This window comes from Brassica napus, chromosome C3 (assembly GCF_020379485.1).
Source record: "Brassica napus cultivar Da-Ae chromosome C3, Da-Ae, whole genome shotgun sequence".
NCBI classification, from domain to species: domain Eukaryota; kingdom Viridiplantae; phylum Streptophyta; class Magnoliopsida; order Brassicales; family Brassicaceae; genus Brassica; species Brassica napus.
In genome coordinates this window covers 36,200,700-36,270,304 of record NC_063446.1, presented here as the reverse complement: position 1 = coordinate 36,270,304, position 69,605 = coordinate 36,200,700, and the positions used below count along the sequence as shown (strand labels likewise).

The 69,605-nt window shown below is 34.4% G+C and overlaps 4 protein-coding genes and 2 long non-coding RNA genes across 22 annotated transcripts; 2 read left to right on the top strand and 4 right to left on the bottom strand.

Annotated features, from left to right (window-relative positions):
• Positions 1-11,898: 11,898 nt before the first annotated feature.
• LOC106436202 (disease resistance protein RPS4B) lies at positions 11,899-27,598 on the top strand. Its single transcript, XM_013877160.3, has 5 exons — positions 11,899-13,097; positions 22,585-23,839; positions 25,235-25,549; positions 25,629-26,609; positions 26,698-27,598. Exons 1-5 carry the CDS (start codon positions 12,613-12,615, stop codon positions 27,379-27,381), a joined length of 3,720 nt encoding a protein of 1,239 aa, XP_013732614.2. The 5' UTR covers positions 11,899-12,612; the 3' UTR covers positions 27,382-27,598.
• A 13,508-nt stretch (positions 27,599-41,106) lies between these two features.
• LOC106436200 lies at positions 41,107-43,606 on the top strand. 17 transcript variants are annotated; one of them, XR_007320802.1, is made up of 10 exons: positions 41,146-41,407; positions 41,639-41,697; positions 41,772-41,866; positions 41,951-42,039; positions 42,160-42,240; positions 42,308-42,395; positions 42,465-42,691; positions 42,773-42,817; positions 42,899-43,034; positions 43,191-43,606. It is a non-coding gene; the product is annotated as an uncharacterized LOC106436200 (long non-coding RNA). The 17 variants fall into 17 exon arrangements; XR_007320815.1 differs by lacking the exon at positions 42,160-42,240 and having other exon boundaries at positions 41,137-41,407; positions 41,759-41,866; positions 41,955-42,039; XR_007320814.1 differs by having other exon boundaries at positions 41,955-42,039; positions 42,160-42,395.
• A 1,552-nt stretch (positions 43,607-45,158) lies between these two features.
• LOC125583735 lies at positions 45,159-46,799 on the bottom strand. Its single transcript, XR_007320798.1, has 2 exons — positions 45,665-46,799; positions 45,159-45,543 (listed from the first exon to the last, which is right to left on the bottom strand). It is a non-coding gene; the product is annotated as an uncharacterized LOC125583735 (long non-coding RNA).
• A 3-nt stretch (positions 46,800-46,802) lies between these two features.
• On the bottom strand, positions 46,803-48,198 carry LOC125583734 (B3 domain-containing protein At1g08985-like). The gene has a single exon (XM_048751190.1). It carries the CDS (start codon positions 47,360-47,362, stop codon positions 46,940-46,942), a length of 423 nt encoding a protein of 140 aa, XP_048607147.1. The 5' UTR covers positions 47,363-48,198; the 3' UTR covers positions 46,803-46,939.
• Positions 48,199-64,299: 16,101 nt separating this feature from the next.
• On the bottom strand, positions 64,300-66,025 carry LOC125583733. The gene has a single exon (XM_048751189.1). It carries the CDS (start codon positions 65,250-65,252, stop codon positions 64,479-64,481), a length of 774 nt encoding a protein of 257 aa, XP_048607146.1. The 5' UTR covers positions 65,253-66,025; the 3' UTR covers positions 64,300-64,478.
• A 33-nt stretch (positions 66,026-66,058) lies between these two features.
• LOC111203944 lies at positions 66,059-68,975 on the bottom strand. Its single transcript, XM_048751188.1, has one exon. It carries the CDS (start codon positions 67,108-67,110, stop codon positions 66,319-66,321), a length of 792 nt encoding a protein of 263 aa, XP_048607145.1. The 5' UTR covers positions 67,111-68,975; the 3' UTR covers positions 66,059-66,318.
• Positions 68,976-69,605: the final 630 nt, after the last annotated feature.

Sequence of the window (69,605 nt, the reverse complement as noted above, 5' to 3'; positions counted from 1 at the left end):
GGAAATCAATAAATTAACATTAAAAGTCGGGAAAACTCTGAGAAATAATTTATATGAAATTTTAATTTGAAAACTGCACTATCATTTTTTCTTAAACTACACTTCGTATTTTTTAAATTGATTAAATTATCCAATTTTAATATTTAAATTTATTATCATATTATTTGTTATCATATATGTTTACTATTTAAAAATAAATCTTAATAATATCTATATGATATCTTATTAAAATCTTAATAATACCCACATAATATCTTGGTATCTTTTTAAATGTAGTTTGATTTTTATAATTTCTTGTTCTCTTTTCTTAACATTATAGTTTTTTGAAATTGCAAATAAATAAGTAAGGTTAGTTTTGTGTGTTTTCATATTAAATTAAAGATATTTATGAAAATTGTTATCATTTAAAAGAAAATTTAAAAAATGGTATTAAATTTAAGATAAGGTTATTTCCCTCGTAAAATATCTGATTTGACCCAAAATTTTCAAGAACTATTATACACAAGTTGTGTGATTATAAACTGTTGACAGTATTGTTTTAATTAAATTTCATTTAAAAATGTTTATGGTCCCTATGAATTTAGCCTTAATTATTTTTGGTTTCCTCTTGGATCAGTGAGAGGACGCTTTTGGGATATTCTGCATAAAAGATCGCTTAGCTAAGCTTCTCTTATGTCACTTAGTTAACTAATCCGAAAGAAGAGAGGGGGAAACTTATCTTAAGTTAAATATAAATATTTATTAAAATCTATGTGAAATTCTAATCTGAAATCGGTAATTTATGCTGAATAAAAGTTGTGTTTCACATATATTCCGGATTCTAATCAAAAGAAGGATGCTCAACAAGTTTGTACAGAAAAATGTGAATGAACAACATTTCTGCCCATAAATCAGTTTGTATTTTTTTGTTTTTTTCATCGAAAATCATTTTGTTTAAAATCCTGCAAACTTTTTTTTTGTCAACTAATCCTGCAAACTTATCATAAACTTAGGTGGTTTCCTTCAGAAATTGTAATTTGTTTTTAAGAAATGATAATTTTATTTTAAAAGAATAATATGGTTGATATATTTATTTTACAATAAAATTTAACTTCATCAGTTTAAAATAATAAAACCGTAATAATTTCTAATTTTATTTTCTCAATTTGGTTATTAAAATTTCGTTGGCCTAAATAGTTAAAATTAAAATTTTTGAAAGACAACATTTATATTTTATATTTTTGACAATATTCATTCTGAATATGATATATATTTAATATAATTTTATTAGATATGTTTAATTTTTTTAAATAAGATACATTAAACTAATAAAACAATCACTGTATTTTTCTGAATGGATGTTAATTTTTTTTTTTAAAATATTTTTTTTTACAACAGGTGCATCTGTTTTTTGAAAAAGCTAAAACTTAATCACAAGCAGAAATCTATTATCTTTGTGGCAAGCCACTTAGATAACGCTCCCGTATAACTTAAAATCTCCCATTTGTTGCAAGGAGAGACATCTGTCTTTGACTTGTCTATCAATTAGCTTCTCAAACGATCATGTGCCAGTATAGGTATGCTTCCATGTCTTAGTTTGTTTCGTTCTCTTCAGAGAGTTATTGTAACGCCCCGACCGTCTACGGCTAATGGATCATCTACGCTTGTTCACTCGGTCCGTAGGCTCTATCGCGTCTGACGAACGGTGCATTATTTTCCAAGATCCGAAATCATTGTTTACTGATCTTACAATCAGCACATGACTTTTTTTCGTGCTTTGGTCTCACTCGCAACGTATCGCGAATCACTTTCCGATGGCTCACACATCCTTCCACTACTCCAGCTCAAGCACGCTTCACTCTGGAGTTCTAAACGGATATTTGACGGAACAGGTAAGTCAACTTTGGTGACATAGGTATCCAAATCAATTCTCTTAAGTTTTTCCAAATCAGGATGTTACATTTCATCCCCGCTCACAGAGCGCAACGCCCCACGACAGGTCTCAAGATGCCTCTTGGATCAGAACCGAGATGGCTAACCAGCTCTGATACCACTTGTAAATCCCCAACCGTCCACGGTTAATGGGTCATCTCTTCTGACGGGTGGTGCATTAATTTTCCAAGGCCCAAAAGTCTTGTTTACTAACCCTGCAATCACCACCCGACATTTCTCCGTGCTTTGGCTTCACTCGCACGGTATCACGAATCACTTCCCGATAGACTATTCCTAACATTATATTTGATCGGTCTGTATATATATATATATATATCAATCACTCATGTTTTGTAGTGCATATGTTAATCTCTCAGGGTATATACAGAGCCAGCAGTCCTGAGATTCTAGGTTTCTAGGTACCTTATTCAAAATAAATAAATTTTATTTTATTTTTTCTATGTTAATTAGTTTTTCTTTAAAAAAAATTTTACAAATAAAAAATATTTAAATTACTAATTTTCTTTAAAAATATTTTTTACAAATAAAAAATATTTAAAATTATTTATTTTCTTTAAAAGATCAAAGTTATTGATATTAATAACATTATAATATATAGAAAAAGACTTTTCATATTTTATTATCTTCTTTATGAATTATTTTTTATTTTTTATTTTTTGGAATTTATTTATATATATATATATATATATATGCATTTAAACGATATATTTAAAAAAATAAGTATCTACAAAGCTGGGGGATCATTCAAATTAATGATTCAAAAAAATGCCCTCACGTCCAGCTCTGTGTATGTGTAATAAGCTTATGTAGGGTATTTGAAGCACGAAGAGGTGTACGATATAATTAATGTTCAAATGGTATAAATTTTACAAAAATCTTTATGTGATTTGAATAATTATCGTAAGACTAACATATTAGCAAAAAACATTAAATATGTGATAACCCGTGCTTTGTGCGGAATGAATTTTATATAATAATAATTTTGTTTTCTGATTATAAGCAAAAGTGTTTTACAATAGGAATTTTTTTTTAAATCTAAAATCAACTAAAACAAAATTCTGTAACGGATAACCTATTACCTTAGTTACTCCATACGATTTTATTATAGTAAAACAAACCACAAGAAACACCGTTAGGTTTAATTCTACAGATGTAAACGTACCTCCACGATCCACCTCTAATCATAAAAAAATATGTGATGAGGGGTTTTTTCATATGTGAACCGGACGTCCATCTATAAACATGATGGGGAAAATATTGTTCACCTTATTTGTTAATCAGCAATCGACCAAAACGTATGCTTAATTTATATTCGATTTATTACTTCTTCATTCTATCATATTGTATAGTATTATAGAGAATAGAGTTTATAAAGTTGTAACCCGTATGATGAAGAAAATATTCTCGAACATGATGTACCATTCAATCAAATGTAGACAATTGTGTATTTAAAATCTAGAGAATGTAGTTTAGAGAATATAGTTTATAAAAAATATTAATGCAAACATATTAATAAAATATTAATTGTTTATATATATATATATATACTGAAATGAAAAATTGAAATCGATTTGCAAAATCATTGGTTTACAAATTGAAATCGTTTTATAAATTGAAATTGGTTTACTAAACTAAACCAAAATAAAAAAAAAAGTAAACTATCGTGTAGAAGAATCATCCACATCTTCCTATCCATGCTTAATCATTTCCTGCAAGCTATCTCCACTGTCACCCATCCACGGAAACATATTTATTCGACCGTTGGAGACATGCAAATGATTTTGGAAGTTGTTTCTTCTCTATTTACTCAAGAAGCTTGCATATTGTATGTATTTATTATTATGTATAGATCTAGATTAGTTTAAATATGTGTTGTAACCAGAATTTATAAGTTAAGGAATTAAGTTTTTCCTTCTTTACTCTCTCCCTCTTTACTTTCTGGAATCACAACTCTCTCTCTCTCTCTTTCTCTCTTGTTCTTGGGCTGCTCATCCTGAATTCTTATTTTTTTACATGGTATAAGAGCTTCTAAGCTCCTAAAAACTTTTCTACTTCCGCAAATCTCATTACTCTTTTCACTCTTTCCCTCACTCGGTTCAAAATAGAGCAACACAGACCAATCAACATTCCAGTTGTTCTTAAGGGATTAAACTATCTACTCTGGTCAAGATTGACCAAGACAGCTCTTGGTGGAAGAGGTCCATGGGAGCACATCACTTCAAGTGAAGCACTAAGACAAACCACTCAAGGAGAAGATTGAAAGGAGATTGTAGTAATAGATGAAGGCATATGGGGTCAGGAAGACTTTACGGTGCTGTCTGTTTTACAAAGCTTGCTTGACTCCTCTATTATGAAGGCATATTCTCACTATGAAACCGTAAATGAATTGTGGGATACCTTACACAAGGTGTATGGCAACACTTCAAACCTTACCAGAATATTTGAAGTGAAGAAGGCAATCAACAACCTACAGCAGGAAGAGATGAACTTTACCAAGCACCTTGGGAAGTTCAGTCAACTGTGGTCTGAGCTTGAAATGCTAAGGCCAAACACCACTGATCCAAACATTCTCAATGAAAGGCGTGAGCAAGACAAGGTCTTTGGTTACTTCTCACACTCAATCAAACCTTCAATGATGTTATCAAACATATCATGAAAGCTAAAGAGCTTCCAAGTATGAATGATGTTTGTTCTCAGCTACAAAAGAAACTTGGCTCAGATGGATTGTTTGGAGGAAAAGGAGAGCTGTCTATGGCAAGCAAGGTTGAAAAGGTGGAGACTGCTGCAGCAAACAAAGCTGCTTACAAACCAGGGGGTGATAGGTGTGTGACTTGTGAACATTGCAAGAAACAAGGTCACTCCAAGAACAACTGATAGGGCTTTCATCCTCACCTCAGGCCACCTTCAACATCCAAGTTTAGCCAAACTAGAGCTCATGAAGCCGTGCACAACCATGAGGCTGGAAATGCTCTACTTCTTATTCTTTGGGGGCTACCTCTCAGATTCCTATTGATGACGCCTTCATCCGCAAGTCAGACATTGAAACCCTTACAAGGCTCTAAATGCAAACTCTTGGAACATCAGTGTCAATACTCTAAACTCTATTCACAATGCATCTCACACTGTTAGACCTATAATCATTGACTCATGAGCTTTTCATCATATGATTAAGGATGCTAAACTGATTAGTGATGTTAAACATGCTCTAGGGAGTGTAGTGATTGCAAATGGTGATAAAATACCCATTGAGGGAGTAGGAAATCTGAAACTATTTGATAAGGAGTCTCAACCTTTTTATATGCATACTTTCACATCAAACTTATTATTTGTTAAGAGAGCAACTAATGATTTGAATTGCAATGTTATTTTCAGTCCTAATGATGTTTTCTTTCAGGATATTAAGACCCGCAAGATGCTGGGAAAAGGTGTGAGCAAGGGAGAGTTTTATTTGCTTGAAGACACCAAAGTTTCTGATTTATCTTGTACTTTTAATTCTGCTTTTGTTTTAGCTAGTGATGTGTTATGGCATGCTAGACTAGGTCATCCTCATTCTTCGTACTTTAAGCTTGATGTTACCTAATTTGTCTTTCAAAAATGAAAATTGTGAGACTTGTATTCTTGGTAAACATTGCAAATCTGTTTTTCCTAAATCTATGACTATTTATAAGAAGTGTTTTGATCTAGTTCACTCTGATGTTTGGACAGCACATTGTGCATCTAGAGAAAACTATAAATATTTTGTGACATTCATAGATGAGAAGTCCAAATATACATGGCTTACTCTGATTCAAAATAAAAATAGAGTTTTTGAAGCTTTTATTAACTTTCAGAACTATGTATCTAACCATTTCAATGCTAAGATCAAAATTTTCAGGTCTGATAATAGTGGGAAATACACTTGCCATGCCTTCAAACAACACCTAGAAAAACATAGAATTATCCATCAAACAAGTTGTCCATACACACCACAACAAAATAGAGTTGCTGAAAGGAAGATTAATCACCATCTTATGGAGGTTGCAAGAAGCATGATGTTTAATACCAATGTTCCAAAGAGGTTTTGGGGAGATGCTGTTGTATCAGCTTGCTATCTGATAACCGGAATTCCCAGCAAAGTCCTCCAAGATGTCTCTCCCTTTCAGGTACTAAACAAAATTAAACCTCCACTAGATCACTTACGTGTGTTTGGGTGTGTGTGTTATGTCTTGACACCAGGAGAACAAAGAAATAAGCTGGAAGCCAAGAGTGTCAAGGGCATGTTCATAGGATATTCCCACACGCAAAAAGGGTACAAGTGCTACATACCTGAATCAAGAAGAGTTATGGTATCAAAGGATGTTAAGGTTTTGGAATCAAAAGGGTACTATGATGAGAAAATTTGGGAAAGCCTTCAGGATCTCTCACAAGGACCTTCAGATAAGGCAAACAACTTGAGAACCATTCTGGAAAGCCTAGGTATCAGCCAGCTTCAAACCAGTGGTGTACCTAGCTCTTCAACTATACCTCCAGTTGTTGATGAAGCTGCACCAGTTGTAGAAACAGTCCATCCTGATCATGAGTGGGAAAATCAACCTAATTTATAAGTTATTCACGAAGAAGCCGTCCACGAGGAGGCTATCCACGAAGAAGATATCCACAAAGAAAATGTCCATGAGGAAGCTAACCACGATTCAGCTGTCCATGATGAAGAAGGAATGCAACAAGAAGTTCAACCATTAAGGAGGAGTACAGTGATTAAGAAACCTTCTCAGTGGCTGAACACCAAAGTATTCTTTAACAGCGATGCAATTGCTCATCCCATCCAAGCAACTTGTTCTTTAACAAGTTATCCTCAAGAGCATATTGTCTTCATCAACAATCTGGATCAAGAGTACATTCCAAAGACTTATGAAGAGGCAATGGAGCTACATGAGTGGAGAGAGTCAGTTGGAGATGAAATCAGTGCCATGATAAAAAATGATACTTGGTATGAAACTGAGCTTCCTAAAGAAAAGAAAGCAGTAACAAGTCGCCTACTCTTCACCATCAAGTATCTAGCTAATGGGAAACCATAAAGGAAGAAGACAAGACTAGTTGCAAGAGGATACACTCAAGTCTATGGAGAAGACTATCTGGAAACTTTTGCACCAGTAGCTAAGCTCCGCAGCATAAGAATTCTACTCTCGTTAGCAGTCAATTTGGAGTGGGATTTATGGCAGATGGATGTCAAGAATGCTTTTCTTCAGGGAGAATTAGAGGATGAGGTTTATATGAGGCCACCTCCGGGTATGGAAAACTTTGTGAAACCAGGGAATGTCCTTAGATTGAAGAAGACAATCTATGGATTGAAGCAATCTCCAAGAGCTTGGTATCACAAGCTGAGTACAACTCTCAATGGAAGAGGGTTTGTAAAATTTGAAGCTGATCATACTCTCTTCACCCTCACAAACAAGCAATGAATTGTGGTGATTCTGATTAATGTAGATGATATTATCATCACAGGAAGTGACAAGGAAGGTATCATCTTAACCAAAGCTTTTCTTAAGTCTACCTTTGATATTAAAGATTTGGGTGAGCTAAAGTACTTTCTAGGGATAGAAATATGCCGCTCTAAAGAGGGGATTTTCTTATCTCAAAGAAAGTACATGCTTGATCTTTTAAATGAGGTATGAAAGCTTGGAGAAAGAATAGCTAAGACACCTCTTGAAGAAGGGTATAAAGTCTTGCGTGAGGGAGAGATAGAAGATAAGCTATTTAGAGACTTCAAACTCTATAGGAGAATGGTTGGGAAGCTGATCTATCTAACCATTACAAGACCAGACATCTGCTTTGCTGTGAATCAAGTCAGACAGAATATGCAAGCACCTAAAGTTCATCATTCGAATATGGTGGAAAGGATCATGAGATATCTGAGAGAAGCTCCGAGTAAAGGCATATGGATGGGCTGCAACAAGAGCACAAAGATTGTCTGATATTGTGATGCAATTTGGGCTGGTGGACATGAGGTCTACAACATGCTATTGCACTTTCATTGGAGGCAACTTGGGAACTTGGAAGAGCAAGAAGCAAAAGGTGGTTTCATGTTCAAGTGTTGACGCAGAGTATAGAGCAATGAGGAAGCTCACTAGTGAACTCATTTGGATCAGAAACCTGCTTGGAGATTTGGGCATAAAGACAACAACACCAATCACAATGCATTGTGATAATCAGACGGCTATTCATATAGCATCAAACTCAGTATTTCAAGAGAGGACAAAGCACATTGAGGTGGATTGTCACAAGGTGAGACAAGCTGTGGAGCAACTGATCATATTGCCTTGCTACACAAAGAGTGAAGATCAACTTGCTGATATTTTCACCAAAGGAGCAAGCACCAAAGTTTGTGAGTCTATCCATCCAAGGTTAGGACTCATAGACTTGTCCAGATCATGATCCTCTTGGTCATGAAACGTCTACTCTTTTTCCTTAGCGTGTTTTTATCCCATTGGATTTTGCATACTAAGGTTTTAATGAGGGATGTGTTCATGACTTTCCAAACTTGACCATTCCTTATGCTCAAGCTTGAGGGAGAGTATTGAGAAGAAGAATCATCCACATCTACGTATCCATGCTTAATCATTTTCTGCAAGCTATCTCCACTGTCACCCATCCCCGGAAATGTATCCATTCGACCGTTGCAGACATGCAAATGACTTTGAAAGTTGTTCCTTCTCTCTTTACACAAGAAGCTTGCATGTTGTCTATTTTTATTATTATGTCCAGATCTAGATTAGTTTAAATATGTGTTGTAACCAGAATTTACAAGTTAAGGAATTAAGTTTCTCCTTCGTTATTCTCATTTTTTTTACTTTCTGGATTCACAACTCTCTCTCTCATGTTTTTGGGCTGTTCATCCTGAATTCTTAGAAAAAAAGACAATCTTCTCTGCCACAAACATCATCTCTTCTCTGTCATGGTTAGGTAACATCCATCGTGTAATTAACCATTATTGCCGGTGAGCAAAGGCGAGCTTCCAAAGCTTCAGAGGAGGCGAGCAGATGCAAACTTTTGGAGCTTGAAATTAGGTGAGAAGAGGTGAGCCTCTGGACTTCAGCAGAGGTGGCGAACTTGAGCCAGAAAACGATGTTGAGACCAGTAAGGAAAGACAGGTTCAAGTGCACCACCGGAGAAGAAGAGATGATGAGATGAGGAGACATGCTCTGTAGGTTTCCTTTCTCTAAATAAGAATCTAAACACAAAAATTATTTAGGAAATTAAATCGATGAAAGGAAAAAAGAAGGAAAAAAGGAGGATCAAACATTTGAGGAAAAAAGAGATAGAGAAAACAGAACAGAGAGAAGACTTTGAATAGAAATCGATAGGGTCAGTATTTTTTTTTTCAAGGTATGTGTTCAGTTTTGATAAAAACGTTACCTAAGATACTTATAATATATCGGGTCGTCAATGCATAGGGGATATGTATTTCGTTAGAGCTTATTAATATTAGACTAACTAAATGATAACCTGCGCGCATGTGCATATGAGTTTTTATATTAATGTTTGTTCGTTAACATTTTGTAACAATACAATCTTTATCGGTTGTAAAATGACAAATACAAATGTTGGTCTCTTAGATTTATTATCGTTGTTAAAGAGTTAACGTACTAAGCTCATTTTAATTATTTTTAAAACTTCATATGCACACAAGAAAATTAAGTTTTGCGGCTGACAAAAATCACCAAAACTAGATAGGTAACATCGATTGTAAAATGACGAAAGAAAATTAGGTTTTCTGCACTCGATTTGTTTACTATTGACTCTCCATAAGTGATTTCATTTTCTAACTCTATAAAATTGTGCTTTTGTTCTCGTTTTTGTTTCATTGATATGAATTTAGTTTCTTTTTTCACTTGTTCTATGAATTCGGTTAATTACATAAGTGTCAATTTAAAAAGATGGACATCTGTAAAAAATAATTCCACTTCAGAAACATATCTAAGAATCAAAATTTTGAAGAAAACCACCGGCAAACTATATTCACATGTTAGTGTTTTTTTGTCATCGACGTATACAGACTCATACTGACTCTGCAACGATGAAAGACGGTTGTTTTCTTACACTGCTTGCTAAACTATCCGTCCTTAAATTCTCCGTTCGAGGTACATGAATGATCTCTGAGTTGAGAAAACTTTCTTTCAAATTTTTGATGTCTTCGAGATAACTTTCAAACGCTGGTCATTCTTCTGGTTCCAAAACCATCTTCACCAATTGAGAACAATCGGTTGCAAACGTAACCTGAAACTGACGCAAGTTTCTCATACACTCCATTGCCCAGATTAACGCTTCCACCTCCGAGTGAAGAGGTGAGAGACTTGCCCTAACGTTTCTTGCCCCCATCAGTCCGTCAAAACCCTCCATAGTGCTATACCAACCTTGTCCTGAATAAGGCTCATTTTTTCCACGAACCATCTGTAAAGCATCATCGCCCTAAATTTTTTGGTAAGGTCCGAACCTCTACATGTTGTGCTGCCCGCTGTGTATTCAGCACATGTGCCTCTGCCCAAAGTGTTGATTCTGTTTCCGCTAGGTTGAGCGTTTATCTGAGATCAATGTTCAAATTACTAAAAACTTTGTTGTTCCTTCGTTTCCAAATGTACCATAAAATCAATGCAAATTGATGATCATCCATTTTTGGGAGAACTCTCCAAAAAAGATGATCCATATTTGTGAAGAGAAAACTAGTATGAAAAATAGTTGGATTTGATGGTATCTTTGAGAGCCCCCAAACTTGACGCGCTGGAGGACAATCAAAAAACCCATGGTTTATTGATTCCCCTGATGCTCCGCATCTGGCTCAAAATATAAGTGCAGACTCAAAATATAAATGTATGTCTAGTATATATTCATCAGTTCGGTCTAAAAATCATCTAATTCTATAACAACAAAACAAATGACTTATTTTATTAACCTACGCTTTTGAGATTTAGTTATTTAAGAGTATACCAATAAATATATATATATATATATAATAATAATAATAATTTACTATTCTAATATATGTAAACTATGTATAAGAAAATGTTTGATTTATTAAATGATAAACCAGAAACGTATAATAAATAGTTATGATAGCTAGATAGGGTATTAGGGAAAAACAAATATTAGACGAATGATCATATCTCTAATTCTTCGATCAAACTCAAAAGGAGGTGATTGAAATTTTGTCATGATATTTCATTAAAAAAATTTAAGAATAAAAATCAAGACTAAATTATTTAATCCGAATGAAATAAAATATATATAGTGCTTCCAATATTAAAAATCACTTTGATTTGAAGAAGTGTCTTTCTAGGATTGTCAAGATCAAATAACATATTAAAAACCATCTATTTAAAAAATAATTTGTATACATAAAAGTATAGAGAGGTATATACATTAGAGTAAACACATAAATCAAAACCAATATTTTTTGTTAATTTACAATCACGTTTTTGGTAAATAAATTAAAACAATCATTTTGTTCACTTTATATGATATATAATTAAACTTTACTTATATTGACATATATATATATAGTATATTTTAATATAAATATTTATTAGTGACACTTCATACTCATATGATTTTATTAACGTTTGTATATTTGATGTAACAAAAAGTTAAACCCTTAATCACAAAATTTTTAATGCGAGATTTTTCAATATAATTAAAATTAAAATATTAAGATCTAAATAATTTCCACTGTAAATTTTTAAATTAACATATTTATATATTTTATATAGTATATAATTTACTTTAAATGATATTAAAATATATAATATGAATATCTATTTATGAGACTTCATATGCATGTGATTTATTATTATTTGTATCTTGTTTGAACAAAAAAACAATTAAACCATGAATCACAAAATTTTCAATTGGGGACTTTTACCATTTTTAGTAATTTATAGTCGTTTAAAAAAATTGAAAATATAACATTTAAGAAAAAATCTAAGTTTTTTTTTATTATATGCTTAATGTGATTGTTTATTTTTTAATAATATAAAATTAAACAAAAAGAGAAATGATACAATTTTGTATCAAATATGCATTATTCATAATCATTCATTGACATATATATGTTAATCATATTATGTAAATTCGTAGCTTTTATTTAAGGAAATAAATAATATTTTATTGTACACTACTAATCATTTTTGTAGTTAGTTTAATAAAAAGTATAATATATATTTATATGCACCAACTTATTTTTCTAAGGATTCTAAGAATTTTCCTTGACATGTGGCTATAAAAATATGTTGTAATATTCCAGGATTAATATATAGGGGATATAACGTTCTCTAAAAAATTGAAATTGGATTAACTAATTTTCTAATCGATTCTAGTCATGGCACATCAGCGAAATTGGATTCTAATTAATCGATACATCAGCAACTTTAATTTGTAAATATTACAAACTATAATATTATTATTTTTGTAATGATTCTCAATTAATATATAAAGATGTGGTAGTTTCCAGAGTTGCCAAAGTTGACCTTTTTGAAACTTTGCCAAAGTTGACTTTAAAAAATCAATTTTTATGTACCCTATTTGCCAAAGTTGCAATTGTTAAAATGAAGGCACCCTTATTGAAATGGTCCATAGATTATTAAACTTGAGTTTTTAAGTTGAACAAGTTTACAACTTGACTTGTCTCTCAGAAAAGATTAGTTGAACGCCATGAAAAAAAGTCCCTCTTTGAGAAGTTACTCTATGAACGCCTCAGCGCAACCTCAAGTGTTCATCAACTTCCGAGGAGCTGAACTTCGTCACAGCTTTATCGGCCATCTCAAGAAGGCCTTTGAAAGAAATGGAATCAACTTTTTCATCGACACCAACGAACAGAAAGGCCTTAATCAGAAAGTTTTCTTCAAGAGGATAGAAGAGTCAAAGATCGCGCTGGCGATCTTCTCCCCTAGGTATACGGAGTCAAGATGGTGTCTGGACGAGTTGGTGAAGATGAAGGAATGCATGGAAGCGAACAAACTTGTGATTGTTCCCATCTTCTATAAGGTAACTCCATACACCATTCAAGGGCTCATGGGAGATTTTGGTGATAAGTTGAGGGAGCTGGTGAAGTATGTCGATGATGTGAGAGAAAAAAAATGGACTGAAGCTTTGAAGTATGCTTCCACAATTATAGGCATCAATTACGATGGGAAGAGGTATGGAATTGGATTTGTAAACCATAAGAGATAAGATATAACAACAAAAACAATTATACACGTATCCTACTATTTATTAAAAAGTAAGCCACTTTTCTGTGTCATCCACGGGAAAATCTTAAGAAAATTGTTATAATTGATTTCTAATGATTTTTAATTATATCTGAAAATAAAATTTAATTCTAGAATCATTTAATATATGGTGCCAAATAACATAAAGAATGACCAAGTGTAGAAATTATAGCTATAATGTATAATGCTTGATTAATTTTTAAATCAATTATTTAGTTATAAACTCTATAAAATAATTGAACATAAAATAATTAATAAAAATCAATGATTTTATTTTCTTATATAAAGCGTTACTTTCACATATAAAACATTATAATAATTATTAAGTTTTGTTAGGCACACATCATTTATAAATAATTTATAATAATTTTAGATTATATATATAAACATTTAAAAAACCTTTTATTCTGAATTACAAAATTATTTATCATAGTTTATAAATTAGATATAAACTATTATAAATCATTTATAGTTTAAAAATGCATTTATAAACTAATTAAAACATAAATTTTATAAATTTATTTATAAATTCTTATGTATCTATCTATAATTTTATAAATGTATATTTTTACAGATTTAAAAATAATATAATAAAATTATATTTTACAAATTATCATACTACTTACGTGAATTTTTCTTACGTGTTGTTCATAAATAAAATCTTAAGAAGAGTATTATAATTTGATTCATTAATGATTTAAAATTTTTAATCATATATAAAAATAAAATGTATTTTTAAAATCAATTAATATTAGTTAACAATTAACCCACAAAAGCTTATAAATAATGATATAAGGTAACCAAGTTTACAAATTATAGAAAGAAACAACAATTTATTTTTATCAACATTTTAAAAAATATATAAAATATTTTAACACTAATTGTTTTTATAGAAATCAATATAATGATTTTATATGGTATGTAAGACATTATAAGAACTATTAGTGTTTTGTAAAGCTACATTTATACAAATTTAAAACTATTTCTACAGATTTAAAAATATTTACAAAATATTTTTTCCATTACAAATAATTTTATCAGAGTTTATAAATTATATATAAGACCCTTTATTAATATTTTATATAAATTTTTAATTCATTTATAATACCTTTGAAAAAAATAAATTTTATAAATTATTGTATATTAAAACAGAAGTCAATTAAGTTATTTTTTCTTATGTGTCTCTCATGTGTGAAGTTTGTAAGGTTGTTATAATTTCAATTTTTGTGGATATTTAGTTTTTTTTTATCATATCTGAAAAAAGGTAATTCTATACCAATCATCTTCAATTTTTATAATTGGATACCTTAATCAGATAAGTTTTAAAAAATATAATTAAGTACCTAAACCAAAAATAAATGTTGTATATATGTAAGAGAAGGATTTTAAGTGATTTAGATCAAATTATTCCACTAGAATTAATTTTTCAGTTCTTCTAAAAATTTAACACTGAGATTTATGATTTTCAGACTATATGGAGTTAAAATTTTATTTCCTTGATATTTTTAATTATTATTTGAAAGTTATAGTATTTTCATATAATATTCTAAACTTATGAAATCGGATGCAATCGCCTGGCATATATTATTAGAAGTATACTTATAATATCTTTTAGAGTAAATTTGGTAAATCATATAAAATATTAAATGAAACAAATATTTTCGAATTGCTATTAGAAAGTACAAAGCCAAACCAGTATTTGGAAAAAATAAGTATCGAAACGGTAGCACTGATAAATGAACATATATATATATATATCCTTGGATTTAAAGAAATAATACCCAAACCAAAATGTTGAAAAAAAGGTTTTTTTCACATGGACAAGGAAATACTTTGTCATTTACCTAAGGACTTTTAGTAATAAAACCCGTCAACTAAAGATGAATCTTAAAAAACCCATCAACTAAAAATTGACGAAAGAAATTCTAAACTTTAATTCTGTTAACGTCTATCACCCTCAATATATATGTTTTATTAATTGCTTTTTCTTTATCAATTATTTATATATAATTAAATAAAATAATTAACTTTTTTTATTGAAAAAAAATTAATGGTTATATATTCTCATATAAAAGAATTATATTTATAGGTTAAAAAATATTAGAACTTTTTATGTTTCTAAAGTCCACACAAAAACATTTACAAAATTTCTTCATGATAAAAGCATCCGATCATTGTATTGGTCCTACACAAAAAAAATCAATTTTTTTTCTTGAAAGCTAGAGTATTCCAAGTTTTTTCTACGTGTTAAAATAAAATAAAAAGTAATTCTGCATCCAATTATCTGAATTAATTATAATATTGTTTTTCTGTAAGAGAAATATTTGTAATGACTAAGGTTTACTTTGTTGAACTATTTTAAATCTCATGATCTTCTAAAACTATATACTGAAATTTTTGATTATCCAACTATTTGAAATTAAAAATTTTAATTTTAAAATTTTAATTGTTATTCACAAATTAAAACAATGTAAACATACTATATATTTCTTCATATAATATAATTACCCGCAAAATTACGGACAAACACCTAGTATGTATTACAAAGGATGTAGGGTATTCACATTAATGATTAATACACATTCTAATTTCTATATCTACAGGCAATATTAAACACCTATATATGTAGGGTTAACTAATATAGACTTAAAGTTTAGAGTTAAGGGGTAAAGTTTTTCAAATAGGGTTTAAAATTTATAAAAATAAATAAATATTAAAATTTTCAAAATAAACATTTTAAAAATATTTTCAAAAATTATTTTCGAATTTCAAAAAGAAAATTTGAAAAAAAATGTAAATTTTTTTTTCAAATTTTTTTTAATAAATGTTCAAATTTGAAAACTTATAATTGGAAAACTATAAAAAATATATTTTTATTTTGTTATTATTTATTTATATTTATATATCTATAAAGCAAAAAAAAGGTAGAAAAGTCTTTTACCTCTTTAATGAAATATTTTTTGGTCATTTTCTTCTTTGAATATTCTCTTGGTGACCAAAAAAAACTTAAAAATAGTTATTTGAGAGAATTGCCTATAATTTAACTATCATTTTATACAATTTCGCTATATACCTCGTTAATCTTTAACTATCATTTTATACAATTTCACTATATACCTCGTTAATCTTTGGTAAGTAATGTAGTGTCTCTTAGTTTTTTTTTTTCATCTAAAAATCATTTTATTCCATATAGTATATTAAAGATACTAATAAAGAAATTGATATGATACATAGCATCAAGAGAGTCAAAATAAGCTTTTGAAAAATATATCTAAGCCATTAATTATATGATCTGAAAACACACAACTATAAGAAAAATCAATGATGAATCCACACCAAAATTAGGTTGAATATTTTTTTTTTGATGAAATATTTAATTTATTGATCAACTTGGAAAAATGTATGTATGTGCATTGTTTAACCGTTTAGAAACGAGTTCAAAAATGACTATTCTAAGGCTATGACTATGCTAGGACATGTGAGCTTCAAACCAACGAGCCATGAGGGCATGCAGCTTTGGCTTCATATAGTACTTCGTAGACATGATACGGTTCTTCACAGTTTTTTCAATGAGTCGGACCAATTGGTCCACCGGTTTAGTGATACTGTTGTGCTTCCGGTCGTTCCTTTCCCTCCAAATAAAATAGATAGAGACTTGCAGTACCAAGCGTAGTAAGATGAAAGTAAGGCGGCAATAAGTTCTGGTGAGCAATTAGAGAGAGGTGGTCTCTCAGTCTGGATCAGGCTCAGCACCAAGCAAGGACCTCACAACCTGCAGCCATATATGTAAAAGTGTACGGACAGGCAAAGAAAAGATGGTAACGAGTCTCATCTGATTTGCCACAGAATGGGCAACTTTGCGGCTGACCCCATTTTGAGTTCGATGACCAGTAGCAAGCCTGTCTCTGAAAACTAGCCAGGTGATGAAAGCAAATCGCGGTACACCTTGCGAGAACCAGATCAGTTTAGTCCACTGAATCTTTCTCTTCTTTTGTCTTACCTGCTGCCAAGTTTCAGTCGATACGAACATGTCCCCGTAGTCATCAGGGCACTGCTTCCACAAAACTCCATCTTTAACACCCGCTGACAGAGAGATAGGAAACCCATGGACCTCCTGCATTAGCACGTGAATCCGTTGGTCCCTGCAACTCCTGATCCTCCAAACCCCATCAACAAATACCTCGCAAATTCTTGCATTTCTTGGAATGCCTTGCTTCATAGTGCCAATCTCTCCTGTAATGTCTATCAGCCGACCTTTTGGATGCCAAATATCTGTCCAAAACCTCACTGTCTGTCCATTGTTTATATTCATACTAATGAAATTCTGCGCCAGAGTTTTAAACTTTAAAAATTGTCTCCACATCCAAGATCCCAATCATGTGTCTTTCACGTCCTAAAGGGTCTCTCCTCACAGTAAATACTGACTAACCCATGCACTCCACAAAGAAGAAGACTTAGAAGTAACCCGCCATATGAGTTTTAATATAAAAACCGTACTCACATCAATCACACGCCGCACACCAAGCCCTCCTTCCTCATAAGGCCGACATACTTCTTCCCAAGCAACCTTAGACTTAGACGTGTTGTTCAGGGAACCACTCCAGAAAAACGCAGAGCACATACTCTCAATCTCATCAATACAAGCTTGGGGAAGGAAAAATGCAGCACACCAGAAATTTGTGATGCTAGCAATAACAGATTTAATGAGCAGTAGCCTTTCTACATAAGAGAGAGCCTTACTTGTCCAAGAGAGGAAGCGATTGTGAGTTTTGGTGAGGAGGGGTTCGTAGTCATGCTTTGTCATTGTGGTGAGGGGGAACCCAAGATATCTGATAGGCAAAGCAGAGATGGATAGACCTGCAGCCTCTGCTTCACTCTCCAGCGCTTGTTTTCCCCAACCCGCAGCAAAGGTTGTCGATTTAGCAGCATTTATTCGTAAACCAGACATGCCTGCAAAATCATCAAATACAGACAATGTGCCACGAAGAGATGCTGGAGTGTCATTTGTGAAAGCCATTATGTCGTCAGCGAAACTTAGGTGGGACAGATTTATCTCTTTACAGTGTGGGTGATAGCCAATACGATCCTCCATAACTGCCTTACCAGAAGTTTAGAGAGAACATTGCTTACTATAACGTAGAGAGAGAAACCCTCCATATACCCCTGCTGCTAGTGAAAAACCCCTCCAACTCTTTGTTTACACACTGAGAAAGCAGGCAGCAGTAATGCACCTCATTCTCCAAGTGAAAAAGAGGTTTGGATAGTTCATCGCTCTCAATGTATCATCAATATGAAAGACCAACTAACAATGTCAAAAGTTTTAGAGATATCCAGCTTGATGGCAGATCTATACGAGGTAGACGCCTTGTGATAGTCTTTGACTAGTTCTGTTGCCAAGAGAACATTTTCCAGAAGCAACCTCCCCTCCACAAAACCACACTGATTGAGTTATATGGCCTCCGGCAATGTAGCCTTCAGTCTTCGTGCTATGATTTTCGACACTACCTTGTAGATAACATTGCAACAAGCAATTATCCTGAAGTCTGTCATTTTCTCAACATCAGTAGTCTTAGGTACCAAGGATAAAATTGTGGCGTTGATGCTGTGTGGCATGAAACCATAGATGAAGAAAGATTGGGCAGCAATAATAAAAATCCTTCCCAATCACTGACAAGGCGGCTTTATAGAACTCCATGGGGTACCCATCAAGACCAGGGGCTTTGCTTGTTGGCATAGATAATAGCATCTCCTTAATTTCCTCAGCTTGCACCGGAGCCTGAAGCGCAGTAGCGTCCTCTGCAGAACAACGATGATCGATCAGTTGACTTAGCTCTTCATGAGAAACCCCCACTTCCACTTGCTGTGAGCCATTCAAAAAGGACTCAAAATGATCTGCTGCTTCAAGCTTAATTTCAGAGGGAGTCGTGATTATTCTGCTATCTCCAGTGACACTTCACCTAATTGTGTTCCTGACATTTCGACTTTGGGTGACCTTATGGAAAAACCTAGAGTTTCTTTCTCCAAGACCCAGCCACTGAACTCTAGATTTCCGATAGCAGAACTGCTCCTCAATGCATGTTATATGGTGCCAACGCTCCCAAGCCTCCGACGTAGTCTCAAAAGTAGATGTTTGCGGGTTCTGCATAGCCTTTGTTTGCCTAGCACATAGCTCCTCATAGGCTTGTTTGACACGGCCTGGTAGATCCCCATACAAGTTTTTATTCAGACCTCGCCTCTCTGATTTTAGAGCCTTCAGCTTTTCCTGAAATTTACTTAGAGCAGAACGCGAATGGAACAAGGAAGGCGACTCATTCCATACTCGAGCTACAACTTTAAGGAAACGAGGATGATTGGTGACATGGGTGAAGAATTTAAAAGGCTTCAGAATGATCCACGGGTTCTGTCCTACCGACCTTCCAATCGCTTCCATCTCACGCCACAGATCTCTTCGCTCGTTAGCATGGTTGAAAGCATAAAAAAAATGAACAAAGAAAAGTATCTCCAACGACTTGTATTTCACCCACAAGGTAATCATTTATTGATTAGCAAACCCCAAATACGACCCAGCCGGTGGCTTGAGTAATTATGAATACACCTCCAACCAGGGAAAGTAGCATCAAAGACCTGAAAATTTTCCTCCTTAACTCTAGTCTCAATCAAACACCCAAATGACAGTTTTGCAGCTTTAACCCAATACCGAACTGCCTTTTGTTTGTGTGGCTTATTGAACCCATGCATGTTCCATGCGAAGATTGAAGACATCAGTGCTTCCGGAAGGAAGCTTTTTTCTTAGCGGATTACCCTTATGCTGATGCGCTATGACATGAACCAGGTCTCTGGATTTGACAATCTATCGCTTAGATCCCCTGCCCTTACCACGAATAGAAGAATTTTGCCTTTGTAATGACACCTTGGTTTCTCTTGTAATATCAACAGTATCTTGTGCAGTCTGGTGAACCTTAGCTTCTAGACCGTCCTGAATATCATCATCCTCATCTACGACTTCATCAACCTTCCCTTGGTCACCAACTGCTACGAGATCCTCCAAAATTTTCTCAGCAACATCACTCAAAACATCATCATCCTCATTAACAATCTCTCCCTCCTCCCTCAGGTCTTGAAGGATTTAGAAACAATTTGGTGATTTGCAGCTTTAAGCTTCTTTATGTGGGGAAGTCTTTCCATCCTGACTAGTACTCACAAAAGCCCACTATTCTATATCAGTTGACTCTTCTCCCGCCACACACTGACGTGGAAATCTACTGCCCGATAAGCTTTCCTTCTCAAACATTGATTCAAGCTCTGCTATTAGCATTGTTACTATCTCCTTACTAGCTTTTCCAGTTGTCTCCTTCGAAGAGAAACCTTCCAACTCTATGGTGTCGTTCACAACCACAGTAGGAACTTCCTCAGACGTAGACTGGGCACTCCAGTTCACTGACTGACAGTCGCTTGTGTGACGCCCCCATCTAGAGCAGGAGAACATCTAGGAGGGAGCCAAAGGTAGTTAATAGACACGAAATAGGAACACCATCTCTGCTCTGAAAACTTATCTTGTTTGGCAAAGTGTTAGTCAAATCAACTTCGACCAATACTCTGGCCATATCCATTCTTATGCATCGCTCCATATTTGGATGAAGCTTAAAAACTTCCCTGAAGTTATGGCAAGGAAGCCCTTCGTTGAGTAATGATATTCTGGTACATTCAATAAATCAACCCACAAGGGCATGGCAGAAAGATCCGGAGGGGAGCGACCCGTCTCAGGAGTCCACTCCCCCAACATCAAAAGAACCTCTGAGATATGCCAAAACTTCATGTTCATAACTCTGTTTTTAATCGCTGCATCTTCAAATTTGAATTGGATAGTCGTTTTTCTAATGAACTGGACATCGATCTTGGTCTTCTTCCCAGAAGAGTTCCAGATCCTGTTCACTTTAGCATGAATAGAACCAATATGCGGGCACCATTGATAAAGTACCTGGCGACAAAACTTCTCCACAACGGTTCCACATCCTCGAAAATCTCCGCTGGAATAGCTACCTCTGCAGCTCCATCTTTCACAACAAACGCTGGCCTTTTATCAACCACCGATGAACCCTCCACAAGGGCCGAGGAGTAAGAGACTCGCTCATCCCCAATTTTATTCTAGTTTTTTTTGCCCCTAACGAATTCTTGAACCATGGTAATTAGGTTGGATTTTGTCAATACATTCGAATTGCTTTTTCCTATCACAACGAGTTGTAGTCACAAGCATTGCCTCCATGATAAAAGTTTTTCAGATAAAAATATTTTTTTATTTAATTATCAGGGTTTTCCAATTGGATTACCTTGTCGGACAAAACTCGGAGAAGGAGGGAGTTAGGTTGGGAACACAGTGATATGTTCCAGAAGAGATCACCCTGTCGAACAATTTACGATAACCATTACAACGAAAATCAAAACAAACAAGTATATATCCGATTATAAAAGCCGGAAGAAAACGAAAATATCACCAAAAACTTTAAAAACAAGTAGAAGAAAATCATAATACTAGAATACAAACAAGAAGAAACTAAGTAGAACCTCTATAAATTAATACTCGATAAATTAATAATCTCTATAAATTAATAAATTTCGCCGGCCCCAGCTTGGGCCGGTTCAAAATTTGACACAAATCAATAAAATAATAATATAATATTTTTTTAGAAAATTCTATATAAATACATGGTCCCATTAAAATTATAAATTAATAATTTATATGTATACATATTTTATATAAGTAAGAACCTATTATTATATTGTTTGTTTTATATTCATAATAGAATTATCTTTATATTTTCTTAACACTTAATATATTTTTGATGAGATTTAATAATATTATACCTAAAACCACATTTAAGTTCTATGCAATATATATTATATACACCAAATAATATAATAAAATTAATATAAATGTCAAAATTTAAAAATAATAATTAATATCTATACAATAAAATCAAATATTTTTTCTTATCTTAAAATAAGAAATCTAAATAAGAAAATTTTTTTTAATTAATATCTCTGTAAATTAATAAAATTTTAAAGTCCCAACATTATTAATTTATAGAGGTTTTACTGTATAAGAAAAAAAATCTCACCGTATGTGTTGGAAAAATCACCGGCGCAGGCACAAAAAGAATCTCCCTTTTTCTCCTGGCAGCTAGGGCAAGCTCTGATACCTATTAATCAAAGTCTTTTTGTAGTGTCTCTTAGAGCACGGTTAATGGAAGTTCTTAGAGTGAGGTTATTAGCGGAATATAAGAACCCGTCTCTTAACTTTTAACTAAAAAGGCTAAAAGACGGGTTCTTATATTCCGATAAGAACTCCGCCCTAAGAACATTCATTAATCATGCTCATAGTCTATTTAATTAACTTCTTAACTATTGGTTATTGTAGAGACGAAGACCTTCTCATTGGTGAAATAGTTGGGGATATTCAAAGAGTACTAAAGAAAATTGCATTACAAAAAGGAAAAGAAGAACCCAAGACAAAAATGCCTCGCACTAATACCTCCACATATTCAAGCTCTATCACTCACAGTAAGAACATAGTTGATTCTGATAACCAAAACGAGCTCGCTGGACTCAAACAACGCCTTGATGAACTGAAAGAAAAGTTAGACCTTAGCCACAAGGAAACTCGCATTGTTGGGGTTTACGGGATGCCCGGAATCGGCAAAACCACCCTGGTGAAGAGATTGTATGATGAGTGGAAACACAAGTTCCAGCGACACGTGCATTTGGTGAACATCCGTGACATGTCGAATGCGTATGGGGCGCAATCACTACAGAGGATAGTTTTGAAAAGTTTGCTTAGTGACACTTACAATGAGATAAGTGACGATATGAACTATGAAACCATGGAGAGTGAACTGCTACAGAAGAAAGTTTTTCTTGTTTTCGATGACGTGAGTAGCAAGAATCAGGTACACTCTCTTCTGGATAATCATAAATGGATTAGGAAAGGAAGCAGAGTGGTTATATCCACGCGTAACAGGACAGCGATAAGCCAACTCGAGTATACTTACGCAGTCCCGAGCTTGGATCTCGCAGACAGCTTGAACCGATTCAGCTTTTATGCCTTTAAAGATCACAACTGTCCTCGCCCGGGAAATCTCAGGGATCTTTCCACAAAGTTCGCTGATTATGCCCGAGGTAACCCGCAAGCTCTCAAGATATTAGGTCGGGAGCTTCTCTCGGGAGATGAGGATCACTGGTCACAGAGATTGGATACACTGGCGCAAATTCCCAGCCCGCGTATTCAAGATCTATTGAGAAAAAGTTATGATGAGCTAAGTGAGCAGCAAAGAGAAGCTTTTTTTGTTGTAGCCTGTTTCTTCAGATCAGGGGATGAGTATTACGTTAGAAGTTTAGTGGATTCAGCAGATCCTGATAATTCTACTGATGATACTGCTAGTGAAATAAGAGACCTCGCGGACAAGCTACTGATTAGCATCTCCAGTGGGCGAGTTGAAATGCATGATTTGTGGTCTACGTTCGCTAAGAAACATGGTTCATCCTTCTCCGCTGAAAGCAGTCAGGGAAACTATATGATTTGGGATCATGATACATTTGCTTCTATGGCGAAAAACAAAAGAATGAGATTTGTCAACCAAACAAGGAAAAATGATCAATCTAACCTCAAAAACTCGGTAAGTTCTGTTATCAATCCCTGTTATACTGTTTTCTTACTTGTTTTGTCTTGAGAAACTACGCGAATGAATTAAACTCGAAGAAAGCAAGAAAACTTAAAAGAGGAAAACTCAGTGAATACCCATTTTTAGGGTTTATTTATTAGGGCAAATCTCCAAAATAGCACATTACGAAGTTTATATCACAAAAATAGCACTCAAAAACTAAAATGACCAAAATAGCACATTTTTAAGTTTATCCTTTGAAAATTTTAATTTTTTTATTTTTCAAAATTTGAAATCTTATCCCCAAAACCTCATTTCTAAACTCTAAACCCTAAACCTTAAACTCTAAACCCTAAACCCTAAACCCTAAACACTAAATTCTAAACCCTAAACCCTAAACTCTAAACCCTAAATCCTAAACCCTAAACCCTAAACCCTAAACCCTAAACCCTAAATCCTAAATCCTAAACTTCACACTTTAACTCTAAACCCTAAGTTTGTGACTTTTGATAAAACATTAAGTGCTATTTTTGTGACTTTTGACCTTGAGTGCTAGTTTGGGAACAAAAACTTGATTTAGTACTACTTTTGTCTTTTTCTCTATTTATTATTGAATGTATGAATAAATAATAGGCCTGGGCATTTCGGGTATCGGTTCGGTTCGGTTCGGGTATTTCGGGTTTTGGGTAGTTCGGATAGGGGCTAGAGGATCCATTTAGTACTTGACCTATTTTCGGTTCGGTTCGGTTCGGATAGTTTCGGGTTCGGTTCGGTTCGGATAGTAAATGTAGGAACCGGAAAATATCCGAAAAAAGTTCGGTTCTCATTTGGATCCGGTTCGGGTTCGGATAGTTCGGGTAGTTCGGATAATTTGGATAAAATATCGGTTATTTAGGGTAAAATATCAAATAATTAGGATGATTTAGATAAAAAATTTGGATATTTCGGATTACTTTGGATATTTCGGATAAAACTATCTGGATAGTTTCGGATACTTTCGGGTAGTTTGGATACTTTATAATAATTTAGTTATCCTCAACTATTTTCAGATACTTTTAATAGAATTTTAAATTAAAAATATATATTTAGTGATGTTATATGTATATATAATTAATATTTTTATATATTCGGGTACCCATTCGGTTCTCGGTTCGGTTCCGGTTCGGTTCGGTTATTTCGGATATAAAAATATAGGAACCGTTCGGGTATTTGAAAGTATTAGTCTGGTTCCGGTTTCGGGTATTTCGGTTCGGTTCCGGTTCGGTTCTTCGGTTCCGGTTATTTTGCCCAGGCCTAATAAATAAATTACAACTTTCTGATAATTAATTATTTTTTTGAATGAAATCATCTGATATTTTTTTTCATTTTAGAAAAACTAATTATCTACTAACATATAGTATACTTTATCAGGGCAGGGACAGCGTCAAGGGTATTTCGCTGGACATGTCTAAATTCAGTGATAAACTGGCCTTAGACAATGAAATTTTCAGTAAGATGTGCAACCTACGGTACCTTAAAGTGTACAACTCCCAGTGTTCTCGAGACTGTGATGGTGATTACAAATTGAATTTCCCTGATGGACTTAAATGCGCAATGGAAAGTCTTCGGTATCTGTACTGGCTACAGTTCCCATTGGAGGAACTTCCAGAAGGGATAAGCCCGAAGAACCTTATTGAGCTCAATCTCCCTTACAGCAAGATAAAACGACTTTGGGAAGACAGTAAGGTGTGCCTTTGGAGCCTCTGTGTAGCGAGTTTCTTGCCCTTTATTGTTGCCTAACGGTTGACTCTGTTTCTGCTCACAGGATACATCCAAACTCAAATGGGTCGATCTCAGTCACTCGAGTGAGCTGTGTGAAATATCTGGGTTACTAGGGGCTTCAAATCTCCAAAGACTGAATCTTGAAGGCTGCACAGACTTGACAACATTGCCGCAAGGGATGCAAGAAATGGAGAGCCTAGTTTACCTGAACATGGGAGGATGCACACGACTGGTGTCTCTTCCTAACATGAAGTTGAAATCTTTGAAAACTCTCATCTTGAGTTACTGCTCGAACCTTGAACAATTTCCTGTGATTTCCGAGAGTCTAGAATCTCTTTACTTGCAAGCCACGGCAATTGAAGTTATTCCAGATTCAGTTGAGGACCTTCAGAAACTTTTCCTATTAAATTTGAAAGACTGCAAATCGCTGAAGAGTCTTCCCGATTGTCTTGGAAAGCTAAGAGCACTTCAAGAGCTAATACTCTCTGGCTGCTCAAAGCTAAAGATGTTTCCAGAGTTGAAGGAGAAGATGGAATCTCTGAAGATTTTACTGCTTGATGGAACAGGGATAAAGCAGATGCCAATGTTATTGCATTGCAGTCAGTCACAAGGAAAAGCTTTTGCAAATAAGCCATTTCCAGACATTCAGACACATTGCGGTTTAAGTAATTCCGGTCTATCATCCTCTTTGCTATCGTTATGCTTAAGTGGAAATGATCTTGAGAGCTTGCAGGATAACATCAGTCAGCTTTATCAACTTAAATGGCTTGACTTAAAGAACTGCAAGAAGCTCAAATCTATTCCAGTGCTTCCACCAAACCTCAAGTGCTTAGATGCACATGGATGCGACTCACTGGAAAAAGTTGGAACCCCTCTAGCCCTTCTCATGGTGACAGGCCAAATCCATTGCACATTCATTTTCACTAATTGCAACAAATTGGATCAAGTTGCGAAAAGTAATATCATATCTTACACTCGTAAGAAAAGCCAGTTAATATCAGATGCTTTGAATCGTTATAATGGGGTATTTACTACTTTTCTCCCTAAAAAGACATACAGCTTTCGTTTACATAAACCGTTTAATGATCTTTGTTTTTGGTATAACGTTGAAGGGCTTTGTTTTGGAATCTTTGATTGGAACTTGTTTTCCTGGATGTGAAGTACCTGCATCGTTTGATCACCAAGGCTTTGGGTCAGTGTTAGAGCCGAAACTACCTCGGCACTGGTGTGACAGTAGGCTTACTGGGATAGCTTTATGCGCTGTTATAATGTTTCCGGACTGCCACCATCAAAACAACCGTTTCTTGGTGAAATGCACTTGTGAATTCAAAACTGATGATGGGCCATGTATCAGTTTTACTTCCATTGTTGGAGGTTGGAGCCTACCAGGTGATGATCCACGAAAGATTGACTCTGCTCATGTTTTTATTGGCTATACAAGCTGGCTATATATCAACAAATGTCACGTGGAAGACCATGGGAAAGGATGTATTCCTTATTTGGCTTCTCTCAGATTTCAGGTGACTGATAGTTCAGGTGAGGTAGCAAAATGCAAAGTGCTAAAATGTGGCTTTAGTTTGGTATGTACACCAAATGATATCGATGATATCTCTCGGGAGAAGATGGGTGATATCTCTCCACAGAATATGGGGAATGCGCTAAACAAAGAAAATTCAAATAAAACTTCAAGAAATGATTATGATTTCTGGTATCCATCAAACTGTGGTATGACTTCGAGAAATGATGAACATTTTCACGATGAAGAACTTGCAGAAGCAAACATCTCCAAAACTTGAAAAAATAATGGTTATTTTTGATAATAAAACCGATAGGGGTTCAAACTCCAAGACTAGGTTGTATCCACTGCAATAGATAAGTTTAGTTTCCCTGAAGTTTACTATAAATCCATCTCTATGTTAACACCTTTGTTGTTGTTCCTGTTTTTTGTTCTGGACTGAACTTGTTCTGGGATGATAATTGAAAACGGAAAATTAAATGAGGAAGTTTGATCTATCAACTAGATTTCATATCCGTAGGCATTAGTGGCCTAAGATGATAAGGCACGTATTTGATCTAACTAGTCTGTCGTCACGTCAGACAGCCCATGACACTTAAACTCTAAATTTTAACGTTATCCATCTTCAAAGAGGAAAAGATTGACACGCAGAATCTACTCGCTACCAATACTATTCGTTTCAGCAGTTTTTCATGCAAATAAACTCTCCGGTTTATACAGAGATCAATGACTTTGAGCCCCCACAGAAAGCAAAACAAAGGAACAATAGCCAGGCCTTTCTGATTCAGGACTGACTTCTATCACAACCCTAAACATTTATTAATCCACTTCTTCTACAAATAACTTGGATCACATTGAAACTGCTTTCATCTCCGCAATGAAGCCTTTCTTTGGCGATGTTTCTTGCATCTTGAAGGATCCATTAAATGGCTACACCTTTCTTTGGCGATGTATCTTGCATCTTGAAGGATCCATTAAATGGCTACACCATATATGACTTTCTTGCTATAACTTTTAGGCTGCTTTTAGGACTCTGAGAACCTTGTGGAAGATTAGAGAACTCAAGACGCTTCATCTACCTTCACCCCCATTTTGGTCCATACATATATAGATTATAGACCATGATATTATCATCATGTGCCATTTTCATTATTACTTTTTAGGATCACAAGACTCCGATGTTTATGCAGTGTTCCCCCTCTGCCTAACTCTCACACGCACAATCCACCACATCTCGTCTCCTTAGAGAAGATTATAACAGCATCTTTCACGCATATATTGGCTCGTGAACCCATATGATAACACATGAAAATCATAGAAATCAGATTTTTGTAGCCAAGGAGGCAGACAAGATCCGGAAGATACAAATTAACAGATTGATAAACGATAAAGAAAGACATAGAGATTTAACTTGGTTCATCCTAACGGCTACGGGCAAAGAGAGTATTATTATTGAGTGAGGCAAGTTTTCAGAATACACTTTGTACTACAGAATAGGATAAAACCCTAAAGGTATATATAAGAAAGCGTTTAATGAAACTTTCCATATTTCTCGGATTTTGGCAAGGAGCACCCGCTCCATGCCGCAGAGAACGCCCACTCCATGTCGCGGAGCACCCACTCCATGTATTAGAGATCACTCGTTCCCTGCCAGAGATCGCCTGCTCCATGCCGCCTGCCAACTCGCAGATTCAAGGCATATTTCAACAAATCTCCACATTGACTTGAATCCTCCATCATCAGATGTACCACAATGCACTTCTTCATGCTCAGAATATAGATGTACTAGACTCTCTCTTTGCCTCGGATGTTCTATCGAACTCAGATGTCAGATGTCCCATCGGACAAGATGCTTCTCAGGGCCAGATGCCCTCACTTGGGCCAGATGCTCTTTCGAGCCAGATGCCCTTAGGGCATCAGGGCCAGATTTAACAACTTGAGATATTCAACAAATCAAGACAATGCTTGAACTTGCTGTGTGGACCCGGCTTCGTGAACATATCCACAAGATTATCAGCTGTTCCCACCTTCTTCACTTCAATCCTCTTCTCATCTCTCAGAAAATGGTATCTTGCATCGATATGCTTGGTTCTCTCATGACGAACCTGATCCTTGGCTAAACATATAGCACTCAAGCTATCACAGAACACAGTAGCATGATCATGATGAAGACCAAGATCACTGACCAATCCTCTCATCCATATCGCCTCTTTAGCAGCTTCTGTCAATGCCAGATATTCTGTCTCAGTAGTAGACAAAGTCACCGTCGACTTCCAGCTCACAACAGAACCACCCAAAATAAATATGTAACCAGTCGTAGATCTCCTGCTGTCCACATCTTCTGCATAATACCAATCAGAATAGCATGTAAGCAGGCTCGAATCCTTGTGTCCGTAGACAAGGCCAACATCAGATGTACCCTCAAGGTACCAGAAAATCTCACACTCAGAATTCAGTAGCTCTTTCAACTTCTGAACATCACACATCTTCTTGGCAGCTATCAGCTTGTGATCTACATACAACACCGGGTAGATATAGGAAACATCTTCCACCTTGCTCATGTAAATACAATAGTCATAAGGACTCCTGTCGTAGTCCAACTTGACCATATAGCTGTCAAAACTCTTGTACCACTGTCTAGGAGACTGCTTAAGTCCATACAACGACTTCCTCAACTTGCACATGTGATCTTCCTTACCAGAAACCAGAAAACCCTCAGGCTAAGTCATATAGATCTCGTCCTCAAGCTCTCCATGAAGAAAAGCAATCTTCACATCAAGTTGCTCCAACTCCAGATCCTGACATGTTATTATTGCCAATAGCACTCTGATAGAAGTGTGTCTGACCACAGATGAGAAGATCTCATTGTAGTCCACTCCTTCTCTTTGACTGAAACCTCTAGCAACAACTCGAGATTTATACTTAACTCCCTCTTCTGGTGACTGGCCATCTTTTATCATATAAATCCACTTGCAAGTCACAACATTTCTCCCAGGTGGTAGTGTGACCAGATCCCATGTGTGATTCTTTTCATGAGATTCCATCTCATCTCCCATTGCAGCAAACCATTTCTCTGATGCATAACTTGAAATAGCTTCTCTGTAAGTAGACGGCTCGTAAGTGTCCACTTCCTCTGCAACCTGTAGTGCATAAACCACCATATCTTCAAACTGATATCTCTCTGATGGTCTGACATCAACTCTCCTTGGTCTATCTCTAGCACTAGTTTTTCAGACCCAACAAGTTGATTTTCGTCAAACATTGATTGCTTGATCCCTCCCTACGGATCGATCGATTCTGGATAATCCGATTGGATTTCATGTAGCTCCGCCTGCTTGTTAAAACCCTCTGCTTCAACCCAAAACTTCTTCTCCAAACCATCATTTGAAAGCATGCACCTCGCTCTCTTCAGCAAAGTTTGGTTCATTCTCTCTGGTACACCATTCTGTTGTGGTGTATTCTTGACCTAAGATGCTTAGTAGCTCTTGCATCCTTACAAAACTGATTGAACTCTGATGAATCAGAATTCCAGACCATTATCAGTATGAAACCTCTTAATCTTCTTCTCAGTTTGATTCTCCACCAGTATCTTCCACTCCTTGAAGCTGTTGAAAGCTTCACTTTTGTGCTTCATGAATCTTATCCAAGTCTTCCTCGAATAGTCATCAATCATCGACACAAAATACTTGTGACCCTTCATCGACTCCACCTTAGAGGGACCCCAACAATCTGAATGGATGTAATCCAGCGTGCCTTTTGTCTTATGAACAACTTTAGGAAACTTCTTTCTATACAGCTTCCCAAACACACAGTGCTCACAGAACTCAAGACTTTTAGTCTTATGACCATAAAGAAGATCTTGCTTCGATAGAATCTGCATCCCACGCTCGCCAATATGTTCAAGCCTCATATGCCACAGCTTGTCCATATCTTCCTTTCGAACCTCTGGATATGCAACATTTGTTGAACTTGAAACTGTAGAACCTTCCAGCAAATACAAAGTACCATGAATGAAACCTCTGAGAATCACATTTGAACCCCTATAGACACTCAGAACTTCATCTCCTCCTGAAAACTTGAAACCTCTGCTATCCAAAAAACTAACTTAGATCAAGTTCTTGGACATAGATGGAACATGTCTAACTCCAGTCAACGTGCACACTCTACCACCATGTGTCATGAGCTTAATAGAACTGATTCCTGCAATATCGCAGGCAAAGTTATTCGCCATCTTGATCTTGCCATCAGTCACTGCCTCATACTCTAGGAACCATTCTCTCCTAGGACACATATGATAAGACGCGCCTGTGTCCAGAACCCACAAATCTCTAGGATGTGTTTTTCCATGGGCAACCAGTGCAATATCTTTATCAGACTTAGCTTCATTCTCGGCTACAGCAGCGAAACCAGCTTGCTTCTTCCTCGTAGGACAATCTGATTTCCAATGCCCTCTCTCTTTGCAGTAATTGAAAATATCAGTTGGTGTAGGACCCCTTGAAAATGACCTTTTGTCTTTCGACTTTTTGCCTTTCCCAAAATTATTTCCACCACCTACAAACAACCCAGAAGCTTGGTCATCTGTACCAGAACCTGATGCCTTGTGTCGCAACTCCTTGCTATGAAGTGCCGACCAGACTTCCTCCAGACTCATTGTATCCTTACTCCCTATGAATGGTTGAACAAAGTTCTCCTAGGAGTTAGGCAGTGACACCAACAAAATCAATGTTGCATCCTCATCTTCCACCTTAGCGTTAATATTTCTCAGATCCAACATAATAGAATTTAGACTATCAAGGTGATCTTGAAGTTGTGTACCTTCCTGCATCCTCAGAGCGAAAAGACATTGTTTCAAGAGTAGCTTCTTAGTCAAAGACTTCATCATGTATAAACTCTCTAACTTCAACCACAAATCAGCTGCATCATCAACACCAGAAACCTCGATGATGATCTCATCTGCCAGACTCAACAAAATCGTTGAATACACTTTCTCTTCAGTAACCTCCATATCAACAGTAACAGGTTCAACTTTCTTCCCTGACAACGGTGTTCAAAGACATTGTTGCTTCAGCAACACCTTCATCTTGATTTGCCAGAGACTGGAACTGTTCCTTCCAGTAAACTTGTCGATCTTCATGTTCATCCCAGACATCTTCTCACCTGATTCACCATGGCTCTGATACCAGTTTGTTGTGATGGATGTAAGAAGATACAGATTAACAGATTGAGAAACGATATGGTTCACCCCTAATGGCTATGTCTACGGGCAAAGAGAGTATTATTATTGATGGAGGCGAGTTTTCAGAATACACTTTGTACTACAAAATAGGGTAAAACCCTAAAGGTATATATAAGAAAGCGTTTAATGAAACTTTTCATATTTCTCGAATTTTGGTAAGGAGTGCCCGCTCCATGCCGCAGAGAATGCCCACTCCATGTCGCGGAGTGCCCACTCCATGTATTAGGGATCGCCCATTCTCTGTCAGAGATCGCTTGATCCATGACGTCTGGATCGCCTGATCTTCGCCAACTCGCAGATTCAAGGCATATTTCAACTGTACGCACCAATTGTTATACAATAACTACTTTCAAAGGTGACATGCTAAGTTGGATAAGGTGTAAAGTTATTTGGTATAACTTTATCCTTTATAAGATAATTTATATGATCAAATCTGAATATATCTGTTTTTATTATTCAGGATGAGTCACGGAAGGTGTTTGGAGGGAGACACTGCACAAACATGGCGTTCCACGATCACAATGAGTTTCCACATGTCTTCCTTCTCATTGATGGTTGTATATATCCATTGACGAGTTCACCCACAGGAGCCTCAGAGATCTCTTGAAAAGCTTATTCACCTACCAGTTTGACGGAGCGGAAGTACCGTCTGGGAACCGATAATGCGAAGGTAACGTTGAATTCTGAGAATACTCTTTAGCTTAGTCTTCTTAAGTCTGTTGAATTCTCAAATAATGCCCACGAGTAAAGATTCAAGAGTTTGTTAAAACAAAAGCTCTAAGCTTACAAAATCAATAATCAAAAGTTGTGTCTCTTACAAATCAAGAGATCACTATATATAACAAGATGAAAAGTCTTAAGTCTTTAGGGATTAGAATCTAATCTTTTATCCTTAAGTCTTAATCCTAATCTTTTAAATAATACTAATGCTTATCTAGAACAACACAGAAAAACGAAACCAAAGCATAAGGGTATAACGATGTACGCTACATCAGGTCTCCCCCGGTACGAAAGATTCGTCCACGAATCCGGATAGTATGTCGTCATCAGGTTCAAATTTGAAGAGATGCTTGACCTTTAAAATGTTTGCGGTGCGGACATGAGGCAGTAGAGCCAGTCGATACGCATTAGGACCGATCTTTTCAATGACTTCGACTGGGCCTAACTTTCGCGGCTTCAACTTGTTGTACTGTCCTACCGGAAACCTTTCCTTAATAAGCACTGCCCAGACATAATCGTCGACTTCGAAATGGACCTCTCGCCGACGTTTATCCACTGCACGTTTGTACTTAATAGATGTGCCTTACAAGTTATCTTGAGCTTGAGCGTGAACATGGGAAATTTCATCAATCGGTTCCACCGCCCGACCATGGAACTCATCAGGGTGAGGAAGAGTCGACAAAGCCAAAGGGCCCTGTGGAATAACTCCATACACGAATTTGAAAAGACTGAAACCCAAACTCATGTTATTAGCATGATTGTGAGCGAACTCCGCTTGGCACAGAAGAGAGCCCCATGACCGGAGATTATCACCAACTAAGCATCGTAACATGTTTCCCAAGCTGTGATTGGTGACTCAATGTTACCTTCGCATTATCGGAGTTTTGGTCGTAGGCCTGAAATAAAACGAGCTACTAACAGATCTTCAGAATAATGAATATCGACTCTTGTCAACATCTAGTAGAATTCGTTAGCGTAATCCTTAACAGAGCGTTATCCCTGTCGTATATTGTGAAATTTCTGAAACAGAAGACGCTCAAAGTTGTAAAGAATGAATGTCTTGCGCATATGCTTCTTTAACTTGTCCCACGATGTGATCTTTTCTTTTCCTCATCGTGTACGCGACAGTTTAAGTTGATTCCACCATGAAGCTGCATGTCTACGAAAATGTGTTGTGACGAGAGGCACCCTCTTCTGCTCTAGAACGTCTTTGAATTCAATGAATTCATCGACGGTCACAAACCAATCGAGTAGCTCCTCGGGTTGTGATCCTCCGTTAAACTCTGGGATGTCACTTTTTTTAACCCGAAGTCCAACGAGAATCGTTGTCGTTCTGGCGTTGTCGATGATGTTGTTGATGACGATTTTGATCTCCAAAAGGATTCTCCATGTCGTCGTCTTCATGTTCCTCTAATATAGGGTTGTTGTTGCGGCGTTGACGTTGAGGTGGTGGTGCAAGTGGTGCGTTTTCTGCGTTTGCCGTCAGCGCGGCCTGAACTCCGGCTTGAACTCCAATCTGAATTGAATCAGCCAAGGTTCTGCGGATTTCATCATGAAAGTTTTCTTGAAAGGCTTCCAAGAATTGTTGAAAGTGTGTCCAGTCATTGGCTGGTTCTTTGCCTGGTCGAGGAGCCATCACAAGATCGAAACAATTGATAAGAATCGAAGTTTCAAGTCTACTAAATGATCTTCAGAATCATGAATATCGATAATGCGAAGGTAACGTTGAATTCTGAAAATACCTGTTAGCTTAGCCTTCTTAAGTCTGTTGAATTCTCAAAGAATGCCTAGAAGTAAGGATTCAAGAATTTGTTAAAACAAAAGGTCTAAGTTTATAAAATTAATAATCAAAAGTTATGTCTCTTACAAATCAAGAGATCACTATATATAACAAGATGATAAGTCATAACTCTTTTGGGATTAGAATCTACTTTTATCCTTAAGTCTTAATCCTAATCTTTTAAGGAATACTAATGCTGTTAAGGATAACATGTTTCCCAAGCTGCGATTTGTGACTTCGGTTGGTCTGACCGTCGGTTTGGGATGATACGTGGAGCTCATATTTAAGCTTGTCTTGTCTTGACCAAAGCATAAAGGTATAACGATGTACGCTACATCATAGTTACACAGCATGCTCTAGTTGAAGAACATAATAAGAAAGTTGTCAAGCAGCTTCTTGATAGATCTCGCAAAAACTTGGACGTGTGCAAATTTTCCAAGGATGCTTTGTCGCAGATCAAAGAAGGTCTCATGGAGATCTGATCGATTATTAGAAGAAAGTGCAGAATTCTATCAGTAGAGGTCAAGAAAAAAATCCAGAAAGATCCACGATATAGAGAATCTCACTATACACAGTTCAACGTTGTTCATCTTTCATCCATGAAAAATCTTTTCAATCAAAATCTTACACTTATATCATAAGAAACAATTAACACGCAAATATTATTTAGTCGCTTGGCAATCATGTAGCATCTCAGAATCTCCACATGCTCCATGAAATCTAATCTATTAAGAAACTAGTTTTGATTTCATGTGGAATATTAGACTATATTACACAATTTACCACTGAAAATTACCACTAATCCTAAGGTCTTCATTTATGGTAGAACTGTCTTTTATAACCCCTATACAAGTCATTTGTAATATACAACTACGGCTTAAAATTATTTGATCCCCGTGTTCATTTCATTAACTGGTGAAATTTCTGTGTGGTATAAACTTATTAAACCGGTCATACTATATTTGTTAATTAAACCTATTAGTTATATATAGTTTTTGTCATGTTTAATCGTGGATCATATTTGGAAAATGCGTATTTAAGTAGCTGTTCATATTGGCTCAGCAATTTAGATTTTTCAAGCCGGTCATACACAAACTTAACTAAACAGGTCAAAAAAATTCATCTCTATTCGTTTGACTTTGTAGCAGACGACAAAGGAGCACAATATAATTATGGCGTATTTTTTTGTTGCATGAAGAAGAACTAGTTTTGTTCGTTTTATTTTGAATAGACTGGTTATTGGCAAAATTGTCTAAGCATTTGTCATCAGCTTCCCTTCCAAAATTGTTACCACAATCTCTGTGAACCAATCAATAATCATAAGAAACTGAACCCAAATTAAAACAATTAAATTTTCTTGAACCAGAATATATAAATACCAACGATCAATAAACATTTAAGATATGAGTTTTTAATAAATCATAATATACATTGATATAACTAGGTAAGGAACCCGTTCGATATCGCACATGAACTCATTTTGTAAGAAAATATGCAATATTTTATATAACTACTTTTGAAAAATACAAGTGCTAGAAAGTAATCTTGCATGTAGCTATATTTTTTTTACTGATAATACCAAAAATCTATATTTTGTTTATATGTTGGTTGTAATAAAATTATAAATATGTCAATACCAAATAAGATATTTTTTCTTATTATCTGTTTAGCTAAGTTATTTAGAAATATCGAAGACAACTGATTATTTGGAACTAATAAAAAGTTAACACATTTCAATCTTACCATTTACTAAGATAACTTATAACGACAAATTGAATATTCATGATTTATTTGAAACCATATAAGATATGTGTAAAACATAATTTGATGGTATTTTAAGAGATCTTATTCATTAATATATTTTTCTAAACAAATCACACATACATTCTTCTTCCTTTTGTATCTTTTAGTCTTTTCAAAGAATTACATCCTAACAAATTAAAATGAGATTTTGGTATAACAGTACACAAATTGAATGAATCTTAAATTGTTTGTGACAATGTAAATATTATTCGTCTTTGATAGATCAATAAATTTGAAATTTCATCAAAACAATTATAGAAGAGACACATTGAAATATTTTTAAAAATACTAAAAAGATATTTTCCTTTATAATGAGAAGACACAACTCTTAAAACTAATTGTAAAAAAAAAAAGACATTTATTGGAGATATTTTCACTACTTTTAAAAACATTTCTAATAGTTGCATGTTGGAATAACAAAATTATTCTCAGTTTTTAATGAAGATACAACTTTTAACATCAAATGAGAGTAAAAATAACTTGTCTTTTATAATGAGAATTTACAACACTTAAAATTAATAATTGTAGAAATACACAATACTTTAAAAAAAATCTCAATAGTTGCATGTTGAAAGCAAAACTAATGTCAGTTTTTATGAAAAGACACAACTCTTGAAATTATGTTTAAAAATAATTTTGACTTTTATTGTGAGAAAATACAACTCTTAAAACTAATAATTGTAACCACGTGTTAGTGGTCGAGTGGCAGTAGGTGCTCCTGTTGGCTTGCAGCTTGTCTGTGAGTTCGAGGGTTCGATTCCGCTAAAGCTCGTGTGTTAGGGTGATTATCTTGAGGGACCTTAGGCCCAATGCGGAGAAGTCATGGTCCAAGCTGCATATGGCCACTGGTGGATTTAAATGGGATGATCACCAGCCCCCATGGATGCCTTCGGCGGGCTCCCGGGCTTTCTCTGGCAGACGGTCATTAGGCGCTAGTCGGGTCTCTTTCGAGGGCATCCGGATACCAGGGTAATAAAAAAAACCTAATAATTGTAAAAACACTTATTGGAATATTTTAACTACTTTAAAAAATTCCCAATAGTTGCATGTTGGAAAACAAAACTAATTTCAGTTTTTATGAAAAGCCACAACTCTTATTATTATGTTTAAAAATAGTTTGCCTTATATTGTGAGAAAATAAAACTATTAGAACTAATAATTGTTAAAAAACACTTATTTAAAAAACAATTTACTTTTCATAATGAGAAGATACAACTCTTTACCTTTTATATTGAGATATTTTAACTACTTTCTGAAAAAAATTCAATAGTTACATGTTGTAAAAAAATTAATATTAGTTTTTTTTATGAAAAGTCACAACTCTTAACATTAAATTAGATTCATATTATTAATTTTTAATGAAAATACACAACTCTTAACATTATATTTAGAAAAAAAAACAATTACCTTTCATAATGAGAACATACCACTTTTAATACTAATAATTTTACAAATACACTTATTGAAATATTTTAACTACTTTAAAAAAAAATTCCAATAGTTACATGTTTGAAAAACAAAACTAATGTCAGTTTTTTAATGAAAAGTCACAACTCTTAACATTAAATGAGATTCATATTATTATTTTTCTATGAAAGGACACACTTTTTAACACTAAATGGGATTTTTAAATAATTTATCCTATATAATGATAAACACACAACTCTTAAAACTAATAATATAAATACACTTATTGGGATATTTTAACTATTTAAAAAAAAAATCTCAATAGCTGCATGCTGGAAAACAAAACTAATGACAGGTTTTTAATTAAAGGATACAATTCTTAACATTATGTTTAAAAATATTTTTTTTCTTTTATAACGCGAATTTACAACTCTTAAAACTAAAAATTGTAGAAATGCACATTTGAGATATTTTAACTACTTAACAAAATTATTAGTAGTTGCATGTGGGAAAAAATACTAATGTCAGTTTTTAATGAAAAGACACATCTCTTAATACTATGTTTAAAAATAATTCACTATCTATCAAGCAACATGTGAGAAATAAACAATATGTTATTAGAAACGATGCTTGTTAATGCACTAATATGAAACAAACCAAGAGAAGCCGGTTGTTTTTGTGTGATGCACACGCTCAAATATAAAATTTACCGGATTTTGTGACATGATCGAACACTCTTATATAACCAAAGTGCATAAATATATAGAGCACAAATCATGTGTTTATGAAAAAAAAATTGAAGAAAAAATACATTTTTTTATCTAGTAGAAGAAAATTAAGACTAATAACTTCATTATTCCGTTTAGGATTGCTAGCCAAATACGAATGACCCATCCTATTATTTATTGTTGGCAACACTTCATTTGAATACTTTCTAAGTAATTGTAATCAAATAACTACATACAACCTTTTTTTCTTCATCATTTTAATAAAATTGTGAAAGATTTTCAATAAAAACTCATGGATAGCTTTTCAAAGTTATATATGAATAGTCATGACTTTTCAAATTATAGGTAGTTATTTTAAAATAATATCTTTATAATATATTTTTAAAAGACACATCAAAACACCAAATTTATAGAAAAACACTTATGACATATATAAACAACTTTTTAAAAAACTCCTATGGCGTTTACAATGGAAAGATATGAATCTTTACATTAACTAAGACTTTAAATATATTTAAGTATAACAAAATATATCAATATATATCTTATCGTCATTAGCATGTATCTTTTCATGCTAAAAATGTGAAATGGTTTTTAAGAGATTGTGAAAATGTGTAAAGATATTTTTTTATCATTCTAAGGTGTGTTTTTTATTTTAAATAAGGATCCAAAAAATGTCAAAGGATGTGCTTTCATTTTGTATGGGCTTCTCGTATAAACTTATTGGTTGTTCATAACGCTTATGAGATCTTTGATTCTCTGGATCATCAATATATAGCAGGATCAAAAAACCATGTGATTTCGAGAAACCAACAAGAGAGCCGCAATGTTTGGCTTAAAATCTGCTGGAAAATAACCAGCCAATACCACTTCCGTTTTAACAGAAGACAACACATGAAGACGAAACCACTAATTAAATCTGCGGCCCTTGCATTAGCGGTTTGACTATAAACACTCCATTTAGAGAGAAATATATTAGAGAATTTGATAGTGATGAACCAAATGGGTATAGCCAACAAGAGAAAACCAGATTATATTACCACTTGAAGAAACCGAACTCGCAAAGCCCGTTGTTGTTGATAGATTGCCGAGAATGACGACCAATTTAAAGACATGAAAACTCATGCTTGCATTACGTCTGATGAGGGAGGATACATACTTTACAGATATGAGTAGCAACTATTCTTTCTTCTCCCCTTTTAAAGCATCTATTATTTCTGTTGTAACTACTTTTTCAGCATAGATACTAAATTACGTAGAATTTGTGTAGACAAAGCAATAAGAAAAAGATGAAGAAGAAAATCCGACGGCCTTAGCGGCCGCCTTAGCGGCCGGAGATGTTAATTTTTTTTGAAGAAACGGTTGATAGGCAAAAAAATATTGTATTTATAGAGTTGAAAAGACATAAGCGGAAAAGATGCAATTTTCCAAGTCAAAAATGGTAATAAACTAAAAATATGAAATATAGTTATTAACTGAAACACAAAAATCATAATAAATAAAATTGAAAAGACATCAATTAAAAAGAAATATTATCTAAAAAATGAAAACAGTTGTAAACAAAAAAATTACCTTAAATAGTTATAAATTACAAAGAAATGTAATTTAAAAAATGAACAACAGTTGAAAACAAAAAAAAGTACCTATAATAAACAGTCATGAGCAAAATTTTAATGGAAAGAAAAATCCATAAGAATGAATTGGGATTGAAAATATCAAAGTAGTTGTAAGCAAAAAGGTACTATAAATGGTTATGAACAAAAATATATAATAAGTAATATTATAATGAAAAGGCGTATCCGTTCGAATTAATCAGGATTGCTATAATTAATAGATTTACCAAATAAACCAAAAAAAAATTATATTACATATGTTAGCACATACACTTCTAACAAATTTTAGTAAATATATTTTTTAAATGATACAAAATTTGTTAGCAGATACACAATTTTTAACTTTTGCATGATTTGATAGTTGATTTGTTAATTGATATGTTGTTTGGTATATTCTCTCTTAGTTGATACTTGATACAACAATATATCAAAACATGTAAGCCAAAAACCAATAATACACATTGATACACTTCTTGAACATTTATCATTTTCATAGTCAGTTAAATGAAATCTTATACTATTTAACAGTAAATATTTATTATTTGGTATTGAGCAATGTATCAATATGTGAAAACATCTATCTATTATCTATCTATTATTATAAAATAGAGTTTATTCTCTCCTCATTAGGACATATAGGATGACCAGCTAGATAAGTCGAAGGCCCTGCATGTGACATGTGTCCTCTCAAGTAATCCGCACCGTTTCATTAACTCCATGTGTTTTGGCCTTTTTTGTTTATCTTTGTGTCGTTGTGTTTTTGGGCTCAGGAAACTGGCTGTTCTTATGTATTGATGTGGAGAAAGCCTAATAGATTGAATCCTAAATGTGATTTACGCGCATAATGGATTTCAGGGTTCGTCTCTCTACGGTTCCGACTTCTGATCTTCATCTGTATCATTGAAACGGTTCCAGTTATCTCTTCTTCGTGTTTAACCCCTTATTAATTCGAACAATCCCGATCTAGCTATGAATGCGATCTTTCTTCGGCGAGTCGGTCTATCTAAGATTATAAAAAGGTCAGCATTCCTCCTCTCGAAACCATCTTCTATTTGTTTCTCAATATACTTATTGAGATTGCTAACTCGACAATGTTTCTTCAATCTTGATAATTGTGTATTCAAATAATTCCGATAAACTACTCTGTGTTTATTGATTTCGATTTCTAATTTGTTTGTTGATTTTGTTTACATTTGTTCATCTATTGATTACATTTGTTCATCTATTGATTGTTAAAATTATTTATTCAGAGCTTTTGTTTATGGGAGATGATAGTGGGAGTGGAAATCACTATTTTTGTAAAGTTCAGGTAAGGTAGATCTCTGAATTATTTGTCGTTTTTCCAAATCTAAGACACAAAAAGACATTAGATATCTGTGTAAGGTACTGCACCCTCCTATAACCCTCGATGACAAACTCAGAAGAATCTTGGGAGAAAGTATTCACGGGTTAGTGATAACAACCGCTCCATCGATGAGGTTTGAATCACATAAACTTTTTTTTGTCTTGGTTTGTGTGAGTTTATATCTATTGGTGTTTTTTTTTTATTTTTCTTTCTCTAGACAGGTTGCTTCGGCTCTTTCACATGCTGGTTTGGAGTCCTCGAATCTGATTGTTGGTATTGATGTCACCAAGAGCAACGATTGGACAGGTTAGACAAGTTATGATCTTTATGTATAGAAACTGTTTTAGTCTAGATTTTAAGTGAATGCTGCTCTGATCCAAAAGCTAACTGGTGATTTGATTTGGAATAATCCCAAACCCTCATTAGCAAGCTATTTCTATCATTGGAAAGAAGATTTCATCGGTTTTTGATCGGGATAACTTGATCTACGTTATGGATTCAGAGATGGTAATAACTTCAAAAGTTATATTTTATCATTTAACTGCTAAGTTTGTTGTTTGGTCTGTGATTACAGATTTCAGATTGGTTTCTTTGGTTATTACGTCTGTCTCGAATGATAATCATTGCATCAATAGTCCTGGTGGTTATGGGTCGTTACAGTGGTAAGTTTTCTCTTCATGTGTTTTTGCTTTGAACATTACAGTTAAAGACTTTTTGATGGTTTACAACAGGATTCATAGCAATGTATGCTACATAAGCTAGCAGAGATGTCGATTGCTGCCTTACCCCTTAGTCAGCCTTTTATCTCTAAGGGAAGGTGGACTCTTGGAGTTCTTTGAGGGAAACAGATCAAGAAGCAGGGCAACAATTGATGTGCAAAAGCATGGAATTTAACAATGATGCCTCTGATAAAAAGCTTATTATAGATCTCGGCTTCTGGCTACCACAAAGCATCAAGGTAAAAATTAGATTCAAACTTTCTCTTATGCCATTCCAGATAATTTAAGACTCATCATAATGTTTTTTTCTCTGATGATAGGATCATTTAAATAAGATTAACATAGTGACGAATCTCAATACATAGGTAACAAAAATCATAACCCTTTCTCCCCATTTTTCAACTATTTGGATATTGTAAACTCATTTCTTTATTTCTTGCTTTTAGATTCTACATACATGATTCGGGGTGTTCAAGCAATGCATCAGACAGTTTTTATTGTACACTTCTTGCTCAGAGCGTTGTTCATGGTGAAATGTCCAGCGGTCTTATTAATGGAAGACCAACATACATTCCTTACAACGTACGTTACTGACACTGATCAAATGCGTTAACCGCTGTCAATCACAGAACGATCCGAGTTGTGATCATGGATGTTGGATTGGAATAATCTGGTTCGACATAACAGAGCAGTGGTCTTGCGTGATGGTTCTAACCTGATCTTTTTTGTTTATTGCAGAGGATAACAGAGAAACAGAACAGTGTGGCGATTACAGATAGAATGTGGACAAGGCTAATGTCTTCAACGAATCAGTCCAGTTTCTTAGACCCTAAGGATATAACCGAGGAGAAGAATGAGGTGCCGGAAAAGCCACACATCTTGACGGTGAAAACAGTGACGGACTTTTCGATATTCTTCGAGCTACTAAAGAGATCACTAAGTAATGGTACAAAAACATTGTTTATAGACCTTCCAAACCAAAACATATATTGTATGCTTTTTCCTTGAACGATAAGTTTTGGCAAAAATGAAATAATTGTATGTTCTAGAGATTTCGCATATTTGTTGGCATATATGCAATGTTTTATTAGCTTGTTGTACATGTTTAGTTTTGTAACCACTAACCCTTTGAATCTACACCACATCATATGATAGTATTTGCGTATCCGTACAAAAAAATTGAAAAGATATACAACCTAAATAGAATTAGCAATTTTATTTTTTTCAGTTTATTTTTTTTTTTATCTAAGAACCATATTTTGGTGGGTAAACATTGATTAATCTGAAGTTATATTAAAAATTTGTTTTAACATGTTATATATATATATAAAGAATTTTATTTTAAATAAAGGATAAATAATAAGAAATTATTTTTTTTAAATAAAAATATAGTAAGCTTCCCTAAATATATAGTAAATTAGTTACATATAAGATAGTCAATCATAAAAAGAAGATTCAAAAATTAATGAGTAAATTTTATTTTTAAAATCTAATCAGTTATTTGGATAATAAAGTTTATTTAGTCTCTAAATATAATAATATATATAATTCAGTAATATATTTTCTGAATAATAATAATAATTAATATTATGTTTTCCAGACTTAAAATAATTATCTATAACAGTGAATTATATATTTATGTTTTGGATTATGTAAGTTAGTGATTCCAAAAGAAAAAAAAATGAAATGAAATATTACTAAATTCACAAAGTATGTATAAAAGAGAGAAAAAAAATCAATGTTTTGAGTGTTAAACCTAACTGAAATAATAAAAGATCGATTCTATTAGCTATATGTATATATATAGATATATTAAATTTTGAGCATACATTTAAATTTTTTTTAATTAAATTATGATCTCTAACCACACTTATAATGTAAAAAATAATGTCAATTTTAATTAAACGTATACAAAATAAAATGAAGATATGTTTTCACTAAATAAAAAATATACGACAGAAAAAAAAGATAATAACTAAAATAGTACAATGTCGTAAAATATATTCGACAAAAAATAAAAATGAAAACACATTAGAAAAATAAACAAAACATCAAAAGTTAAACTAAATAAATTATAATATAAATACCAAAAAATAACAATTGTTAATAATAGCAATTATTCACATTGTACAAAACAACTATATAATACTTTTGACATAGAGTTTCTCTAAATTAAAATATTATTCTCCACTATATTAAATACCCTCACTAAAGAAAAAAAACAAATACAATAGCATTTGAAAACATAACTCCTTATCTTTCGATCGATTTTATTTGATTTAACTTATAATGCTTAAGGTTTAAATGTAGGGAAGTGTTATGAATATTATGACACTATAAAATCTTGCAACTCTGAATCAAATCAACAATAATATTGAGAATTCTCCCATATCATTTTTTAGTTTATATAATTGGCGTAGACAACACTAAACCCTTAACATAATCACATTCACAACCAACTGAACATTATTATACAAAATTATATCTTTCATGAAAACCAATACATCAAATCCCGCGCGTAGCGCGGACCTGTCCTAGTTTACCATATAACAAATCATATATCATCTAACAAACAATATACCAAACAAACAGGAATAAACTATCAAACTATATATCGGTTAACAAACCATACTACATGTTTTGCTAAGATAGATCATAACTATGTGTAGCATGTTAAAGAAACAAGGTATCTACTACGAAAACATGTCTCAGGTAACAAAAAATATATTAGATGATAAATTATGTATCAGGCAAAATATAACACCTAACAACTCATGTATCATCTAACTAACCATATATCTACTAATGAGACCTATCTGTAACATCTTACCACACATTATCTCAAACGGCAATATAAAACTGAAGTAACATCTGACAATACATCTATCTCAAAGGACGACATGAAACTTAAGATCTATCAAAACATGAATAATATTGGATAACAAGTAAAATGTCTACTAACAAAAATGTTATGCACATCAAAAATAAAATCACAGACTCGCTCGGTCTTCTCTTCGGTCTTGAGCATATTTCCAATCTTAAAAAGAGACTTCATCAGCTGCTTCACCTCTAGATCTAACGCATATTTCACCTACACCACCAAACACATCTCAGACTTCCATATAAATTTGATGCACATAAAACTAAATAGCCAAACCCAAAGAATGTATATCATCAACGATTAAAATTATAAAGAGAACAATATTACCCACCTATTTTAAGTTGCTAATGGAAAATATATGAAAATTTTCAAAGAGAGTCTGATGTAGATTGGTAAAGTTTGGAATAAAAATGAGAGAATGAAGTTGAGAAAAAAGAATATAGTTCGTGCGTGATAGGAGAGGAAAACAAAGATGATAGAAAAAAGATGATAGAGAGTTAGATGATAGGATAAGAAAGAGATAGAAGACAAATATGACCACTTGTCTGATTTAGTCTTACACACCTATTCTACAAACACTAGACTTTATGTAAAATTGGAACAAAAATATTAATATCAAATCAGATGTAGAATCCTGATTAAATCATCTTCTATGGGCATAGAAACCAATTAACTCTTAATTAACTTATTAAAATAAGATAACTTTTTTAATAATTTGTTAGTCAATGTTTGGAGCATTGAATTGATACAATAAAATATCTGGAATACGTTATACATTGACCCATAGTATTTGTAGTTAGAAACCATACAATACTTGACATGAATTTGCATACTTTATCATATAGTATGTATAGTTACGGATCTTTTTCGTCCAACATATGCAAAACTAGTATATTATAATATTTATATCGCACTTATTATGATACTTATATAACATTTTATATTCTACATACAAAAATTGTTAAGTTGATCCGACACCATTTATTTTGCATAAGTTATTTATTTATTTATTTATTTGTATTTTGTATGATTTATTATTCTCCCATGATCAATTAGAAGAACTGCTTTCTCCTTTCTGACTTGCTTGTTCTGCTTCCGATGGGCTGTCAAAATTTCATACCATTACTACAAATCCTAACATTTACTTTATATATTTTATATTCTACAAATAGAATATGTTGTATAGCTACAATATATTTTTTTTTTGATCAAAGCTACAATATAATAACTTATTTTCATATGGCTTTTAGGGTCATATAAATTCCATAATTTGGAAGACAATGCAAATTGCATGGGACTATTTTTATGATACATATATAAAATCCGTCAAAAACATCATTAGTTAACACATAAAATATTAGTAAATACATATATATATATACATACATATATCGACCATCGAAATGCTCTTAAAAAATTTCAGTTAAAATATATATATATATATATATATATATATATCAAAAAAAGAAAATGTATAACCAATGAGAGATAGTTTTTTGAAAACGCAAAAAAAAAAAATTAAACAAAAGAAGACGCACCACATAGAGAAAATATAATTTTCACATTCAAAAAAAAAAACTATACGTATATATAAACAAAAGTAGACTCACCACATAGAGAAAATGAATTTTGTATCTTTCCAATATAATTGGATGACATCGCCTGTTTTGAGATCTCTTTCATCTCTCAAACTTTTCCACCCTTGTCCGATATAATAACCAGCTTTGTTTTTATTAAGGTTTACCCAATAGGACTTGTCATTGTCCAGAATTTCCACTTGAGCACCATTTCGGGGTAACGTAAATCCCAGGTTCTTTTCTATGTTTTCGATCTTCTGTGTTGGTAAAATCAACCAACCTTGTGTGGAAAGATCGGTGTCTGTTAACACTCTTTTTGTCATCATATCGGGATCCATTTTACTAGACTTGTAACACTTTAACTTTATAACTATGAATGCTTTTAGAAAATGAAATGTTTGAGGAGATGAGAGCTCTACACATATATTTATATATAGTTCTCGGCAAAACATTGTTCTTCCTTGTCTTCAATGTTTATGTTAACAGTATTAATGATCTTAAAATCAATTCTCTAATTTAAGTAACTTATATGGAAGCATTTTCTAAGCCATCATATTTTAATTAAAAATTTATAGGTTAAACTAATTATTTATTCTAGTTATGCTACTGCAACAACCTTGAGTTTTTAATCCTTGCAAAACATACTCCCATATGTACAAGCTAAGTATATTGCAATATCTCAGAAACATTAAAAGATATTGATATAATAATTTTTAATTCCAAACACAATGTAATTGCGCATTTTAAGATATATTTAGTTTTAAAGTTAATCCAATTAATCTCTCAACATTTATTATTGAAACTTTAAATTACTATTACCAATAAGAAATCTAGTTATTATTACACAAGCGTGATTACAAGCATTTGTTTTGAGAATTAAGGGAGGTGTATTGAATCTGAAATTTGAAGTAATTTGATTTTTAATGAGTATGTAAATGATTGTAGGAGAATTAAAGAATTTGGCGTGATTTTTGTTAAAACACTCTAGAATCTCATCTAAAACAGTGAGATTTAGATTTTTATTTTTATAACTAAGGAACTCCCCTCAAACACTCTTGAAATAATTAAAGTACTCTAAAATCTCCAACTTAAAATTTGTTCAATAACAGTAGATTTCAGAGTGTTTTATGAAATGACAAGTTCAATAACATTGTATTTTAAAGTATTTTTTTTAATTCATGTTTGAATAATAGTGGATTTGTCATTTTAATATAAATCACTTGAAACTCTCAGTTGAATACACCCCCCTAAGTTTTCTGTCTGCGCTACGCGTGGACCTATATTAATTATTTGATTTATTTATTTTAATTAGTTTTAAATTACCAAAGTATAATAAATTTACAACATTATTTTACTAAAATATTTAAAATATGGTGTCTTATATTCTTATATTTATGTATGTAAGAATATATATATCTTTCAGCAAAAAAAAAAGAATATATATATTTTAATAAAAATAAGCATTTGATTTGTATTTCATTAATTAACTAATTTCTCATAAATATTTATTATTTCATTAATTAACTAATTTCTCATACATATTTTTTTTTTTTAAAATGGAAAATATAGTGCATATGCATAAATCAGTTTTTAAGAAATTATAATTTGATTTTTTAATTTTTATTACGTTTTGGGAAGCATCAGCTAGCTTTGTGCCCGTGCATCCGCGGTAATATAGTGGACGCTTCGCTCCCATTGCACTCATTTACCTCTTGCGTTCAGTGGGTACACAAAAGTGACAAAGTTGGTTTGAATACAAAACCATCCATATCTCTGAAGTCAAGTATTCCCCGCTATTCTAACTCAAAGAGCTGTTAGCTTACTCATTGGGAGGCATTCCACAAGAGAAGAACTTGATAGCTAGTCTGTCTACAAAGTGTAGATCGCGAGTGGTCTACTGGATTTTTTTCTGAGAAGATGGTTCAGAAACAGCAAAAGGAGCGTGTAGTGCAGATGGATGAACCCATCATGGAAGTTTGAGTTGGGACTGAGCCTTCCAGATTTTTTCTTTGGATGATCATTTAAATTTCATAGTTATTAAAACTGATTACAAATACTTTGAATTCTTAAAGAAAACACACCAATCAATTCAATAAATTGAACCAAATATGTTTCTTTAGAAAACCATAAACTTTTGAAAAAATTATTACAGTTAATATTTATAAAGTTAGCCATGTACATGTATATATAGTAAAACTCACTGAGGACTCTGATATACAAAAAGAATAATTAATTGTAGAATAATTAACAATATTTGATTTTTTTAAAAGTTATTGATTTTACTCTTTGCATTCACAATTTTTTTCTTTGGTGTTTGTCAATAAAATTGGCTATCACACATTTTTAAGAAATTAGTAATTATTTTTTATCCTTTTAATGTGGACATTATATCTTAAACTCAAATCTCAGTCTTTATAAGAAACCATTGAATTAAGGGTTTATTGGCGAGATAGCCAGATTTGAAAGACAAATGAAAAAAGTAACAATGATTTTGACGTAATTCATTGTCAGACTTTTTGGCTTGATTCCACCCGGTTATGCCCCTTACCATAACAGGTTGTCGGTTCGTTGTTATAAAGTGAACGACGTGGAGAGTTTGTCTGCCACTGTAACAATCACATATAATAGGGATCATTGTGCACAGCTGTCTTGAGCACGTATGCAGGAGGATATAAATCAAGAGTAGTGACGAACAGATGTGAGAGAGATAGAAACTCTGTTAACATAACAGCGATCTGAAGATGATGACATAAATCATATTCCGATTGTATTGCTTTCCATACTACGTCACGTACGTGGAATGGATTATTGTAAGTTCATTTACAATAGAGTGATGGTGTTCTCAATTTCAGAACCGTGATAAGGTGCATGGTGAAAGTAAAATACGAAATGGTTTACATAAAGTCAAGCCGAGTTCAGTAAAACCGTCCAATTTAGACGACGGAACTTTCCGTTTGACATGAGTCAGATGGAATGTAATATATATTATGAACGTAAATAGATACATGCGAAGAATCTTCTTTCCATTCCACATGAACTACATAAACTAGATAAAGTGTATGCACATGACCCAAAATAACCACTTACGTAGACGCTGATGTGTGCGGTTGTGCAGAGATGATGACGTATTCCCTGCAGTAAATGGCCACTAATGGATTACAACCCCTGTTCGGGAACGCGCTAGGCGCTAGCCGGACGGTCGGGTTGGGCCTAGCGCCTAAAGAGAAAATCGGGGATTAATCGGAAATTATGCGGGGCGGAATTTTTAGATGGTTTACTAAGTTATAAAACATGTTAATCTTTAATTGTGTATAACATTAATACATTTTCATGTTTAATATTGTATAAAACACACAAATAGAATATATAAACTTAATATAGTGTAATTTTCATCAAAATTATGAATATAAATGATATTTATAAAATTTTAGATCAAATAAATAAATAAAAATATTATTAAAAATAAAAAAAAAATAAAAATAAAAAATAAAATAAAAAATAAAAAATAAATAGATTAGGCGGCCGCCTAGGCGGCTAGGCGGTCATTTAGGCGGCTAGGCGGTCATTTAGGCGGTCTAGGCGGAAAAAAATCGAATATCCGATTTTTTAAACCGATTTGGCATAAATCGGGGCGGAAAAGTGACGCGTAACGCCTAGGCGGCGTAAATAAGTGGAGTTATTAGAGATGTTTTACTGTGCAGAGGTTAGTTTATGTTCCTCCAATCATAATCCTAATCCAATGTCAACCCCAATCTTTCATAAACTAACCCCTAGCCACTAATCACTAAACCTTACATGGAAATATAAACCCTTATCCAACATCAACCCCAATCTTTCATAAACTAAATCCAAATTTCGAAATGTAAGTAACATGCATTTCCATTCTACATGATCATATAGAATAGAAAATGTAACAAACGATATAGCACATTACATATATATTGCTCAAATTTTGAGGTATCTATGATTACAGGGAAGAAGGTAATCACTAAACCCTACACGGAAATATAACCCTAATGTCATCTCAATCTTAATTTACTAAACCCTACATGGAAGTATATACCCTAACTCAATGTCAACCCTAATCTTTCATAAACTAAACCCTAGCCACTTATCTCTACGCCCTACATAGAAATATAAACCCTAATCGAATGTCAACCCCAATCTTCCATATACCCTAACTCAATGTTAACCACAATCATACATGAATTAAACCCTATCAACTATTCGGTAAACCCTACGCGGGAATATAAATCATAATCCAATGTCAACCCCAATCTTTCATAAACTAACTCCTAGCCACTAATCACTAAACCCTACATGGAAATATAAACCCTAATCTAATATCAACCCCAATCTTTCATAAACTAAATCCAAATTTCGAAATGTAAGTAACATGCATTTCCATTCTACATGATCATATAGAATAGAAAATGTAACAAACGATATAGCACATTACATATATATTGTTCAAATTTTGAGGTATCTATGATTACAGGGAAGAAGGTAATCACTAAACCCTACACGAAAATATAACCTTAATCCCATCTCAATATTAATTTACTAAACCCTACATGGAAGTATATACCCTAATTCAATGTCAACCCCAATCTTTCATAAACTAAACCCTAGCCACTTATCTCTAAGCCCTACATAGAAATATAAACTCTAATCGAATGTCAACCCCAATCTTCTATAAACTAAATCCAAATCTGAAATGCCTATAAGATCTGTTTCCATTCTGCATTAGCATATAGAATAGAAAATGTGACAAAATAAATAGCATAATACATATTGTTCACATTTTGAAGTGTTTATGATTGCAGAGAAAGAGGTAATGCTTACACCAAATTTAAATTGACTGTAGCGAAAGAAATGAAGATTGACGGAATTAGAGAAAGGAAGTAGAACAGACAACATCATATGAATATCATTCCATTCAACATCACATTGTATTATGTTTTATTTGATGTCATAATAATGTTATATGGCAAATATGTGTTATAGAAGCGTATATTGCCATGTCGAGCTCAGTAATTGTGTTAACTATTTTAAGATAATGTACGTACTATACGCAGTTAGTGAAACACTATTTACGCATATGGAATATGATTTCATTCTTCCAGTGTATGCAACGAAAAGGAAGAAGATACATAGAGTTGGAGTCACTACATAAAACATTAATACAACACAGAGGTAGTTTAGATGGTAGTATCTAAAAACAAGAAGCAAAGCTAGAACATAAAAACAATGCTTAGAAACCATAAACCCATGTCTACACGTCCTGGGTGAGTGCTCCGGCTTGACACAGTGCCAGTGTTTCAATCAAGTAGTACTCTGCAGCTACATAAACATTTTCTTCAGTGAAGGCCATACACTTCAATTCCATCCCAACGGCGTGCATTTATAACATAATAAGTGTAAATACAGCGGAGCAACCTATACAAAATCAAAGTCGCTTAGTTCTATAAAAACATTTATTCTAAGCCAAATGTTTTTGTCTTGGAATCACAAAGAGAATATGACATGAGCGAACTACAGTCAATACATAGCACAAGATAAACATTTCTATTTATATGGAATAGTATATCTATATATGACATGGTACACATGGTTACATAGAATGGAATTGTTATACATTACCATTTGCGAGGAGTGAACTACACTCGATACATAAAACAAGATAATTATTTCTATTTGATATAGTATTGTATATATACATATAACTTGGAACACAAAAGTACATTGAATGGAGTATAAATTATAAATACCTTATGATTGTTTCTACATCATAAAGAAGTGCAAAACAGAAGGGTACGTGAATGATTAACAATTTAAGCTATTCCATGTCACATAGCATAGACCGATCAAATAGTTCTACATATACTATGTTTGTCTCGATTCCAAACAAAATTACCATAGACTTCGATGTAAACAGATGAGTAAGACAAATCGGTAAAAGTTCAACCCTAAATCGATTCGGTGACCTCTGTCTACTAGATCCGACATGCAACCCAAAGTAGGGTTTATATTTAACAATTTAGATTCGACTAGGCTGAACTACATCCCAAATAGGGAAAAAGAGCATCACAAGAATAGAATCTAAAGCACACACCCTAGAACTTACAGTATTGCAACATATCTGAGACAAAAGCGCCGATGTGAATGGGAAAAGGGTCAGTGTGCTCCTTCTCGCCGATTGGACTGTCACGACGTCTTCTCGCAATAGATTCCCGAAGTGGAGACGATGTCCCTTTGCAACACAGTTAGAGAAAGAAATAAACTCAGAGAACACAGACGGTGGCGATGGTGAGGAGGAAATGTGGTTCGAAGAGGTGAAGAAAATGTGGATCAATTTCTCAAAATTTACCAAATAAAGGCAAAAGGAAAGATGTGAATATAATTACGCCACAAGTAACTTGAAACAGCTAATAACTAGGATTTTTTATTTTTATTTTCTTCAGGTTTCACCGGTCATCACTGAGGGTAAAATAGCATTATTACATAAAGTGGAATGAGTGTATCGAAAATCTAAGGTATTTGGTTATCTAGTGAATTATGTCTTTTTTCATGGTCATTCAGACCAATTTCCCTTGAATTAACCTTATATTACGCAGCTTCTGCTTTAGCATGAATCTACTAGCGAAAGCCTTTAAAAGGGACATAAAAGTTCAGAAACAGAGAAATTGTAAACAAAAAAAAACACAATTATCTCAAAAGGAGATTTGCGGATGCAGCAGAAACACAAAACTAAAGATTTTAAAGATAGACAGAAACTTATTGGCTTTAGATAATAAACAAAAAATATGGAAAAAATTCAGCAGATACGTCATAGTACACGCACTCTACAGTAGAAATGCAGCAGAAACGTCTCTACTTTATTTGCCTCGCTTCAAGACAATTCACAAATGGCTCTAGGCTTTTCACAAAGGTTTGCCTACAACTTTCATCACAAGACTTTTTAAGAAATCAGATCAAATGTCCGAAATCGGATAATTATTGTTTGGGATACCAACTTTCCATATGCTGTGGAACTAACATGCCCTTTGAGTTGGTTCCTTTATGGAACCAGTGAAGGATGATGTCTTCGGAGAGAACATTACGCTTCCATAAGCTTTACATTTGGACTTTTTACATCAGCCAGCCCTGATATTTTGGGGGCAATACACCATTTAATAAAGATTTCAATAGTTTGGCAGTCTAAAAATTTTATTTTACAAATTTAGAGGCCCATTTATATATAAAAAATTTCAAAAATATTTAAGAGCCTAAGGCGAATGTTTCGTTGGGCTTGGTCCAAAACCGGCTCTCTTATAGAACGTGTTCAGAAGTGGATTCCATGTTTCACCAAGTTTATGTTTGATCTTCTTCTTTTTTTTTGTCACAATATGTTTGATCTTCAATGCATGTTTTTTGTTGCAGAAACTGAGTTAAGTGATGTGGGGAAGCGTGCATTCACAACAGAAGCATCCATCCAACCCCATGTTCGAAACTACGCTATAACGTGAGTCGGACGGTCAGTCCGGGCCTAGAAATTAACAAAAAGTCGGAGATTATTCGGGAATTAATCAGAGATTAATTTTGAGTATTTTTTTTAGTTTTGTAGCTGTATATTTTTATATTATGTTACTCTTGTAAAATATTGCAATGTATTACTCTAGTCTGATGGTTAAATGTCGTCGTTTCTATGGTAGCCTCCCGAGTTTGACATAGACTAACGCATTTTCCCTCTTTTATCTTGTTTTCCTTTAATGAAAGGTAATTTTGTAAATTTCTCTTCGTCATCTTAAAGTCATATAGGTTTTCTGCAACCCCTCTCTACGGCCGCCATCCATTTTTTTGCATTTTTCTTGCTCTTTAAAGTTTAAAACTTGTCAAAATTTCATTTAAATTCTGATTTCAAGCTTTTAAATCCCAAAACGTGAACTGTTTCGATTTTACGATTTAATGGCCGAGTTGGACCAAAACGCCACGGTTCATAACCGCCAAGCGCGTCCGCGCCGTTTAATCGTCCGCCTAGCCCACATTTTAGAACCTGGATCCAACCTGATTCGCCAATGGAACCCACCACACAAAAAAATCATAAGGCTAACGACCGTCGCATCAATACTATTAAATTAGAAACATGACTTATTGATAAAAGGTTGTGTCCAACTATTATTTCAACAAAACATACCTTTTAAATATAACTGCAATTAAATTTAATTTCAGAATCTAACCACCACATGCCTAATAATCGGGTAACCACCACATTAACCACCATAACCAGTTTGATTAAAAAATATATCGGTGCAATTATTCATACAAACATCAATTAATATATCACGCCAGTTACCAAAAAAACATTTATGCCAATATATTTGTTTTAATAGTAAGTGACTATAAATCCAGATACCAAAAAAACAAAAAACATTAGAAAAATTAGCTATGTTTTAATTAAATTTATGCCAATATGTATTGACATTCCAAACACATATTCCAATATATATTGACATTCCAAACACATATCAATTGTAACTATAACTTTTTTATTTTATTTTAAATTAATCATTCTTTAAAAATAAAGTACAAAATTAATGTGTGAAATGAACATGACACAATTGTATAGTTATGTAACATCACAAATTCAATACAATTATCAAAACCTCTTACTAATAATTTAAAAAATAATATACACAAACATATAAATAAAATTTTTTTAACATATAAGAAAAAATTATAAAAAATGTTACATATTTACATTTAAAAAAAACAAAAAATTACAAACCAACATTATACATGCGGGTCAAGATCTAAAACCGACAAATATGATTACAAATAAACGGGCATACGGGCAATATGATTACAAAGAATTAAGTGTATGCCGTCAACTTTTAAATGTATTATTTTATAAAATAGATTTTGATTAAGATTTATACATAGATATGATTAAAAAGAAAAACACAAATATAATTATAAAAAAACACAAATATGAAAATTAAATTTCTAAAAAAACTAAAACAAAAATATACCAAAACAAAAATATACCCGCCCTTTGAAGGGCGGATAAGAATCTAGTTCGTGTTAATTCTTCATTTCGTGTGATTATTTTTTTTAATATTAAATTTTAATAATTTAAAAATTAAAATTAAAATATAAATATTTTAAAATATTATACAAAACAAGAAATATTCAGAAAATTTAAAACTAAAAGTCTAACGTTATCCTGGAAAAGTTATGTGTTCTTGGCTCCAATTCAGCATACACTACAAGAAAACAGCGGTATTCTGACGGACATTCCGACGGAAAATGAAATCCTCGGAATTTCCCGAGGAATTTCCGAGGATATCCCGAGGAAACCCAAAATTTGGTTTCCTCGGAATATACCGACGGAATTCCGAGGAAATATCAATCCGTCGGAATATTCTTATGAAATACCGAGGAAAAATGTATTCCTCGGAAAAAACCGATGAATTCTGAGGATATATTATAGCCGTTGGGGGATTTTAAAAATTTCGAGGAAATTCCGACGAACTAGCCGTTGGCGTCGGAATTCCGTCGGAATTTCCTCGGTCTGTCGGCAGGATTTCAACTATAAATACAAGCACTCCTCTTCCTCTTCATTCACTCCATATCTTCATCCTCCCTCTTACTCAATTTACACACGAATTTGATTCATAAAAAACATGTCGTCTTCAAATTATTTTCGTTCTTGGATCGATCGACCTCATTTGGATCCGAACACGAGATTGCTTAGGGAAGAATACCAACGAGGTATAACCGAATTCATGGGGTTAGTTCACCGACAACCGGAAGCAAAAACAGGTATGTTAAGATGTTCTTGCTCTAATTGTAAAAATATAAAGGTTATTAAAGAGTGGGATGTTTGGACTCATCTATATTTGAGTGGGTTTACACGAAGTTACAAAATTTGGTATCATCATGGGGAAACTGATTATGAACATGGTAGTACTAGCGAACCTCAACCAGCGGTTAGATTAGAAGAACCAATTAGAACGGATGTAGATTATGGTGTAGGTACTGAGGAGATGGTAAATGATCATTTTAGAGGGGAAGATTTACCCAATGCACAAGCTAGGAGATTTTATGATATGTTGGATGCTGGAAAGCAACCATTGTACGAAGGTTGCAGAGATGGTCATTCAGCTTTATCATCTGCTACAAGATTGATGGGCATTAAAACAGATTATAATTTTGCTGAATACTGTGTAGATGCGATTGCTGATTTTGTAAAAGGTATTCTACCCGAGGATAATGTAGCTCCTGGCTCATACTACGAGGTTCAGAAACTCGTAGCTGGTCTTGGTTTATCGTATCAGGTAATAGATGTATGCAGCGACAACTGCATGATTTATTGGAGGGCGGATGAACAGCGGGTTACATGCAAATTTTGTGGAAAGCCTCGTTATAAAGATACGAGTGGAAGAGTTCCAGTGCCATATAAAAGGATGTGGTATTTGCCTTTGACGGAAAGGTTGCAGAGGTTGTATCTGTCTGAACGCACAGCGCAACCAATGAGATGGCATGCGGAGCACTCAACAGATGGTGAGATCAGACATCCTTCAGATGCAAAAGCGTGGAAGCATTTCCAATCAAAGTATCCCGAGTTTGCGTATGAGAGAAGAAATGTCTACCTTGGATTATGTACTGATGGTTTCAGCCCGTTTGGCAAGAGTGGAAGACAGTATTCTCTATGGCCAGTCATTCTTACACCATACAACCTACCCCCAAACTTGTGCTTGCGACGAGAGTTTTTGTTTCTCTCGATTTTCGTTCCCGGACCAGAGCATCCTAAGAGATCACTTGATGTGTTTCTTCAGCCACTAATATATGAGTTGCAACAACTATGGGCTCAAGGTGCTGAAACATACGATGTTTCGTGTAAAGAAAACTTTCAAATGCGGGCAGTACTAATGTGGACAATAAGTGATTTTCCAGCATATAGTATGTTGTCTGGATGGACAACGCATGTAAGGGTATCATGTCCATATTGTCAAGATAACACTGATGCTTTCCAACTAAAACACGGAAGGAAAACGTGTTGGTTTGACTGTCACAGGAGATTCTTACCACCTGATCATCCATATCGTAGGAGTAGGAATTTGTTTACGAAGAACAAGAGGGTGTTTTACAGTCCACCTCCGAAAATTTGTGGGAAAGATTTGAAGACACAACTAAGAGATTTTGGTGCAGAAAGGACGCCAGACGTCGGTGGACATGAGCGTTTTCCGGTAGATGCTGTTGGAGACCTACATAACTGGCACAAAAAAAGTATTTCCTGGGATCTGCCATACTGGGAGGATCATCTGCTAAGGCATAATTTAGATGTCATGCATATTGAGAAGAACTTTTTTGACAATCTCATGAACACGATCCTTAATGTTCAAGGTAAAACAAAGGATAATTTGAAGTCAAAACTGGATTTAGTCGATATATGTGCTCGTTCAGAACTTCATGTTGATGAGAATGGTAGGGCTCCTTTTCCCATATACCGACTTGATGCAGAGGGAAAAGATGCGTTCTTTGATTGGATTTCAAACGATGTGGAATTTCCAGACGGTTATGCATCTAATTTTCGTAACTGTATCGACAGAAAGGAATGAAAGTTTACTGGCTTGAAAAGCCACGATTGCCATGTAATGATGCAGCACCTCCTTCCGTTTGCCTTCAAGGAACTATTACCATGAAATGTTCATGAAGCAATTGCAGGGATAAGTGGTTTCTTCCGCGATTTATGCACGAGAACAGTGACTCTTGAAGGTATTGAAAATTTGAAGATTAACATAGCCGTGATTCAGTGCAACCTTGAGAAGATATTTCCTCCCTCATTTTTTGATGTTATGGAGCATCTTGTTATTCACCTGGCAAGAGAATTGGAACTTGGTGGTCCTGTGCAGTATAGATGGATGTATATGTATGAGCGGTATATGTTCCATTTGAAGAAGATGGTGAAAAATTTAAGTAGGGTGGAAGGTTCTATAGTCGCACAGATGATCAATGAAGAAACTTCAAACTTTGCCGAGTACTACTTTCCAGCAGAAGTTCAGACCAAAAACAGAAGATCTGCTCGGCATGATGATAGAGGCGAACGGGCAACATATCATGTTACGGTTCCATACATTTTCACAGACGTTGGACGACTTAGCGGAAAACCAAAGGACCGTCGACTTACTGAGCAGGAGCGCAGTAATTTGCAAACATATTTGCTCACCAACTGCGAAGATGTTCTTCAATATGAGAGGTAAATAAATAAGCTTACAAATTTTTATTTTAACAAGTTGAAATTTAAATCTTAATTAATTACATTATTGTCATCATATGTACAGGATTTTCATGGCAGAAAAGAGGTTCGAATATAGATACGCCACAGAGGACGAACTAGAAGAAATGAAGCAGAGAGAATTTTCTGGATAGATGTTTACTTATGTGAGTGCTTTAAACAAATTAAAATATCATTTATCACATATTTATACTAATTCACATTTATTGATATATAGGTGTCTGCTAATTTGGCCAGAGGTGAAACATTTGACGATTGGATATGCGAGATGGTCGTTGTATGAACGAAATCCCCACAACGTAAGAGAAACACTTATACACTTTAATGAACGGTAAAGGGAATACTTTCAATTCGTTTTGAAATTTGTTATTTCATGGTTTATGATCATCTATACAAAGAATCCTCAATGGTATGAATTACAATTGTTTAAGAAATGAAATACGGCAAAAAAAATTGATGTTTTGAAACCCCAAACACAAGTTCCTCGGAATTCCTTCGGAATATTCCAACGGAATTCTGAGGAAGATAAGGGTTTCCTCGGAATTTCTTCGGAATATTCCGAGGAAATAGGGTTTTTAAACCGAAAACAACGTTTTGCGGTTTGAATAACACTTATAGAACCTTTATTAAGTGTCTTAGACTGATTATGAAGTCAAACATTTGTTCCTTACCCTATAATAAACACTTTTCCGATTGTATGAACGAAATCCCCACAACGTAAGAGAAACACTTATACACTTTAACTATAAGGTGAAGGGAATACTTTCAATTCGTTTTGAAATTTGTTATTCCATGGTTTATGATCATCTATACAAAGAATCCTCAATGGTATGCATTACAATTGTATAAGAAATAAAATACGGCAAAAAAAATTAATGTTTTGAAACCCCAAACACTAGTTCCTCAGAATTCCCTCGGAATATTCCGATGGAATTCCGAGGGATATTTAAGTATCCGTCGGAATTTCCTCGGAATATTTTCATTTAACCGGGCAAATATTTCGCGAAAATAGAAATTGGTCGGACGGATAGTATCCGTCGGACCCTAGCTTTTATAACCACGAGCCGCTTCTTCTTCCCCATTTCTCTCTTCTTCCTCTGCGCCTCCTCTCCCTCTTCTCCGGCGATTTACCCTTCCTCTCCGACCTCTTCTCCGGCGATCTCCCCTTTCTCTTACACAAATCATGTAAGGACCCTATCCCACTCTCTTAGGTTCTATTTGTTAGGTTTTTGTGTAGATTTGATAGATTTTTGTTAGGGTGATTGGTTAGGGTTGTGATTTGGTTGTATAATAGGTTTAGAATTGTGATTTGGTTGAATAATTTGTTTTGTTGAATTGATTTAGAATTTTTTTATAAATTTTTGATTTTTTTTGTATTTATAAATTCGATTTTTGTGTATAAATTGGATTTTAATATTTTACAAAACGATTTTTGTATATAAATTCGTTTCTTTGGATTTTACAAAACGTTTTTTGTATATAAATTCGATTTTTTGGATTTTACAAAACATTTTTAATATCTTTAAAACTTTTTTTGTGATTAAAAACTATTATTTGGGATTTAAAAAAAAAATAATTTTTTTATATTTATATTATATAAATTTCTACATTTATTAAACATTTTTAATATTATTAAAACTATTTTTTGTAATTATTAAACTATTTTTTATTTATTAAAACTATTTTTTGTTTATTAGAACTATTTTTATATATTTATTAAACATTTTTAATGTCTATAAAACTTTTTTGTGATTAAAAACTATTATTTGGGATTTTTTTTTTTTTAAAAGATTAATTTATATATTTCTATATTTATTAAATATTTTTTTTATAATTTACAGGTCGCATGATGATCAGACCCGGCCTCGACCGCGTCGTGGTCGTGGTGGTACAGGGAGCCAGTCTCGGGATTCCAGCCATTTTCAGGATTCCCCTTCGCTCCACAGCTCCTACCATACATCTCCCTCTGCTGCACCCGCTCCTGCTCCTCTCGCTCCCGCTGCTGCACCCGCTCCTGCTCCTCCGGACGTGATGAGTGTTGCGGAGTTGGTTCGACAGCCCGGTCGTGACCATTTTCCCTATCTCACTTCGTATCCACATGGACGGGGTCAAACATGATAATTAAACATATTTTTTTCATTAAAAATTGATTCATTATTAAGCGTTTGTTCTTTTTATTAGGTTCAACCGATCCGGGAACGGGATCAGCGCATGGATCAACCGTATGATGTACTCGGCCCTCGACAAGGGACATCCGACTTTCACTGACTTCCCTACCGACAAGCAGCATCTGTGGTTTCGGCAGTTTGCGGTAAGTATTCTAATTTTTTACTTATATTTTAATCTTTAATATAAATTTTCTACTAATTGTGTTTTTTTTTCGGCAAGAATTCACCTGGAATTCCGATGACACGCTCTTTATCTATCACCACTTCGTCCATAAAGTTATGGACAACTACAGGAAGCAGATCCACGAGTGGAAGAAGAAGTGGGAAATCAATAAGGTTCGATTTAATTTATTAAACAATTTTTTTAATTTATTAAAGTATTTTTTAATTTATTAAACTATTTTCTTTTTTTTTTATTAAAAGGTCCCAAAGTCGATAAACAACACGGTTTGGACGGAGTTGTGTGCGCATTGGGATAAGGAAGAGACGAAAGAAACTTCTTCCACCAACTCCACCAACCGTAGGAGCGACCGTAAAGGGAAGGGCGTCTTCAAGCATAACTTGGGTGCTCAATCTATTGCCTCTCTGGGAGATCGCATGGTAAGTTCAGCCGCTTTTTCTTCAATTATTTAAGTTTTGAAATTTTATTTTTTGTCAATTTCTTCTAATTTCTAATGTTTCTTTAATTTATGTTTTTTTTCAAGGCGGAAGAAAATGATGGCGAGCCGGTTGATGATCTCGCCCTAATGAAGAAGGCGTATACCAACAAGAAGACCGGCCAGATTGATGACGGTCTTGTGAGGGAAGTGGTCAGCCTGGTCCAAACTCAGGTGCAAGGCGAAGTGTCTCACCTTCAAACCGAGGATGACGCTTCGACGGCTTCGACCAACTTATCCCGGTTTTGAATTAACGAAATCGTTGAATCCGTAAGTTTTTTTTTTTAAAGTTCAATTTATTTATTTCTTGATTTAAATTTGTAAATTTGGCTATTTTCTATTTCAGTCGGTTCCAAAGAAGAAGGGACGTTTGGTCGGTTTGGGTCGTCGCACCTGGTCGGTTCCTCCTTCTTCTGCACTACCACCCTTTGTTGATCCAGAAGTACTTACGGCTCAGTTGAAGGACAAGGATGATCGCATATCTTTGTTGGAGATCCAGATGGCGGCTCAACAGGCGGGCTATGAGGCACAGAGGAGGCTGAACCAGCAAATGATGGAGATGATGCAGAGGATGTACCCAAACGAGGTGTTCCCGGACGTGCCAGACCCGTAGTTTCTTTTTTTTCCAAAAACTCGGAATGTTTTATTTTTATTTGTGAAACTTTGAATATTAATTAATATGATTTCAATTTTAATTTTAATTTTATATTTTCGAATTTAAATTTCAAAATTTTTATTTTTTAAAAAAAAATTAATATTTTTTACATTCCGAGGAATTGAACCCTCGGAATATACCGAGGGACATCTTCCTCGGAATATACCGAGGGACCCCGTTATACCGAGGGACATGTTCCTCGGAATATTCCGAGGGACCCCGTTCCTCGGAATTTTCCGAGGGGCATGTTCCTCGGAAAATTCCGAGGAATATTTCGTCGGAACTTCCGAGGATTGGACCATCGGAAAGTCCATCGAAATATCCCGACGAAGTTCTCCCTCGGTATATTCCGAGGAGCTTTCCGACGAACTGGTGGTACTCGAAATTTTTTCGGAAATTTGTTTCTTCGAAATTCCGTCAGAAAATTCCGAGAGATTTTTTCCCTTGGTATGTCGCTGTTTTCTTGTAGTGATACTCCTCCGTGGTGCGTTGTTGTAGATCTGAAATCCCGAGGTTAAGCGGGCACCTAAACTCAATGATTAAAGTGTATGATTTAATATATTTAGGAAACTAGAGTTAGGATAGGATTTATGATTACGATTTTTTTTTTGTTTTGTTGGATGAATGATGTATATTTTTCTTATAACCTTGCATCCGGATACAACCTTACATGAACAGAATGAATGATATTTGGAGGATTTTTCCGTGTTATTTGTGATAAATATTTTTTAATACTATCTATGTGATTTTCCCAATAAATAAAAAGATATAAGATCTTTCTTCAATCACAAAAAATTTCTTTAACAAAAAGGGAAAACTAAAAAAAAAATTACACGACCGTTTCAAAAGAAATGAGACAAGCTCCTTATCCGACGATTTTGACATGTGCATGCACACGGAGCTCAAAAGTTCTTAATTTCTTTTTGCATCATTTACGTTGGTTCCCGCAACACAAACATGAACGAGTTATTAGCAGCAGAAAACGTGTGGATTTAAGATATCAGATGGGCATGATCCGTATTCGTCGTTCCACTAGACCAGCTAACCAAGTTGATTTGGTCTAGTGGTATAGGAGCTCCAGCTGGAGTGCCTGCCCCTGGGTTCGAGCCTTGGCCACTGCGAAATTTACATGTGGGCTGCAGCACCCGAGATCGAATACCGCTACACGGTGAGCCACATGGTGGCGCCCTGGCAGAGTCCATGCTCACTTCGGTCTCTAGTCTGGACCACTTCGGTGGGGCCAGGATACTCGGTTAGCAAAAAAAAAAAAAAAAAATGTGAAAGTACACAAATTACACTACAAATGTTTCCCAACATACAGACATTACATATTATAATTACAGAGAACGTTTGAAATTTAGTAATCTCACTAATCAGTGATCTTATTTAAATAAATAATAATCGACACAACGTCATTTAGGTGGATAGAAGTTATTAACCTAATCTTAAACCATGAGGTGAAAAGTTGAAAGTTAAAACTGAGAGCATGATTATCCGGGGTACTTAGTGGGTTTTTTAGTGCGTGGGCCCCCACAAAACCCTTAAGTATCGGTTACAAAAATTACTAATTAAGAACCGATTTTAGTGAGTTTCTTACACTGTTCGCGGGCCCCACTGACACGTGGCGGCCCGCGATTGGTTTGCTTTTTAATTTTTTTTTTTTTTTTTTTTAAAAGCTAATGCCTGAGAACTTGTTTTTAGAATGATCTTGTTCTTTGATTGGTTAAACAGTCCGAGATCAAATAAATAATATGTCCTGAGACTTGAATAAGTTTCTATTATCTTCTCTTACGTACAAAATTGTAGTCTTTAGTGGCCTAATGTGTTAAGAATTGAAACTCTATATTTGACCAATGTCTTTGAAAGAGATTCAACTCCATCTTCAAGATCTTGAATACATGACACTAGGATCTGAACATCTTCTATCTTCAAGATCTTTCCAGACTGAAATTCAGAATCAGCCCTAGTGAATTCGTTTACTTGAGCTTCAGCTGTAACTTTCTTCTTGCTCATTAGCTTTGAGACGACTGACCATTTTCCACAAGTCTTTGATCCAAACATGTAGCTAAAGAGAGACTCAAACATAGAAACTGTGATAGCCTCTGCTTCTCCAAAGACAGCCAAAGACTCTCCTTCACGTGCAACAACATTGAGAGACTTTTGTATTTTAGGGAATGTCTTCTTGAGGGACTTTCTTGAGGCTAAATATTTCCTGACCTCTTCTGATAGATCACCTCGCTTTCTTCGTAGAATAGATTGGATCTCGATGAGACCCTCTTTCATCTGCGACAAAACATCCTTGGAAATGTTGCAATAGTCCAAGATCCTGAGAGATCCATCAAGAAGCTGCTCGACGAATATCTTGTTTTGTACTTGTGCTAGTGCCTGTTGGGTAAAGGGTAAACGAATGAGCTTGTCAAGAGATTCGTGTAGTTCTTGAAGGTTGTCAACTCTTTTGCAGATAGAAGATGTTGAGGCTTCCTCAGAAGATCTCAAACAGGCCAACTGCTCATCGACACGAGCGGCTTGTGGGTGAGATCTAGAAGGTAAACTGTTAGAGCGATTATGGAAAGAAACTGTCATTGTTTTGAATCTTAAGATCTTTGTTATTGATCAAAGAGAAGTTTTGAGAGAGCCAAAGATGTTTGTTATGCTTTCGCATTGCCTCAAAGGTCAGTACATATATATAGGCAAGAGGAATCTCATGGTGATTAAAATATTAACACCATTAATACAATGTTCCCCTTTCAAGATGGCATAAGGCATCTTTTTCTCACTAACACAAATAATGGTAAAGATAAAGATCTCCACCATATAAGCTCAGTGTCTCCCTCCAACTATATCTCCAGTTACTTAATGCATTGAGATCAGTTTCATTGCAATGAGATATATTCCAGGCTGGCTTGTTTGCTATTGAATGCAATGTCACTCGTGCAAGTCTCATGCCTATCTTCTAGGAGTTATATAATATTTTTGCTCTGTGAACTTTGAGATTAGTGTGCCATACGACAAGCAAAAGACAATGCTGATGAAAAAGTCAGATCTTAATCACGTTGAAGGTGCTGAAATATGTCCATAAGACAATAAATGTAAGCTTTTATTATCTTACAAAATGCGTAACCGCACGAGCACTCTTAATAGCTTCTGCCAATTCCAGCTTGGCTTTGTCTCCCACGTCTGAATATTTAGTGAATATTTATAACCTTTCCGTGTACACACGTTGGCATTATGAAGTTGTGATTATACTAATCAAAAGGAAGCATATTTAGACAACTGTGATAATGGTGGCAAGATCCCTATCCGCAGATTATGGCATGTTAACAAATAGATAATGGATTACTTAACACTTTTTGGGTTATCTTTAATATCAGGTTCAGAGATGCCACATGATATGTTTGGTGAACAAGTAAACGTTGTTTAATTTACTCAGTCATAACACAAAATGATTAAATAGTGAAATTTGAGGGTAAGAAACTGTGTGACGTTTCTGAAAATCGAGAAAGGGTTTAGTTGTTTGATGATCATTCGTGAAAAAAATAAGAGATATCACGAGAACAGAGTTATATATGATAAAGAACTTGTATTCATTGTTTATGTGTTTCTTTTACAAGTAATTATATTTACATTTTTTCTACAAAATTTGTAGGCTTTAATGGCCTAAGGTGTTAAGAATCGAAACTCGGTATTTAATCAAGGACTTGGAAAGAGATTGAAGTCCATCTTCAAGATCGTGAATGCATGACTCTAGGATCTGCACATCATCCATTTTCAAAGTCTTCTCTGATTCGAATTCAGAGTCAACTCTTGTGAATTCATTTGCTTGTGCTTCACATGTAACTTTCTTCTGGTTCATTAGCTTTGAGACAAGTGACCATTTGCTACATGTCTTCGATCCAGACATGAAGCACAACAGAGAATCAAACAGACCAACTGTAATAGCTTCTGCTTCTCCAAACGCTGCCAAAGACTCGTCGTTGCACTCTTGGTCTTGTTTGATCTTCAAACTCTTAAAGACCTTTTGCAATGACTTCTTGATGGATTTTCTTGAGGCTAAGTACTTCTTGACCTCTCCCGATAGATCTCCGCGCTTTCTTCTCAGCATCGACTGGATCTCCATGAGACCCTCTTTCATCTGCGACAAAGCATCCTTGGAAATGTTGCACAGATCCAAGATCCTGAGAGATCCATCAAGAATCTGCTCGACAGCTTTCTTGTTCTTCTCTAGAGGTAAAGTATGTTGTGTGAAAGGTAGGCGAATAAGTTTGTCAAGAGACTCGTGAAGATCTTGAAGTTTGTCAAGTCTTTGACATATAGAAGAGCTTGAAGATGTCGAGGTTTCATCAGAAGATCTCAGTCGAGTTAACTGCTCATCAACATGAGCAGCTTGTGGGTGAAGTCTAGAGGGGTAACTGTTAGATCGAACGTGGAAGGAGACAGCCATTTTTTGTTTCTCTCTTGTTAATGAGCGAAGAGAAGGCTAAAGTGTTTGTTGTGCTTCTCAATGCCTCTCCAGGTAATACTTATATACACCACCAGGAAAGAGAGGCAATGAGGAATCTATTGGTTGTCATAAACTTATAATATTGAACAATGAGTGTCTATGTCTGCTCAATGTTCCCTTCCACAGCTCATTTCCTATATTCTATAAAGATAAGTTTCAGATCTCAAGAAAATGAATGTGCACGGCCGAATTTGCAACGCGTTGGCATAGGTTATGAAATAATCAGCATGGCTTGTCTCCTTAGAGAAGATGATAACAGCACCATTCTTGCATATATATATTCACTTCCGGATCTTGTCTCCAGTTTGGACAAAACCACACATTATTACACATTAGTTGCTGAGTTCAAGATAAAACCCAAATATGAAGGCAACTCCATACCATAAAATATAAAAGAGGACCATGTTTATTGCTCACTACTACGGACTCCATAAACTGTTTCATTCTTCTCTTGTTGTTCTGACAGGTCAGATCCGTAGAAGCCTTACTGATATACTCTGGTTTTTACTAACCTTTGACATGGTTTTTACTTTTTAGTCGTTTTAGGTTTTCTGGAGTATTTTTATCTATGTTTTCAGGTGCTTTAGGTGGTTAAGAGCTTTTTAATGAATGTGGTGAGTTTTACAAGAATTTAAATGAATCTTGAGATGATTTGAAGAAGTTAAAATGAAGAACAAGAACTGGTGAATTAATTACATAAACGGATCGAGCGATGGGCGACGGACAGATATAGTGATCGATCAACGTGACATCATGATTGATCGATCGACGAAAACGTTCCTCGACCAGAAAGGATTGATCGATCTCATTTTCTGATCGTTTGATCCGATGCACACGACCAGTCTAAAGTTTTGCTTTCTCCTGTTTGATTTTTCCATTTTCAAGAGAGTCAGTGGTCCATTGTCTCTAAATACCATTTATGATGAAAATTAGGAGTTTACGTTTTATTCTTACAGACTTGAGCTTTCGAGAATGTAAGCTTTGGAAAGGCCATTATTTGACTATGTACTTTTCTTGGACAAGTTTTCTATACCTCTTTAATTATGCAATTTTATTCTTCTTTGTTTTTGTGTTCTTTAATTATGTCTGATTAATTTCACAGTTAGGTGTTAGGTAGGGTTCAATGAAGTGAAGAAACTGAATGTTTAGGGTTCTTACATTAGATAGTTATCATTAAAATACTTCACTTGTATTGTGCTTAATGCTTGAACTTTATTAACTACCTACTTCATGATTCATGATCATAAATTAACTGAATACAACTAGAGTTGATTTAATTACTTGAAAATAATTCATGTGAGCAAATTGTCATGTTGATGTTATTGTTATTTGTGAACATATCAAAACTCGAACTTAATGCAACTATAATATATATTTTTTTTTTTTATCACTGAAATTTCATTAAAACTAAAGAAACTGAAAAGAGCCCAAAGATGGCTCAATTCAAGGAGTCCATTACAAAGATAAAGAAGCTTGAAGAGGCATTTTAGCTAAGCCATCGGCTATTACATTTTCCGAAAGAGAGAGATAAGAGAACGAAACTGATGCAAAACCAGAGGAGATCACTCGGATATCTTCAACGATTCCGATGTTTTCTTTAGACTGAATGTTGCCGGTGATAGCTCTGATGAGCGTTTAAAGGTTGGAGAGAACCTCGAGTGTAGGGAACTCTAAGGTTAACGCCATGCAAAGAGCCAACCGCATCGCGAAGGCCTCTGCAATTAGAGTTGAACTGGATGAGACTAGGTGAATCTCGGAAACCATAAAGACGCCTTGTTCAAATAGATTTGAGCCGTGAACTTTGTTTCTAGAGTACTCGTCGGAAAAATCAAAGGATGACATTTCCAAGCAAATAAGAGGACTCATCGTGATAGTTCTAGGTTCGGTACGAAAGAATTGCGGCGGCGGAGAAGGTGTGCTCATGTGGAGGATTCCGGTTTTGGCAGTAACTACGTCATGGCTAGCCTCCGTCAAGTATTACTCGTGCCACATTCCACTGAATGCGCGGAAGACTGGAGGCAGCCAAAAATTCATCGGAGCAGTGTTCATGCAACTATAATTTATCTCTTAGGTTTTAGTTCTCTAGATTGTGAGATTTAGTAGTTGGAACTACGGGTGTGGAAAAATTATATATACGTGTTTTGAGTTTAAAAGTAGTTCTTAATTGATTTTTAACTAGTTATTCATAACCAGAAGCATTTAATTCTCAAAGATGAATTTGCAAGGTCTCTATCTGGTTGAGTGTTTGACTTATGCCGCCTGCTAACGTGAATCCTCCATTGTAATGCGTGAACCGTCACCGTTTTGTGGCCAAAGAAAACAAAAGAGAACGCTTTTGCCTCTAGCCCCTGTTTCTCGGAGTCAGAGAATTGGAAATAATGGGTCACCAGCAGTGAGTGGATTACGAAGGAGAAGAAACTAATGGGTCTACGGTC

Bases quoted from the DNA above. Each gene is read 5' to 3' on its own strand.
- LOC125583734 (XM_048751190.1), bottom strand. From the start codon at position 47,362: ATGTTTTGCCGAGAACTATATATAAATATATGTGTAGAGCTCTCATCT.
- LOC125583733 (XM_048751189.1), bottom strand. From the start codon at position 65,252: ATGACAGTTTCTTTCCATAATCGCTCTAACAGTTTACCTTCTAGATCT.
- LOC111203944 (XM_048751188.1), bottom strand. From the start codon at position 67,110: ATGGCTGTCTCCTTCCACGTTCGATCTAACAGTTACCCCTCTAGACTT.
- LOC106436202 (XM_013877160.3), top strand. From the start codon at position 12,613: ATGAAAAAAAGTCCCTCTTTGAGAAGTTACTCTATGAACGCCTCAGCG. The intron at 23,840-25,234 runs GTAAGTTCTGTT...ATACTTTATCAG, and splicing joins AATCTAACCTCAAAAACTCG to GGCAGGGACAGCGTCAAGGG. The intron at 25,550-25,628 runs GTGTGCCTTTGG...TTCTGCTCACAG, and splicing joins GACTTTGGGAAGACAGTAAG to GATACATCCAAACTCAAATG.